Here is a 67222-nt window from a genome sequence, read left to right on the forward strand (position 1 = left end):
AGCAGGGCTGTCTCTCCTAAAGCCCTCATCCTGCCAGCACAGCCTCACATTCACACACATCTCAATGTACAAGAGGAAATCTGTGATGAGGAGCTGCGTGAGCCAGAGATGGGATTTTTGTGTTCAGCAGCTCTCAATGGGCTTTATTTTCTGTTAAATACACAGATGGAGACCAAACGCTGCTCACCCCATTGAGCGCTGACTTCTTTGGGTCTGGATGCACATCCAGAACTGTTTTAAGTGGTTTCTGTGGGTAGAATCATAAAATAGGTTGGAAAGCACCTCAAGAGATCATCTGGTCCAACCTCTCATGGGAAAGGGAGCCTAGGTGAGATGATCTAGGTAGGGACAGAGTAGGGACATCCCTGTTATTCAGTTTTGGTGCTCACTTTCTCCCACCCCTCTTCAGTGCAGTTGCATTTGGATTTCAGCTATAGCTGAAGCAAGCTGGGTTTGTGACTTCAACAGAACTGGAGGAATGGCCTCAAACATGCAGAGCCCTTCACTCACTGCTTCTTTCTTGCAGGTCTGGAGTTGTCTCACTGTGTAGGAGCCAACTCACTGGGCCCTGCTGTGCCCTGGAGGGCCGGGGGGCCCTGCAAGATGAAGAGGGTCCGCACTGTCTTCAAGCCTGAGCAGCTGGAGCGGCTGGAGCAGGAGTTCCTCAAGCAGCAGTACATGGTGGGCACGGAGCGAGTGGACCTGGCTGCAACCCTGCACCTCACAGAGACTCAGGTAAGGGATGGGGAGATGGGAATGGGGGCACAGATCCTGCTCTGGGCTTGGTCTGTGCTGACATCCCTGCTGTGAAGGGCAGTGGGATGAGGATGTGATGCGATGTGGATCCTTGCTGCAAGATGACATTGAAGCCACACGTGCCTGGAGGGATGTGAGATGGGTTTAGATGGTTTATGGATAAGAACATCCTTTTCTTAATCCATGAAGTGGAACAAAAAGCATTTAGGAGCACAAACATGCTTGCTTTAGTGTTCAAGTGTGTTGGACTAATGTATCTGTCGTTATGCTCCTCTGGAGACAGTTTATGCTTTAAGTGTGCTTTTGTGACACCAGATCTAAGTATTTTCCTGCTCTTCCCAGTAAGTTTCTGCTCCTCCCTGGGGCAGAAACTGGTTATTTATTGTGGAAAGAAGGCATGATGTGATCTTCTGAAGTGGGATCCAAATTCTGCTGGGGAGAAGGGAGAGCAAAGGGTGGTTCTGGGGGGACAGGGAAGGTGGGAGCAGGGACAGGGGGGAGATGGGTGTCTCATCGTGTCCTCTGACAACCTGGGGATGGGTTCAATGCTTCCAGATTGCTCCAGGAGGTGATTCCTTCACTCCCCTGGTCAGAACCTCCTCTGTGCATCCCCCTCTCCCCATGTCCTTTCTCCCAGCACCACTCTGCTCTCTATAGCATCACCTCCTGCTCACACACACTGCGCCCTGAGTAGAGAAGGGGCATGTCCCCCTCTTTAAAGAACTCTGCTTTTTGGGGACATCTGCCTTGGAAGCATTGGAAAGGGGCTCCTGGAGACCTTGGCTTAAGCTGTTGTGCCATTTTCCTGCTAGGTGAAAGTCTGGTTCCAGAACCGGCGGATCAAGTGGAGGAAGCAGAGCATGGAGCAGAAGGCAGCAAAGCTGTCCCAGTTCGGGGTGATACAACCTGCCACCGCGGACTCGACTGACATCAAGGACCACGAGGAGGACACCGTGGACGTTGAGCTTTGAACAGCTATGAGACTCAGCTGCCACTGGTGGTTTCTGAGCCGTGTCTGCTGGAAGGAGATACTGGGGATGCAGGAACATCTTTGCTCCAAGTGAGACACGCTCTTGATCCAAAAGTTGGAGCTACACAACTAAACTGCAGCTGGCTGGGAGGAACCCCCCGAATATTGTTGGGGTGCTGTTTGGTAGCCACATGCTGGCATTCCTGGGGCTTCCATCACCAGGCTGGTTGTACTTGAAGGTACCATAGCTATGGCATGGTACATAGCATGTGATCTGTTTGTTCTTGAAGGACCATGAACAGTTACCAGCAGAGAAGCTGGGGTGGGTGACAATCATACGGTGTCTCTGGCTGTGAGCAGAAGGGCATTTAAACATGGGGTCACTTGTGTTGTGTGTGGTTGCGTGCTCCTAGGAGGGAGATCTGTGGTTTTCCTTGGAGGAGAATCAACCCTGATTGGTTTTTTTCTGGTAAACTCTCATATTTGATGCTTAGACCACCACAAAACCCTCTATGACAATTGGAAAGCCCTTTGCTCCCACCCACCGACTACCATTGCAATAAGATGCACAGGGTCTGATCCTGCCCCTGGAACAGAATTGCCTCCTCTTGTCCTGTGCCTTGCTGTATTTGTTGCCTTCGTTTTGCCTTCCAAAACGTAGGGGGCAGAACATGGGGGGGGTCTCTCTGTCTTCTGGCATTGCCTTACTTCACCAAGGTGTGTGCCTGCTGCTGCAGCAGGGAGTGAAGCACTGGGGCTGGCTAAGGTGCAGGGATCTGTTCTACACAAAGGCAGCTTTCCAACACCTCTGGTGCTTCAGACAACCCCCTGCCCCTCGTCCAGATGTGCTGATTGTGGCCCAGGCGCCAGTTGCTGTGTTCTCTCCTCATTACACATCCAGGTGCCGCAGGAAACAGCTGGAGTGTTCAGGGAGCACATCTGTAACCCCCGATGCAGTCACAGTTGTGTTTCTGGTGGGTGGGAGGCTTTGGGGGGGTCAGGACTAAGTGCTTGAACCCTCCCTGTCTGTGTGTTAGCAGCCAAGTGCTCTTGGGCCAGGCTGTCAGTGCTCAGGATGTTACTTTGCCTTCCCAAGTGTGTCCCAAGGTACCAGGCACCACATCCTGTCAGCTCAGGATAATTTATTCCCTCTCTTTCTGACCCAGAACACTCTGTATCACTTTTCTATTGTTATTTATAGAAATAACTTTTTTTCCCTTTATTAAGTGTTATTTATTTGTTTTGCTTCTTAATAAAAATGTAGTGTATTTAAAAAAAGAGATGGGACTATCTGGAGGGGAGGAGATTTGGGCAGCTCTGGTTTCTGCGCAAGCGGCGATACCTCAGTGTCTCTTTGCCAGAGGGTTGTTATCCAGTCTTTTTGCCATGTCCAAATTTATCTGTGTTTCTGAGGAAACTGAACTAAAAAAAAAGAGAAACCAAAAGAAATGCACCTTTTCCTCCCACTAATAAGAACCCTGTTGTCAAAACGTAGCATCTGCTTTCCGCCAGAGCTCCCAAAAAGGTGATTTCCTCTCACACATTTTCATTCCTGACATGCCAATACAAATACAAAAGCAGTTTGGTTTATTATTTTTCCCCACCCTTGTGTGTTTGCTGGTCAACCTGTGCGCTTATTCCAGGCTTAGAACATTTGGAATGGAGCAAGAACAGCTTTTAAAGAGATCAGCTGAAAACCTGTAAGTGTCAGAAAAAAACAGAAGGAAAACACATCTTCAACTATTCCCTTTTTAATTTTCAATTGAAATTATTACCAAAAAAACCCAACCCCAAAACACCCAATACACAATTTAATTACATAATCCCCAAAAGTTTCAGGATTTTTTTATCTCAATAACCTGTTTTGGACAAAATACATGTTAAAAAGATTTTTTTTGGGGGGGAAATTGATTGATGACCCCATAACATGGGTGAAAGTAGATAACATAAGTTATCTCTAGGCCAGTTCCTGCAGAGATAAAGCTACATTGACAGCAAGCTGAAGTTCAGGATAATGTTCTCCCTGTGCTCTGCAAACACAGAAGCAGAAGCAATCTTGGCCCAGCTTCACAAAGTACTTCAAATTAATGCCGTAAGCACAGGCCTTGTTCAGAAGATGCCCTGAAGCGCTGCTGGCTGGGCCATGACTCAAACTGACGTGATGCAATGTGTGTGAAACACCCCGGCAAATAACATTGAAACCTTAAATAGGACATAAAATGCTTAGGCATTCCTTAGGCTAGGCTTCCTACTATTAGTATCATAGAACCACAGCATGGTTTGGGTGTGAAGGGACCTTAAATCTCATCCAGCTCCAACCCCATGCCCCGGGCAGGGACACCTTCCACTAGAGCAGGTTGCTCCAAGCCCCTGTGTCCAACCTGGCCTTGAACACTGCCAGGGATGGGGCAGCCACAGCTTCTCTGGGAAAAGTCTGTGCCAGCGCCTCAGCACCCTCACAGGGAAGAGCTTCTGCCTCAGAGCTCATCTCAATCTCCCCTCTGGCAGGTTAAAGCCATTCCCCTTGGCCTGTCCCTCCATCCCTTGTCCAAAGCCCCTCTCCAGGTTCCCTGGATCCCCTTTAGGCACTGGAGCTGCTCTAAGGTGTCCCCTTCAGGAGCCTTCTCTTCTCCAGGCTGCCCCAGCCCAGCTCTCTCAGCCTGGCTCCAGAGCAGAGCTGCTCCAGCCCTCGCAGCAGCTCCGGGGCCTCCTCTGGCCTCGCTCCAGCAGCTCCACGTCCCTCTTGTGCTGTTGCCCCAGAGCTGGACCCAGCTCTGAAGATGTGATTGAAACCCAAGTCATACAGTAGCGTTGCTCCACCTGTATTTACGTCCTCATTTACCCCCATTGCATGGCGGAGCAGTGCCCTGCACAACCCGCTCCAGGGCTCAGTGGGACCAGACCCCAAAATACCGATGTGGAAGGAGTCCAGGGGGGTTTATCTGCCCCTTGACACCAGGGCGATGTCCCAATGTCCTGCTCTGGGGCCACGCTCCCTCATGTGCTGCTGGCCTGGGCATGGAGGTCGCGGTGTCCAGGCGGCCACAGCTCAGCATGAAACCCTGTGGCACGTCCCCACCATGAGCCGACAGTGACATCTAGTGACTCCAAAACGCTCCAAAACGCCTGAATGTGAAACCGTTCCATACTCCCAAACCCAATGCAGACCGCCTGCTGCATGGACTGAGTCTGAACGGCCGTTTGTAGTAATAAATACAACTCAACCCGCATTTTGGCGGACTTTAGGCGTCTGCAGACTGCCTAGCAGGAGGGAGCGAGGGTGAAAGAGTCACATTAGCGTGTTTTGAAGGTTTTATTGGGGAAAGTCGGGGCAGTTTTGGGTGCGCAGGGGCAGCTGGCGTTGAGTCCTCACTCTCTGAGGGGGTCCCCGGCGTGCCCGCCTGAGAGGGATATAAAGGCTATTCCTCGCCCGCCTATACTGTTAAAATAACTAATAATTAATAGGGAAGAGGCAGCAAAACTCCCATGTGATTTTCGGGGGTGTTGTGGAAGCGCCGCAGCCCCGTTTCGGGTCTTTTTAGCGGTGTTTTTGGACCGCGGCGGTGGGCTGAGGGGAGGGCTAAGATGGCGGCCAGCCCCCCACAGCCCCCGGGGCTGAAGTGGGTGATGGCAGGCGCGGAGCCCTGAGGGGGACTGGCAGCCATCTTCGTGTGGGGTGAGGGGGACGGAGGAGGAGGAGGAGAAAGAAGAGGAGGAGGGAAAGGAAGAGGCGCTGCCCGCCCCGGCGGGTCAGAGCGGGGAAGTCGCCGCCCGAAGATGGCCGCCGCGGCGGGGGACGTGTGCGGCGCGGTGCCGGGGAGCCGCGCCGGGGCCGGGGCTGGGGTTGCGGCGGAGGCGCGGTTCATCAGCAGCGCCAAGGTGAGCCCGGCGGTGTCCCCGCCGCGGGGTCCTTCCCTTCCCTCGCGCTGCGGCAAGAGGCAGGTTTGGGGAGGGAAAGGGGGGTGAGAACCCGGCAGCCTCCCCTCAGGCTGGGCCGGTAGCGGGTACCCTCAACCCCGGGTGGGTTTCGGCTTTGGGCGCATCCCCTTGACCCACACCTCTGCCTCGGCAGGGAAAAGGCTTGTTTGCCACTAAGAACATCCGCAAAGGGGAAACCGTCTTCGTGGAGAGGCCGGTGGTGTCATCCCAGTTCCTTTGGAATGCTCTGTACAACTACCGAGGTGAGCGGCTGGTGGCGGCGTGTCCCTGTGAGGTGACTGCAGCGTCCCGAAGGAGCTGCCTGGTTCTCAAGGAAAGGGTTTGGGTTTGGCTTAGCATCCCCAAGGAAGGTGGTTCTGCTGCCATTCCTGTCTCTGTGCTGAATGAACTGTTAAAAAGGTTGGATAGGGCTTGGAGCAACCTGCCCTAGTGGAAGGTGTCCCTGCCTGTGGCAGGGGGTTGGAGCTGGATGAGCTTTAAGGTCCCTTCCAACCCAAACCAGCCTGGGATTCTGTGATTCTGTGGATGGTGACACCCATCAGCCCTGGAGGGAACACCATGTGCCACCATCAGGCACCATCTCTGTGGAAACTCTGAGTGTTTCAGTGGTGTGGTTGCTAATCCCAATCACACCACTGCAGAGTGGAGCCCACAAAGGTGCCAGTGTTCTGCAGCGGTGCCGGAACAAAATACAAGGGGTGAAAGAGCAGGACTTTAAACTTTTTTGTTTTAACTGGACCCTGCTGTCTGCTGAGCTCCATTGCAGGTCAGTAGAATGGGGACACTTGCTGTTGTAGAGTCCTTAAACACTTCCCAACGTTACAGAGCAGCAGATGAGGGCTGGCAGGGTGTGTGTGTTAAATTGCATCAGAAATAGTCATTCCTATGGAGGGGACAGTAAGAGACTGGTGTTTCCAGCTTGGAGATGGTCACAGAGTCATAGAATCCCAGAGTGGTTTGGTTTGGAAGGAATCTTAAAGCTCCTCCAGTTCCAACCCCCTGCCACGGGCAGGGACACCTTCCACTAGAGCAGGTTGCTCCAAGCCCCTGTGTCCAACCTGGCCTTGAACACTGCCAGGGATGGGGCAGCCACAGCTTCTCTGGGCACCCTGTACCAGCGCCTCAGCACCCTCACAGGGAAGAGCTTCTGCCTCAGAGCTCATCTCAGTCTCCCCTCTGGCAGGTTAAAGCCATTCCCCTTGGCCTGTCCCTCCATCCCTTGTCCAAAGCCCCTCTCCAGGTTTCCTGGAGCCCCTTTAGGCACTGGAGCTGCTCTAAGGTCTCCGTGGAGCCTCCTCTGACTTCCTGATGGTGTCAGTACCAATTGCGCTGCCTTGCCCCAGGCTCTGGCCCCTTCTCTCTTTGAAGGCTGTGGTCTCACTGCGACATCCATCCACGTTGTCTCCCCACAGCCTGTGATCACTGCCTGCGGGCTTTGGAGACAGCAGAGGAGAATGCCCAACGGCTGCTGGGGAAGAGCTCCCTGGTGCTGCCTCACCCGGAGCAGTGCAGCATCCGGAAAGACCTGCACCAGCAGTGCCCCCGATGCCAGGTATGGCGCTGCCGTGCTCATCATCTTGGGGTCACTGACTCCTTCACAGCACCCATCCAGGCGCTTGTGCTGCCCTGAGATGGTGGCTTTCCCTTCTGCATCACGATGGCTAAAGAGCTGCGGCTCAGATGCTCAGAGAAGGGGCAGAGCTGGGCCTAGGACCCCCTTTCCCTGCTGCTGTAGCCAATGCTGGGCACTGTGCCCCTCGCTCTAGGTGACGTACTGCAGTGCTGAGTGCAGGCAGGCTGCTTTGGAGCAGTACCACCACGTCCTCTGCCTTGGCCCGTCCCGTGACGACCCCACGCACCCCCTCAACAAGCTGCAGGAGGCATGGAGGTAGGGGACTGACCTGCCTGGGGCTCCATGGGCTGGGTAATACTGCTGGGACCAGGGCTCAGGACCATCCTTGCTTTGCATCCCTGCATGGGGTAGCTGGAGGGTGGGGAGGGCCGCAGGTGAGTTTGTGTTGGCACATCAAGGGTTTGCACACATGGCTTAGCAGTTCTTGGGTTTTCTCCTGGTTAAAGAGCTCCAAAGCACTGAGCTGTGCATCCCTTGCTCCTGAAGATCTCCAGCCTCTGGGAGATCTTCCTTGTAGCACCCCTGCGGGTACCTAAACTGCTGTCCCTGCTTGTAGGTGACAAAATGGGCATAGAGGGGAGAAATGGCATCCCTGAGGCAAAGTTTGTCACTAACCCCAGCTCTCGCTGCTGTCCTGGGCTTTGTGTGGGATCCACACTGTAGTTTAATGGGATGATATGGGATTATTTGGTTAGAGCAGGCAGGTAGGTGCAGGTTTGACCTCACCCCAAGCAGTGCTGGATCCCCATGTGGCAATGCAGCACTGGCCACGCTGGTGTGACATGAGTACAGGCCTGGCCACATGGGTGGCAGCTGCCTCTGCCTCCCTCTATCTTCTTATTTCCGTACCAGCACTGATCTGCTCATGTCTTTTCTTCATTCTTACCCCCCAGAAACATGCATTATCCACCAGAGACTTCCAGCATCATGCTGATGGCCCGGATGGTCGCCACCATCAAACAGGTAGGTTGCAGTGTGGAGCCCCAGCTGCCAGGGTGTGCTTCCCTCATCCCAGTGGAGCTGTTATTCCCGAGGACTCATCTCTTCTCTGGTGACTGATGGGGTCCTGCTGGAATAGATTGGAATATCTAGTGCTCCCTGGTGATGGAGGCAGCAGCAGCAAAGGAGGTTCCTCTGTCCTGAGCTAAGCAGGTCCTTCTTTTCCATACCAACATAGTCAGAACTGAATCTTCCCTTTGACTCTGTTTCTTGATCCTGGCTTTTTTAGCATTTATTATGACAATAAACTACCACCATACAACTGCTTCTGGTGGTTCTTGGTAGCAGCTGGATACCTTTATGCTCAGGGGGCTTGTCCTCTCCTCCTTGTCTCCTGGCTGGAAATGAAAGCCATCCCTTTCCCTCTGTCAGGCTAAAGACAAGGAGTGGTGGATCAAAACCTTCTCCCAGTTCTGCAATAAGACAGCGAATGAAGAGGAGGAGATTGTGCACAAGCTGCTGGGGGACAAATTTAAGGTAAGACTCCGACAGCTCTTGGATGTGTTCAGTCCCTGAGCCTGTTGTCTCCCTGCCTGTGTCTGTCAGCCCCGTTACAGTTGGGATAGGAGACACTGGAAATCCCAGGATTAAAGTGGGAATCCCAGTGTTTCCATTAGGGGCTGGCTGAGCTGACAGCAAATAGGTTTCCTAGAGGGTTTTGGGCTTGTGGTGCTTCAGTGGGACATGCTGCTCCTTCCTGTGGTGATGTTGCTGCGGGATGGCACAGGGTGATATTTAGCTGCTGAGGAGGTGGCGCTTGCTGCTCAAATGAGTGGCTTTTGGTGCTCTGAGGGCAGCAGCCTCCAGCCCTGCAGGGAAGGCCGAGGAGGCCACTGACTCCTGAGCCTTGTGGCCGGTGCTGGGCTCATTGTCAGCCTGGGTGTGACACCCAGCAGCGTCTCCCCACCCTGATGGTGGTGTCGTGTCCTGCCAGGGCCAGCTGGAGCTGCTGCGCTTGCTCTTCACTGAAGCTCTTTATGATGAACATCTCAGCAGGGTGAGTTGAGCTGCCTCCCTCCATAGGACCCTGTGGCTGGCCAGGGCTTTCCCTGGAACTCTGCCCATTCCTTGCTTCCCCCAAAGCTTCCCTGTAGGATTTGAGGCACTCACTGTGGGGTGCTGCTGCAGGCTGGCCTGGCCTCAGCTGCTTTCTCATCTCCTCCTGCAGTGGTTCACTCCGGAAGGCTTTCGATCCCTCTTTGCCCTCGTTGGGACCAATGGCCAAGGCATAGGAACAAGGTAATGATGGGCCTTTCTGGATGCAGAGATGTGGCATGGAAGGGATGTGCCTTCTCAATCCATTACCCCCTGTCCTGGGTGATGGCTGGGTTCAGATGGAAGAGAGAGGAATGGAGAGACAAACTTAAAATGGAGAGACAAACCTCATCTTGGCTGCATCCAACCCTTTTGTGTCCCTCTGTCAGGCCTCAGCCACTCAGAGCCATGAGTTTAACCCTTAAATCCCCCCCTGCGAGGTCCCACCACGTGGTGACAGCACTGTGGGGCTGTAACAGTGTCCCTCTGCTTCCCAACAGCTCCCTGAGCCAGTGGGTACACGCTTGTGATGCTCTGGATCTCCCCATGCTGCAGCGGGAGGAGCTGGATGCCTTCATTGACCAGCTCTACAAGGACATTGAGAAGGGTGAGGCTGGAGGCTCCTTCCAGCATTCGGGGACCAGGAGAGGTTCCCAGGGGGCACCGGGAGATCCCACTTCCCCTGGGCCATGCTTAGAGCCAAGCTTTAACCCCCCTCTTTCTGCTGCAGAGTCAGGAGAGTTCCTCAACTGTGAGGGATCAGGACTCTACGTGCTCCAGAGCTGCTGTAAGTAACACAAGGACTGGGAGGAAAACTAGGGAGGAGGGAGATGTCCTGGGCTGGGCTGGCTCACCTCTTCCTAACAGCCTCTGGAGAAAGGGGTCTGTGCTTCCCATCCATGGGATAGGGTGGGATGGGGCCTCCCCAGGGCCTGCTACTCTCTTGGGATCTCCACCTAGCTCAGTCCTGGCTTGAATGGGCTTCCATGTAAAACTGGGTTTAACATATTTAGCCCTTTCCTGGCTGCTCTTTCCCTGCCCAGCAGCAGGGTTGGGATTGTCCCTGTCTCAGCACCATCACTATTCCTCCTTCTTCCTTCCCTTCTTCCAGGGAAGGGAACTTGTAAGGTAAACTACTTGTTTACCTGCTCATGTCCCATGTAGTCTCTGGGAGCTGTGTATGCAGTCAGCAAAGAAACTGTTTCCAACCTTGTCCAAGCAAAATGAAGCTGGATAAATGGTTAAGGGAGGGAATCTTTGTTGGCTGGCCCAAGGAGATGTAGGAGAGGATGTCCCAGCACCCAGAGCTGTTGTCTTTTACTCCTAAGTGTTAATGGCAGAGTGGGGATGAGCAGGGCCTGGGGACTGGCTGCTGGGAGAGCATCCTTCCCTCAGCACCAGGAGGCAGAGGTGGTGCTGTGCATCCCTGGGCTTATCCAGGACAGTGAGTCCTATGGGTCTAAGGGAGAGCCCTGGCCCTGCACCCTGATCTGCTGGACCCACAGTGTGAGTGGACAGTGCCATGTTGGTGTCCCCAGGGGGGCCACAGCATCGTTGCTGCCTTATCCTTAGCCAGGCCATGGCCCTCCTGCATGCCTGGACTACACAGAAGGACAAGCACAAGCCCCATGGGCTGTGTGGGGCTTCCAACCCTGCCTCTGCCTCCCTTTTCCTCTGGAGCCACCCTCAGAGCCGTGTCCCATCTTGCCCACAGGTAACCACAGCTGCATCCCCAATGCCGAGACATCCTTCCCGGAAAACAACTTCCTCCTGCATCTGACAGCTCTGGAGGACATTGAAGCAGGAGAGGTGAGACAGTGGGGCCTGGGTGAACCTGGGCTGGCACCACGCCTCAGGAGAGGGTCCCTGTGTCCCCTACACCCCACCATAGGTCCCAGCCCCATGCCTCCTGTGTCTGGTGGTGTCCTGGCAGAGGAATTCACACCTCATCCCATGGAGGGGCTGCCAGATGCCGTGTTCCTGCCCGACTTGGAGAGGGACTGGGGCAAATCGTGCTGCTTTGGGTTTATGGGCCTACAAGGATGCTGGAGAGGGGCTTTTCATCAAGGCCTGTAGGGACAGGCCAAGGGGAATGGCTTTAACCTGCCAGAGGGGAGACTGAGATGAGCTCTGAGGCAGAAGCTCTTCCCTGTGAGGGTGCTGAGGCGCTGGCACAGGGTGCCCAGAGAAGCTGTGGCTGCCCCATCCCTGGCAGTGTTCAAGGCCAGGTTGGACACAGGGGCTTGGAGCAACCTGCTCTAGTGGAAGGTGTCCCTGCCCGTGGCAGGGGGTTGGAGCTGGATGAGGTTTAAGGTCCCTTCCAACCCAAACCACTCTGGGATTCTGTGTTTCTCAGCCTGAGCTGTTCTCTCTGCTCACAGGAAATCTGCATCAGTTACTTAGACTGCTGCCAGCGGGAGCGCAGCAGACACAGCCGCAACAAGATACTCAGGTAGGGGCTGCTTGGAGGAACCCAGAGGGATAGGGGACCCCCCTTTGCACCCCTTTTGCACCCCCAGGCTCCATCCCCCCCTCGGGGGCCCTGTGTGTGCCCGGCTGTGTTGCTGTGCATGCTCGGGGCAGGGCGTGCATGCCGCATGTGGTGCTTTCAGTGCTTCAGGCTCCTTGCACTCCCTTCTTCCATGTTGTATCCTCAGGGACTGAGGGTTTGGGCTCTGTCCGTGTCTCTCTGAAGGCTTGCACTCCTCCTGCACACCCTTCCTGTGCCCACCCTCCTTCCTTTTCCTTCTCTGCCCTTCAGACACACGGGTTCCTGTTGATGGTCACCATCCCCATGTCCCATCACCCTGCAGGGATGAGAAGTTCCCCCCAGACTGCCTCCACCTCACCCGGCCCAGCATGAATGAACCACAAACTCCTCTGGGTTTAACATATTTACCCCCTTCTTGGCTGCTCCTTCCCTGCCCAGCAGCAGGATTGGGATCATCCCTGTCTCAACACCATCGCTCTTGCTTCTTCCCTCCCTTCTTCCAGGGAAAACTACTTGTTTACCTGCTCGTGTCCCAAGTGCCTGGCGCAAGCCGACGATGCCGACGTGACATCGGACGAAGAGGAGGAGGGTGAAGGGGAGACGGATGATGCTGAGCTGGAGGATGAGATGACTGACGTTTGATCCTGGCCCCAGGCGAGAGGAGAGGGAAGGGACAGGGATGAGGATCCTCCCGGAGGCAGCAGCTTTAATTCCAGGAACAGGCTTGTGTTGTGGGGTTGGCAGCTCTGGTGGAGCAGGGCAGCAGCGGAGCCGGAGGCAGGCCCTGCTCCCGCCTGTCCTTGTGTGTGTGTATGTGTGAAGCTGTCCCCATCCTCCCTGTGAGGACAGGCTGGGAGCATCCTGGTCCCCAGGGCTGGGGAGGCTGGAGCAGAGCAGGGTCCAGCCAGCCCCTGGGACATCGTGCTGGTCACCCTGAGGCTGCTCTGCTGTGTCTGTGCAGCCGTGGTGCGGAGGAGCACATCCTTCCCTTCCCCACAGGGACGAGGGGAACACGTGTGTGTGTGTGTGTGTGTGTGTATGTACGTGTGTTGTGCACAAGGGGTACTATTTAATGTCTATAGTAGCACTATCTACACACTATGGAGCTGGGGTCTTATATATCCTCCATTCCATGCCCCAGCTTGGAGCAAAACAACGTTGCGGGTGGGACAGAGACACTGTAGAAGGTGGCTCAGCTGCCCGAGACCTGTGGACGTGGCGTGGGGCTGTGTGGCTTCCCCACGCTGAGATGTCACTGGCAGCAGAGCGTTGTCATCCATCCCATGCCACCCATGAGGCCACACTGCTCTCTGCCTTGTCCCCATCTCTGGACCACGCTGGAGGGAGAGGATGGCACCAAGCGATGGACATGCAGCAGGTTGGGGATGTGCCTGGAATATTTCCCTCCCCTCTTGGATTTTGGCAGCTGTTTTCCTGCTGCTGTTTCCTCCAAGCCCGTGGCAGCTGGGCTGTGGGACTGAAGGTGACACGTGTGACACCTCTGTCATGGGCACCTCTGACACCGCCATCACCACCAGCCCTGCACCCACTGCTCATCCCCACCCGGCCCGGGGCCATGGCCCCTTCGGTGTTCGTAATAAACCGAGACTGGTGAGAAGTGGGGCTGTGGTGGTTGTACTGGTTAAACTGGAGGGGTGTGAGGGCAGAGATGAGGGGCTGGTCCCAGTGGGGACACGGAGCTTTGGGAATGGGGGAAGTTTGGGCTCTGGATCCATGACCCAGCCCATCCCTGGGGATGGATTTCAGAGGGATGTTGTCCCATGAGGCTGTTCCTGCCCCGGTGTGTGACTGAGCCATGCTCTGACATAAACCCTGCCTGGCTGCAAGGGGAAATTGGGAAGTTTATAGGAAAACCATGAGGGGATGAGATTTGTCCCTTCATTCCCAACCTGCTGAAAAAAGAAGGAACTTCCCTTTCTTTCAAACTTGTTCAGATTTCATCAGCTCACAAAAATACACAGATGAGGGCATCTGCTAGAACAGACCAAACCAATCCCTGCCAGACCACATCCACTCCCCCTCTATCAGCAGCACAAAACACTGGTGGCATCTTAGAGAATGTTAAAATGAGTCTCAGGAAGGTGCTGACCTGCTCTGGGCCATCTCCTCCCTCCCCAAAGTCACTACAGAGGGTGCTCGGTGCTGGGCTCGAGGCTCCCACCGCGGGTGCTGGTGTTCGCCCTTCGCGGCAGAACCATCTCCCCGCTGCTGAATCCAGTGGGGGAATCTCTGGAGCATGCTGGGATCTCTGGAGCACGTCGGGAGCCTTTCCTCAAACCCCATCAGTGCGACAAGCTCCTGGGATCCACCAAGAAGTCCTCGATCTGCCACAGCCTCTGCAGCTACCAGAAGGTCCAAGGGGGCTGCATCATCTCGTACGTGGGGATGCTGGTGACGTTGACAGGAATGGAGATGACAGCCCAGGGAAGTCCATGCTGCTCCAGGGAGCGTCTGATCATGTACCTGGGAGGGTAAAGAGGACATCAACAGGGTTACATCAACAAGGACATCACCACTGGGATAAAGATGTCATTGTCCCACTCTGCTCAGCGCTGGTCAGGCCACACCTGGAATTCTGGGTTCAGTTTTGGTCCCTGCTGTACAAAAAGATGTGGAGGGGCTGGAGAGGGTCCAGAGAAGGGCCACAAAGATGATCCAAGGACTGGGAAGTGTGTGAGGAAAGGCTGAGAGAGCTGGGACTGTCCAGCCTGGAGAAGAGAAGGCTCAGGGAGACCTTGTCACCATGTTCCAGTGTTCAAAGGGTGGCTACAAAGAAGATGGAGACTGCCTTTTGACAAGGAGTCCCATGGGAAAGATGAGGGGTGATGGGCACAAGTTACTGCTGGGGAGATTCCCACTGGACACAAGAGGAAAAGTTTTCCCAATGAGATCAACCAGAGACTGGAATAATCTCGGGGAAGTGGTGACTCCCCAGTGTTGGACACTTAAGATTGGGTTGAACAGGGTGCTGGGCATATAGTCTAGGTCGTGCTTTGCCTGGAAAGGTTGGATCAGCTGATCCTTGAGGTCCCTTCCAACCTGGAATTCCAGGATTCTAGGATAAAGAGGCGACAGATGTTCCTGAGCTTCTTGCCCCTTTAGGCACTAGAAGCTGCTCTAAAGTCTCCCTGGAGCCTTCTCTTCTCCAGGCTGGACAACCCGAACTGATGGAATCCACTAAAAACCTGGTCCCAAACCCCATGTGAGACACGCTCACCACCAGCATCTCCCTATTCCATGGGGTCAACGCCTTTCCCATGAGCTCTTCCCCCCTCGGGAAGATGGGAAGAGGTGAGCCGAGGCACGTACCCGTCCCTGCCCAGCAGGAAGAGCGCCGGGATGTCGGCCGTGCGCTTGGTGCTGTCCTGGATCATCTCGATGTAGAAGCTGTCATTCTCATAGGCGTTATCTGCGATGATGACCGCCCGCCCGCCGTGCTCCTGGATCACCCGCGTCTTCGAGAGGAACGAGCAACCCCTGGGGCACACAGTGACAAACCTCTGGTGGCCACACGCAGCTCCTTGCCTGGTACAAGCCCTCCAAGTGCCAGAACACGCACGGAGATTCCCAAAGGAGGGATCGTGCCCCCGGCCCCGCGCCTCCCACAAACCCTGCGCCTCTTTGAGGCTGTATTTTAGGCACAGGCCACCCACACTCTCCTTAGAATCCAATCCGATCCAATCAGGCTTTTTCCACCTCACCACAGGCTGTTTTCCAAGCTGGAAGTGATGGTAAAACACGGCCATGGCATTGTCCCCCTCTGTGCCCTGGGCAGCCCCCCTCCTGCCCCAGTGTCTCCCCGCAGAGAGCTCCCATGACACCAAACATACCCCCTCTCCACCAAAGCGATCTGGTCCTGGATGAAGACACCATTATTCAGCTCTCCACAGGCTTCAGGAGGATCCGCCGGGACCAGGTGGATCTGCTCGTACCTTGTGTTCTCCGAGAGGGAGACAGGAAGGGTGAGTGAGGAGGGAGCAGGGATGCTTCCCACTGTCCCACAGCCTGCTCATCCCTGGGTGGGGTGTGCTTTTGGGGGGACATATCCCAACATAAGAGGGATGTGGAGCTGTTGGAGTGAGGCCAGAGGAGGCCGCGGAGCTGCTGCGAGGGCTGGAGCAGCTCTGCTCTGGAGCCAGGCTGAGAGAGCTGGGCTGGGGCAGCCTGGAGAAGAGAAGGCTCCTGAAGGGGACACCTTAGAGCAGCTCCAGTGCCTAAAGGGGCTCCAGGAAACCTGGAGAGGGGCTTTGGACAAGGGCCTGGAGAGACAGGACAAGGGGAATGGCTTTAACCTGCCAGAGGGGAGACTGAGATGAGCTCTGAGGCAGAAGCTCTTCCCTGTGAGGGTGCTGAGGCGCTGGCACAGGGTGCCCAGAGAAGCTGTGGCTGCCCCATCCCTGGCAGTGTTCAAGGCCAGGTTGGACACAGGGGCTTGGAGCAACCTGCTCTAGTGGAAGGTGTCCCTGCCCGTGGCAGGGGGTTGGAGCTGGAGGAGCTTTAAGGTCCCTTCCAACCCAAACCAGGCTGGGATTCTATGATATTAATACTTACAAACACGCCACCGAAGTCCTTGGCTGGAGTTGCAGTGAAGATGTAGCGGATGTCTCCGGGGCTCAGCACTTGGAAATACAGATATTCATGGAGGCGTAAACCTGGGTGGGCACAGAGAGAGTGAGAGAAGAGGGAACAAAAGGGAGAATTCCTGAAAGCAAATAGGAGGAAATACACCTGGATTGGGGTGCTGGAGGGGGAAATGCACCTGGATCATGGTGCATGGAGGCAAAATGCACCCAAATTGGGATGCAGGATGGGGAAATGCAATGGGGCCAGGGTGCACCAGACGTAAATGCAACCTGATTGGGGTGCTGGATGGGGAAATGCAATGGAGCTAGGATGCAGTAATGGGAAATGTACCAGGATCATGGTGCATGGAGGGGAAATACAATGGGTGAGGGTGCAGCGAGGAAACATGCATCTGGATCATGGTGCTCGGGGGCAAAATGCACCCAGATTGGGGTGCAGGATGGGGAAATGCACCTGGATTGGGATGCACTGAGGGGAAATGCATCCAGGTTGGGATGAAGGAGGGGAAATACAACAGAGCCAGGATGCACCAAGGGTAAATGCACCCGCGTTGGGGTGTGGGATGGGGAAATGCAATGGAATTAAGGTGAGCGACGGGAAATGCACAGAGAACTGCACCTGAATTGGGGTGCACTATGGGGAAACGCACCCGCATCATGGTGCACGGAGGGGAAATACAATGGGACAAGGGTACAGAAAGGGGACATGCATCTGGATCATGGTCCTCGGAGGCAAAATGCCCCCAAATTGGGGCGCAGGATGGGGAAACACACCCAGAACGAGGGGCTGGACGGCGACATGCACCGGGACCGGCACGCACCGACGGGAAACACACCCGCAGTGGGATGCAGGGGCGGGAATGGAAGGGGGCCGGGGTGCACCGAGGGGAAGGGCAGCAGCAGCGGGGTGCCGGGGCCGGTCGGGGGGTACCGGGGCCGGTCTCACCGCCCGCACTCACCGCAGCCCGGACAGCAGCAGAGGTAGAGGCAGAACCACAGCGAGCGCCGCAGCATGGCTGCCCCCAGCACTGCCCGCCCCCGCGCCGCGCCCATTGGTGGAGCGCCCGCCCCGCGCCTTCTCATTGGTCGAAAGCGCTGTCAATCTCCGAAGGGACCCCCAGGGGGCGAGCGCGGTGTCGCCTCACCGGCGCTGCCAAATAAAGCTCTATCACAGGCTGTGCGCCCGGTTCCTCCCCTGCCAAATAGTGAGCCACCCTCCCGGCCCGGGTCCACGGCCCTGCTCTCTATGGTTGTTGGCGAAGGAGCGGCGCCTCGCCGAGGGGCGCTCTATCCGCTCTTACCATAGAGTACAGCCGGAAGCGGTCGCTTAGCAACGCGTGCTTCCCCGCCCGCCCCGAGGAAGCTTCTGGGCGGGCGCGGTGCATTGTGGGGTGGAGGCTGTCTGAGGCCGGGGGGAGCTGCACCGAGGAGCGCCGCCGCCGCGATGATGGTGAGTGCCATCCGCCGCCATCCTCGCCGCCGCCGCGCCCCGCTGCCCGATGGCCGCCCGCTCGGCATCCGCCACCCCCCGGGGACCGTGCCTGGCGGGGTTGCGGCGGGGTCCGCGCGGGTTGGGCAGGCGGGGTGGGGATGGAGGAAGCCGGCCTGGCGCAGCGGCCTGGCGCCACCCGCGGCGGGAAGGGGCACGTCGGGCGCTGGGACGGGCTGGGTGGGAGCGGTGCGGGCCGGAGCCCCTCTCCCGGCTGCGGAGCCCCCCAGCTCTGAGCCGCGTTGTGTGGCTCAGGAGCAGGCAGGCTGCAGCGCATGCCTGCCTCCATCTAACCGGGGGTAAAGGGTGTCCGTGCTGCTCACATCGCCGCTTTGGGGGGTGAGGAACAGCTCGTTACGGTCAGCTCCCTAAAAATCATTCCAGGATTTAGGGAATCCTGGGCCTCACCCGCTTCCTTGTACTCGCACATCAGCCCCTCAGCCTCATCACAGTCGGTGCAACAGCCGTAGTACAGTTCTGTGCCCGCGGGTGGCTGCTCGGAACTGGGTGTCTCACAAACCTCGGCTTTGTTTGAGCTCTTGCCTCTGGGCACGTTTGGTTTGAGCTCTGAAAGGGCTGGTGCAGTCTCAGAGCACTGAGACTTGTCAGTTGTGGCCCCTGATACCCTCTGAGCTGTCTCCAGAGCTGTTCACTGTCAGGTGGGTGTCATCATGTCATAGAATCCCAGAGAGGTTTGGGTTGAAGGGACCTTAAAGCTTCTCCAGCTCCAAGCCCCTGCCACGGGCAGGGGCACCTTCCACTAGAGCAGGTTGCTCCAAGCCCCTGTGTCCAACCTGGCCTTGAACACTGCCAGGGATGGGGCAGCCACAGCTTCTCTGGACACCCTGTGCCAGCGCCTCAGCACCCTCCCAGGGAAGAGCTTCTGCCTCAGAGCTCATCTCGGTCTCCCACACGTCTTCCAGCAGTTGCCATCCGTGTGGCAGCTCGGACTCTTGATTTGAGGTGTGAGGGGCAGAAGGGTGCTGTGGCCTGCTGAGCATCTTGCTGGTGCTATAATAAGAATAATAAACCACCGATCTATTTGCAGCAGTTGTGCAGTTCCCTGCTCAGCGGTTACTACGTGTATTGTCTTGTCCAGCCAGCTTCACAATCAGAACTTGGCAGTTCCTGCTGTGCTGGGGAAGCCCACTTATTTTGGGACAGTTATGGTCTGGTCCCAGAGGGAGAAAGGTGGGTGGGTTAGAAGTAGCCCTGAGAAGAAGAACTTCGGGGTGCTGGGTGAGGAGAAGCTCCCCATGACCCGGCTTCAGTGTCTGCTTGAGCCCAGAACCCCCCGTGTGCTGGGCTGCACCCCCAGAGCGTGAGCAGCAGCTCAGGGAGGGGATCCTGCCCCTCTGCTGCGCTCTGGGGAGCCCCCCCTGCAGTCCTGATCCAGCTCTGGGGCAACAGCACAAGAGGGACGTGGAGCTGCTGGAGCGAGGCCAGAGGAGGCCCCGGAGCTGCTGCGAGGGCTGGAGCAGCTCTGCTCTGGAGCCAGGCTGAGAGAGCTGGGCTGGGGCAGCCTGGAGAAGAGAAGGCTCCTGAAGGGGAGACCTTAGAGCAGCTCCAGTGCCTAAAGGGGCTCCAGGAAACCTGGAGAGGGGCTTTGGGCAAGGGCCTGTAGGGACAGGCCAAGGGGAATGGCTTTAACCTGCCAGAGGGGAGATTGAGATGAGCTCTGAGGCAGAAGCTCTTCCCTGTGAGGGTGCTGAGGCGCTGGCACAGGGTGCCCAGAGAAGCTGTGGCTGCCCCATCCCTGGCAGTGTTCAAGGCCAGGTTGGACACAGGGGCTTGGAGCAACCTGCTCTAGTGGAAGGTGTCCCTGCCCATGGCAGGTGGTTGGAACTGGAGGAGCTTTAAGGTCCCTTCCGAAACCATTCTGTGATTCCATGAGTTCCATTTGTGCTGTGGGAGATGGAAAGCAGTTGGGTTGTGTGAAGGCAGAGGAATATTTACGGAAGATGTAGGGTTTGGGTTTGGGCTGGTTTCATTCTGGTGACCTGCTTGGCTGTGGGAGGTGTTAGCTCCAGGTTATCTGTAGGCTCTCAGGACTGGAGGAGTGACTCTGGTGTGTGCTCTCTCCCCAGCCAACCCCGGTTATCCTGCTGAAGGAGGGCACGGACACCTCGCAGGGCATCCCGCAGCTCGTCAGTAACATCAATGCCTGCCAGGTCATCGCCGAGGCCGTGCGCACCACGCTGGGACCTCGAGGCATGGACAAGCTCATCGTGGATGACCGGGGTAAGCACTGGGCCCTCCACAGCCGTGTGGAAGTTACTCAGAAATCACCTCCATGTTCACTCATATCTTCATATCAATTAAAACCAGCATTTAGTGGTTTCAGACTTCTGCTTCCTTACTCCACTTAGTGAGTAAGTGGAGTTAAAGCATGTTAAGTAAGTGGAGTAAGCATGTTAAAATGCTTAGTTTAACACCTTGAGCCTGGCCTCTGCTGTTGAAAAGGAAGAGATAATTGTCAGATCTACCTGAGGGAACTACCTGTTTGCTCCCTACTACCCTGAGTTAAGGCATCTGTGGGCTGGACCCACTCCCACAGGGTGAGGTGGTGAAGCCCAGTGAGACCGGCAATGGAATTAGTGTTGTATCAACGTCTCTCTGAGGTCTGAAAAGCTCCCTCATGCTCTGGGTGCCCTTGCAAGGTGACAGGGGCTTTACTCACAGCACTCAAGCCTGATACCCTTTCCTACATCAACCCTAGGCAAAGCCACCATCTCAAACGATGGAGCCACCATCCTGAAGCTCCTCGATGTTGTCCATCCGGCTGCCAAGACGTTGGTGGACATTGCCAAATCTCAGGATGCTGAGGTAGGAGGAGAACCTGCCTGTGCTCAGGAGCATGACCTGCAGCAGCAGGCTTATGGCTGGCAGGGGTTCTGTGGGCTTTTACCTGCTGGGAATTGCACATGGAATGCTGCTGTTTCTTCTGGTTTCTTTCTTGATGCCTTCTTTTTTGTGATAACTCAAATCTTTGTGTCCCTGCCCATGGCAGGGGGTTGGAACTGACTGAGCTTTAAGGTCCCTTCCAACCCAAACCACTCTTGGTTCTATGATGCTCTGAAATCTGATTTCCCCTTGAACTCCTCTGCTCTATGTGGGTGACACAGTGTCTCCTCTCCATGCAGGTGGGTGATGGGACCACGTCCGTGACTCTTCTCGCTGCTGAGTTCCTGAAGCAAGTGAAGCCCTACGCGGAGGAAGGTCTCCATCCTCAGATCATCATCCGTGCCTTCCGCACAGCCACACAGCTGGTAAGGCAGAGCTGCTCCTGCTCAGGGCTCTCCTGGGCTCCTACAGACAGGAATTCTGGGCCAAAGAGGAAAATCAACACACTCTGAGGCAGAAGTCAGTGATGAATGGGAGTGGGGAGGCACAGCAGTGATCTTGTAATGTCTTACTACAAACATCAGGTGCCTTTTGTGAGCAGTGAGCTGTTACTACCGGTTAGTACCTCTGGAACACTGTTGCTTCCTTTGTGGTTTCTTTTTCTCCCAAGGAAGAATGAATACATGGGAAAATCTGTTTCCCATTCTCCTGATCTCTGCTACTCCTTAGTAAAACTTCTGGCTCATGGAGCCCATCAGCCCCACTATGCTGAGTCTTCTCTGGAGGTGCACTCCCTCAGTAGCTCTTTGATTCCCCAGCTCTCTGCTGAAGACAGTGGAGCAGCTCTGAGCCTCTTCCCAATCCTCTTAAACTGCCTTTGGTGTGATTTTTACTATGCTGGAATAGCCTAAATGCTTGAAACTTGAGAGATGTTGAAGTAGGGAATAAAAGACACCATAAAACACAAAGAGATGGGATCAGCTGTGAGCATGAATCATTAATCCAGCTCTTGCCTTGTGTTTTGACAGGCTGTAAACAAGATCAAAGACATTGCTGTTTCAGTGAAGAAGGAAGATAAAGAGTAAGTTTCCCTTGGAGATGACCTGGGTGTGGAGCTGAGCCTCAGTCAGGTGGTGTGAGGGTGTTTGACTTCTGCTGTGGCTCTGGCTGAGGTCTCGAGGTCGGGATAAACAGCCCCACACAAGGGTTATTCCAGAGTGTTTTTGGGAATTTCCTGCTCCTTTCAGGGAGATGGCCTGCTCTCACTTGGGCTGCAGTGGTGGGTGTAGGCCAGTGTCTTCCCGTGCACATGGAGGAAGCTGGGGACCAAAATAAGTGGCCTCATTTCTTCGTTGCAGCAGTGGTGGGGACTTGCAGCTCTGGCTGCGGTCTGGGACAGTGTTAGTGCTGATTTACTGAGAATCAGATCACTTCTAGCTGTTGGATCCATATTTCCCTGGTGTCCCTTGTGTCATCCGCTCTGTTATGGCACACATTACCTGAGTTCATGGAATCCCAGAATCCCAGGTTGGAGGGGACTTCCAGGATCAGCTGGTCCAACCTTTCCAGGCAAAGCATGACCTACACTGGATGTCCCAGCTCCCTGTGCAGCCCAATCTTAACAGTGCCCAATGCTGGGGAGTCACCACTTCCCTGGGGAGATTATTCCAATGGTTTCATTGGGAAACATTTTCCACTTGTGTCCAGTGGGAATCTCCCCAGCAGTAACTTGTGCCCATCACCCCTCGTCTTTCCCATGGGACTCCTTGTCAAAAGGGAGTCTCCATCTGCTTTATAGCCACCCTTTAACTACTGGAACACAGTGACAAGGTCTCCCTGAGCCTTCTCTTCTCCAGGCTGAACAGTCCCAGCTCTCTCAGCCTTTCCTCACACGCTTCCCAGCCCTTGGATCATCTTTGTGGCCCTTCTCTGGACCCCTCCAGCCCCTCCACAGCTTTTATGTACAACAGGACCAAACCTGAACACAATACTTCAGAGAATGTGCCACCTTTAGAGGGTTTCAGACACTTGTCACTGCCTTGAGATGAGGCAGAGGATGATGCTGAGCCCTGTTTAGCTCAGGCCTGTGGTGTCTGAAAGCCAACTGACCTGGTCAGTGCTAGTCCAATGCTTTGTTCTACAAGGGAGAATTGTACTTTGACAGTCTGGGCTTGATGTGTGTGCCTTGTTTTCCCTGTCCATAGAAGGGAGCTGATCTTTATCAGAATGGATTTATGCCATAACTGATGGTTTCTGAGCCTGCAAAAAGAACCTGCAAGTGAACAAGACCTTTCTCCTTCCTTTCTTGCAGTGAGCAGAGAAGCCTCCTGGAGAAGTGTGCAGCCACAGCCCTGAGCTCTAAGCTCATCTCCCAGAGCAAGGAGATTTTCTCCAAGATGGTTGTAGATGCTGTCATGATGTTGGATGACTTGTTACAACTCAAAATGATTGGAATAAAGAAGGTGCAAGGAGGTGCTTTGGAAGTAAGTGCTGTTAGATCTGGTCCTAAAGGGATGGGAGACAGGGATCACAGCTCCTTTGGCTGTAGCAGGAATGCAGCCTGGCTTTGTGATGTCTGTTTGGGAGTTAGAAGAGCAAAGCAAAGCTGTTGATGTGAGGCTAAAGCTTAGTGAGTGGGGCTTGATTTCTTCTCTGTAGGTAGAGAATCTGTTCTATTGAGCCAGACACCCTCGGACCTCTCTGTCCCCTGCAGCAGATGTTAATGGGTTGGAAAGGACCTTAAAGCTCCTCCAGTTCCAACACCTTCCACTAGAGCAGGTTGCTCCAAGCCCCTGTGTCCAACCTGGCCTTGAACACTGCCAGGGATGGGGCAGCCACAGCTTCTCTGGGCACCCTGTGCCAGCGCCTCAGCACCCTCACAGGGAAGAGCTGCTTCCTGTGAGTCCCGGCTGTGGGCATGAGCACAGGATTGGGAAACATGGAAAGGAAACCTGCTGAAGGAGCTGGTGGGCAGGAGGGCTCTGGGGTTCATACCACAGTGCTGGAATACCTGTTGGGTATGGGGCTGCTTGTGGGTACATGGCAGGGAGGTGTTCCTGGGCTGTGGACAGTTGGTGTGTCTGTGCTGGCCCTGCCTGTGTCCTCTGGGTTGGGTCACTTGGGACCCTTCTGAAGAATAAAGCCCTCCCCAGTCTCTGAGTTACTGCTCTGTTACCATCTGTAAACGCTCTGCAGGAGCATTTTCATCGAGAACAGACATTATAATCACTCCCAGGCAACTGATTTAGTGAATTAGGAACATCTCAGCAGCTGGTTTTGTGATGTCTGGGCCTCTGGTGTCTGAGACTTGCAGAACTTGCTCCCCTGGGGTCTCCTGCTCTGCATGAAAGCAGCTCTCCTTACTCCAGGTTGTTTGGCCTTTGTATTCTGCTCTCACACTCTGAGACCTGTGTGAGGATGGGGCAGATCATTTAGCATGTTACGGCTCAGGGCTGGTTTGTGAGAGATCCTGGAGCATCTCACCCTGTCGGAAGAGAAAGGCTGTGCTTGTCCTGGCTTAGGAGGGACAGGGATCCTCTGGGCTTCAGGGTCTGGGAAGAGCCACCTCTGCAGCGTGTAGTTAGATACTCCTGGAGTAGAAGATTGAGATGCTGCTTTCTCTCCCAGCCATGAAGTGAAGCAGTTCACATCAGGGGGCAGTGTTGGGCAGGGCAAATCCTACTGCAAAACAATCCTGGAAGTGGTGATGGAACATGGCAAAACAAAGCAGGGGAGAGCAAACCCTCGAGTGCGTGGCTGTGGATGGGATGTATCCGTCTTCAAAGGGGAGAAATGGGAAAGACATCAAAGAGAGAACAGATGCTTCATCCCTTGATCTTCAGCTTGTGTGTAGCATCTTTTACTGTGGTGTCTTGAGGGTAGAAAAGGAGTGATAGAAGCTGCTTTTTGAGCAGAAAGAGGAAAATACTCACTGCTTGTTTTCCCTAGAAGTGGGTTACTCAAAGGAGTCAGCAGTTGGTGAGCACTTTGGAAACGAGGACTCAAAGCAGGGAGTCTCCTGTGGGAATTAGGAACCCTGTGGAGAGAACCTTGGGGGGCTGAGCCTAACACAGATCCCTATCTTGAAGGACTCTCAGCTGGTGGCTGGAGTGGCCTTTAAGAAGACATTCTGCTACGCTGGCTTTGAAATGCAGCCCAAGAAGTATCAGTGTCCCAAAATCGCCCTGTTGAACGTGGAGCTGGAGCTCAAAGCTGAGAAGGACAACGCTGAAATCAGAGTGAACACTGTGGAAGTAAGAGCTGAACCTTTCCTGCTTCCTGCTGCCTGCTTGGGAGCTGGTGGGAGAAATGCCATTCCCTTCTGCACGTCCTTTTCTTCCCTGAAAATAGATGGGGGGTTGTAGAATGCTTCGGGTTGGAAGGGGCCTTAAAGCTCATCTAGTTCCAGATGCCTCATGTGGGAGAAGGGAATTGTAGACTCTCTGTAACAGGTTTAAGGGCATGTTTCTGCTCACTCACAGTGCCTCAGCTATCCCATGATGTGCCATCAGCTTTGGGATGGCTTCTTTATGCCTAACAGTGCCCTTCCAGTGCTGTGAATCCCAAAAGAGCCTCTCCATATTTCAGCAACAATTGGACAATAGTTCTTTATCCATCTTAAAATCCCTTTCTGAGCCATGGTCATTCTCTGACACCTTCTTGGGAAGCTGCATGCATTTGGTTCCTGGGTATCTGTGGTATCTAAAGACCTCTGGGTGCTTTGTTTTGGGGTTTTGGCCCCACCATGGTCTTAAAGCCCTCTCTGTGCCGGGGTGGACGCGATGGTGGTTCCTGTAGTTGGCTGTTGTGGTGTTGCTGTGTCCTTGGGTGAGATTCCCAGCTGTTTGTGGCTGTGTTTCAGTAACAGCCAGAGCACAACGGGCTGATGGATCCCAAGCACCCTGGTAAAGCAGGTTCCTTGGGATCAGTGTTTTCCCTCTGTGATAGTGCACGTCTCTGCACCCCAACATCCCTTCACAGCCCTGTGAGCACCTCTCAGACATCACTATAACCCCTTCTCCTCCTCGTGCTCTCTCTTGAGCTGTCGCTGCCTCTGTACCAGTTCATCCAGCCCCTTTATCATCTCCCTTCTGCTGCTGGAAGTGTTTTAACAGTCGTGGCTCTTTGGCATAAAATCAAGTGCCCTAAAATCATCTCCAGGTGTTAGGAAGCAGCTGTCTGGGGCTGCATGGAGCAGCACCACTGCTGTAACATGTACAACAACCCTCTGTAACAGGAACACTTCTCCCTTTCTCCTCCCAGGATTACCAGGCCATCGTGGATGCCGAGTGGAACATCTTGTATGACAAACTAGACAAAATCCACAAGTCAGGAGCCAAAGTTGTCCTGTCCAAGCTTCCTATTGGAGATGTGGCCACTCAGTACTTTGCAGACAGAGACATGTTCTGTGCTGGCCGTGTCCCAGAAGAAGACCTCAAGCGAACAATGATGGTGAGTTCCTTGTGTCACAATCAAGACTTGGTTTAGTTTGAACAGGGCCAGGCTGGTCACTCCCCACCAGGGCAGCACTTGGTGGCTGAACACAGATTTAAAGTTAAAATCACATCATTTTTGCCTATGTAGTTATAGAATCATAGAATTGTAATCGTAAGGGTTGGAAAGGACCTTAAGATCATCTAGTTCCAACCCCCCTGCCATGGGCAGGGACACCTTGCCCTAAACCATGTGGCTCAAGGCTCTGTCCAACCTGGCCTTGAACACCGCCAGGGATGGAGCATCCACAACCTCCCTGGTTGTGGTTGAATCATTTAGGTTGGAAAAGACCTTTAAGCTCATCAAGTCCAACCATTACCCCAGCACTGCCAAGACCACCACTAACCCATGGCACTGAGGGCCTCATCTTCATGGTTGATGAACACTTCCAGGGACAATGTAATGTTATGATGTGGAGTTCCATATGCTGACCACGCTGTTCCTTGATGGAATGAGCACTCACACCCTCATTGCATCTGCCCTGCTCTTTGCTTTCTCTGCTGTTGTTCTCTGTTAGGGTCTGTACACTGCATCAGCAGAGGTTTATCTTCCCATGTCCTTCCCTGTTCCATCATGAGTGGATTTTAGCTTTCCTGTAGCTGCTGGGCTCCAGAACCTGTGAGGCAACACTGGGAAGCAGCACAGTCTTACTTTGCTGGCAAGGATTGTTTCTGCTGGTGGTGCCTGCAGGGATGCACAAGGTGGGAGGGGAAGTAGAAGGGTTTTTGCCTGAATCTGGCCTGTGGAGTGGTTGTTACATCAGAGCTGTCTCTGAAGAGTGGAGCCTGCTGGGCACATGTATCTTGTTTGGCAGTGTTGGTAATGTTGGGCTTCTTTCCTCTCCGTGCAGGCCTGTGGTGGGTCCATTCAGACAAGTGTCAATGCGCTGTCAGATGATGTCCTGGGTCGATGTGATCTCTTTGAGGAGACTCAGATTGGAGGAGAGAGGTAAATACACCAGCTGTGAGGATGTAGTCCTGTGTAAGCACAAAATCCCAGCCTGGTTTGGGTTGGAAGGGAGCTTAAAGCTCATCCAGCTCCAACCCCCTGCCACAGGCAGGGACACCTTCCACTAGAGCAGGTTGCTCCAAGCCCCTGTGTCCAACCTGGCCTTGAACACTGCCAGGGATGGGGCAGCCACAGCTTCTCTGGGCACCCTGTGCCAGCGCCTCAGCACCCTCACAGGGAAGAGCTTCTGCCTCAGAGCTCATCTCAATCTCCCCTCTGGCAGGTTAAAGCCATTCTCCTTGCCCTGTCCCTACAGGCCCTTGGCCAAAGCCCCTCTCCAGGTTTCCTGGAGCCTTCAGGCACTGGAGCTGCTCTAAGGTGTCCCCTTCAGGAGCCTTCTCTTCTCCAGGCTGCCCCAGCCCAGCTCTCTCAGCCTGGCTCCAGAGCAGAGCTGCTCCAGCCCTCGCAGCAGCTCCGGGGCCTCCTCTGGCCTCACTCCAACAGCTCCACGTCCCTCTTGATAACCCTCCTTGCGCTGTTCTCTTGCAGGTACAACATCTTCACAGGCTGCCCCAAGGCAAAGACCTGCACAATAATCCTGCGGGGGGGTGCGGAGCAGTTCATGGAGGAGACGGAACGGTCCCTGCATGATGCCATCATGATAGTCAGGAGAGCCATCAAGGTAAGGACCAGAGGAGATACTGGTGTGACATTGGGGTTGTTGAGGTGACCTGGCACAGCTCTAACTCCTCCTAGAAGCCTTCTCACACAGCAGCATCTGGCTGAGGGCTCCATGGGGGGATCAGGAGCTCTCAGCTGAGGCAGGACACAGATGGGCAGCATCTGATCGAGGAACTCAAGTGCTGTTCCTTGGCCAAAGCACTGTTGCTCTGCAGCTTCCCAGCTGCTTTTCAGGCACTCCTGGTCTTCAGTACAGCTGTAACTGGTGCCTGCTGTGTGGTGTGTTCTGCAGACACCTCCATCTGAGAGGGAACATGAGCTCCTCCTGCGTCAGGTAGATCTACAGGAGGTTTGAGTAGCAGGATTGATGCTGAGTGCATGTCATAGCCTGCTAAAGCCACTTGTTCCCTCTCTGAGTAACCAGTCTGAAGGGTCACTGTCCCCTAGCTGTGGAGGTAGGTTGGGAGCACCAGGAGAGGAGTCTGAGGCACGTGATGGATGTGTGCTCTGCTTGTGGAGTTGCTGGTCCTGTGTGCCAGATGCTGCCTGACTCTGGGTGGTTTGGGTTCTGCATAATCACAGGCTGGTTTGTGGTCACAGCCTCCTTCAGGCATCCCTCTGCTCCAGTGTGGGGCCCTCCATGGGCTGCTGGGTATCTGCTCCCCCATGAACCCCCATGGGCTGTGGGGGCACATCCTGCCTCCCCACAGTCTGCACCACAGGCTGCAGGAGAACCTCTGCGCTGGTGCCTGGAGCACCTCCTGTGTCCTCCTGCACTCACCTTGGGCTCTGCAGGGCTGCTCCTCTCACATGTTCTCACTCCTCTCTTGTTTCTCTTGTGCAGGTTTCTTTCCCCTCTTAAATCTGTTACCCCAGAGGTGCTGCCACCATCACTGATGGGCTCAGCCTTGCCCAGTGCTGGGTCCACCTTGGAGCCAGCTGCCTTTGGCTCCTTCAGACATGGGGGAAGCTTCTAGCACCTTCTCGCAGGAGCCACCCCTGGAGCCCCCTGTCCCAGCACACAGTAACAAGAGTTTCCCCTTCTCCTTCCAGAACGACTCAGTTGTTGCTGGTGGTGGTGCCATAGAGATGGAGCTTTCCAAATACCTCCGGGACTATTCCAGGACCATTCCAGGCAAGCAGCAGCTGCTCATAGGTGCTTATGCTAAAGCCCTGGAGATCATTCCCCGCCAGCTGTGTGACAATGCTGGCTTTGATGCCACCAACATCCTCAACAAGCTCCGAGCCAAACATGCACAGGTAGGTGCCCCCCTCTGAACCTCCAGCTGGGGAGAACCAGAGGGGTGTATGTGGCTTCCTTCCTTCTTTTCTTCTTTCTCCTGATGGATCTGGTGGAATTCAGCCTGTGTGAGGTTTGTGTCCTCTTTCACATCACTTAATGCAGGTCCCTATTGAAGGAGCTGATGTGTTTTCCCTTTGATCACAGCTCTTGGAGGGTTGAGTTGCTTCTTAAAGATGCAGCATTTGTCAGGAGGGAGCTTCTGGTTTCAACATGCAAGTCATTCATAGAACTCATGTGTTGGAAAGGACCTTAAGCTCATCCACTTCCAGCGCCCTGCCATGGAGTGTAGGAGTTGGCCATAGGTTCTCCAGAGGAGCTGCAGATGGAAGGTCCTGGTTGCCTCCCATCATTTTGGACCTTGTGGAGTGCAAGTTCAGGCAGCACTTTGCTCCTTGGCTTCTCTCAGTAGGAGCTGCTGCTTTGAGGGGTCATTCCCACCACGTTTCATCCCCACTGATGACTGTGGGGATAGAGGAATGCCCTGGAAGGAGCAGCTCCATCTTGGGCTGCAAACACTGGGGCTGTAAATAGTGGAGTGGGACAGCAGTGGTGTGGAAGCCACTCCTGAAGACTTCTGCAGCTTCTCCCTGAGATGGAGCACACCTCTTTTGTGAAGCTTTGCTGACAACAAAGGCTTTTTTGGGTGTTTCCCCTCAAATATTCTTGGAACAGGCTGCCCAGGGCAGGGCTGGAATCACCATCCCTGGAAGTGCTCACACACCATGTACACGAGGCCCTCAGCGCCATGGGTTAGTGGTGGCCTTGGCAGTGCTGGGAATGGTTGGACTTGATCTTAAAGGTCTTTTCCAACCTGGTTGATTCTGTGATTCTTCCTTCACACAGCAGGGTCCAGCCTCTGCCTCTCCCCGTGTGTCTTTGCTTCCCAGTGCATGGCTTGAAATCCCAAACTGGTTTGGGTTGGAAGAGCCCTTAAAGCTCCTCCATTTCCACCTCCTTGCCACGGCTAGGGACACCTTCCACTAGAGCAGGTTGCTCCAAGCCCCATCCAGCTTTACCAGCTCAATAACACCCCCGTGTCCCCTGCTGTGTCCCTGCAGGGGGGCACATGGTACGGTGTGGACGTGAACAACGAGGACATCGCTGACAACTTCGAGGCCTGCGTGTGGGAACCGGCCATCGTGCGCATCAACGCGCTGACGGCCGCCTCCGAGGCCGCCTGCCTCATCATCTCCGTGGATGAAACCATCAAGAACCCTCGTTCCACTGTGGATGCTGCTCCCACTGCCCGGGGCAGGGGTCGAGGTAGAGCCCACAACCACTGAGACCTTGCTCCCCATCGGGCTGGAGCTCTCCTCCAAAGTGCAAAGTGAGAAGGAATATGATTTCGAGATGATTTCAGAGGCCTTTCACCACTTTGAGGGCTTCAGGCAACCACTGGCCTAGTTGAATTAGAGTCAGATCTTGGCCTGGGCACCACAGCACCCCCTGGGAGGTGCTCAGCCCCAACATTTCCTGCACAGCACCGGTCTCCTTAGGCTTTGCCTTGCCATTCCACATGGAAACCAGGCTGAGTGGAGCCCTTTGGGCCCAGGCAGGTTGTGCAGCCACTGTGGGGCTGGTTTGTATTTATACTCCTTTTTGTTTCCTTCCTGTTTTCCTGCTGGAGGGTTGGAATCCAGGCTCAGAATAAAGAGGTGACTTCATTTCAGTGGCACATTTGGAGTTCCCTCTGTTCTCTGCTGCTTGCTTCACCCTGCAGGGTGGTTGCTCATGGTTAAAGGTGAACCTCAGACTGAGGTTTGCCCTGTTTAAAAGCAGGAGTTGTGCTGGGAAGCAGGATCTGCTTCCCTGTGCTTCCCACACATTGCCTTTGTGCAGGGGCTCTCTCATGGAGCTCCCACCTATTGCTCAGTGACATTTCTACTTGCTTTTACTTAACTGTCCACTTAAATCCCATCTTTTCCTTCCTAAAAGGAGGTTCAGAGCAGTAGCTGTGTCTGTCTCTGGGGCTGTGTGGGGCTGATGGTACTTGAGGGCTGCATCCTGACACTGGGACCATCTCCCACAGGAATATTCCTTTTGGGAATAGGGAGAGACTTGGGTCTGGTAGGGTGAAACTGGAGGACAGTGGAAGAAATGTGGTATCTGTCTGATATCCACCCTTTGAGATCTCATTTAATTAGGGAAGTTCATGGCCTGTTCCACCACAACATCTTACTCCTGCTCTGTTCAAGCTCTGCCATGAGACAGACATTGGAGGCATTGGCCATGTCCCTTAATGTGACCTCACCCAACACCCCAAATCCTTCTCAGGGTTGCTCCATCCCATCTCCCCCAGCCTGTGTCTGTGCTGGATTGCTCCCACCCTTGCCCTTGGCCTTGTTGAACTCCATGAGGTTTGCACAGTCCCACCTCTCCAGCCTGTCCACGTCCCTCTGGATGGTGAATAACCTGGGAAGCAGGAATCCTTCAGCCACCTGGGCTGTCCTCCACCCAAACCCAACCTTCTTTTCCTTGTTTCTCATTTAGGACTGTTCAGAAATACATGTTTGGGGGGGTTTTAGCAGAGAACTGGCCCAAAAGTGTTCAAACTCACCTATTCCCTCTGCAGTGGTCCAAGATCAGCCTCTTCCCTTACTGAAGGCCATGGGGATGGGAGTTGAATCCCTCTCATTCCCTTCCCTCCCTTTGCCCACTGCTGCCTCCAGGCTCTCCGACAGCATCTTCCACTGCCAATTGCTTCCAGGGCCCCACGCTGCCCAATAAAGCCCCCCCGTCACCAAACTGGTCCCACTGGTTTGGTGCTGGAGCAGAGCGAAACCTCCACCTCAATCTCCAGAGTTCTTTATTCAACACCGAATCATAAAATAGCTCTTTACACACCTTGGGAAGAGGGTTAATTCTGGGATTTTCCTGGAATTCTTTAAATACACATGGTTTACACTCGGCAAATGTCAAAGCAACAACATCAAAGTGCATCTACAGGTGATAGTACCAACCAAAGTGCTAAAGACACGGTCTCCTGCCACCACCACCACCACCTTGTCCCTTGTCCCCACATCCCCTTGTCCCCACCGCTCTTCCCAGTGGATTTAGCAGCCAGGACCCTGTCTAGCAGGAGCAGGGGATGGGGAAAAGCGACGTTTGGTTCTCCAGACACTGGCACATGGCTGCAAAAAAGACTGAAAATAGACCTCGATTTGGATAGAGTTAAAAAAATACCAACTCAGGAGGCAACTGCTGCCTTTGGGAATGCTGGAAAACCACCGGAGCAGCCGCTGCCGTGAGGTGCTTTAGGGATTTGATTGTGATTCCTGGATTTCATATATATATATTTTTTATATATATATATTTCTCTCCATCCTCTGATTATCTCTAAGCAAGAGAAGCCAAAAGCCATCCCAACACCATTGCACCCGCTTGGCCCCGGCCCCAACTGCCTCATCCCACCCCTCCACGGGGCTCGATCCTGAGGCTGGATCAGACAATCCCAGTTTTCCTGCTGTTGGGCAGTTTTCCCTCCTCTATCATCCCAGGGAGGGTGTGCAACAGCTTCTCCTTGGGCAGGAGGGATCGTTCCACCCACCCCAGGGCTTATTTTGCCTCCCATGGTGGGGAATGTTGTGCATCAGCACCATTCGTGATGCTTTGGTTGCAACAAACCATCTCCATTTGCTAAAATCTCCCCATTCCACGATAGTTTTCTCTTGGATTTTAGTATTTTAAAGCATTTTGTGATTTGGCACCGATTCCCAAATCCTTTTACTCCTCCCAAATGCTTTTATTCCATCCCAACCTGCAGGTTTTCAACCCCAAATCATGGAACCATGGTTTGGGTTGGAAGGGACCTTAAAGCTCCTCCAGCTCCAACCCCTGCCATGGGCAGGGACACCTTCCACTAGAGCAGGTTGCTCCAAGCCCCTGTGTCCAACCTGGCCTTGAACACTGCCAGGGATGGGGCAGCCACAGCTTCCATGAGGAACCAGCTCCTGAGGTGGAAGCTCCTCTAAGAGCCACCAGGAAACATCCATCAACCACTTCAAGAGCCTTTAGCAACACCTCTCGGGGGGGTTTTGGGCTGATTTAACCACATTTTGGAGGATCCAAACCCACTGTCCATGGCTGTTCCTTGGATGGCAGCTGGGACCATCCCACATGGCAAGACATGGGATGTTTTTCCTGCCATCTTTGCTTGATAAAGAGGTTTAAAACCTCCTTGGGCAGAGCCAGCGTGGAAATGCCCCTTTACCTCAAGACCTTCCACCCCTGGTCCCATAAAGAGATGAAGGCAACTGGTCCCTGGAGCATCCTCAGCTCCTGGGGGATCACCCCAGTGAGAAAACGTGGATTTGGGATAAATTTGACCTCCAAGCTGGCTTTGCTGGTGGTGGTCTTGAGATCCCTGACCAGCACCTAAATTTAAGTGAAGGGTTATGCCCCAACTGGGGAAATTTGGGATAAACTCACTGGAAAAGGAATAAAACTCCCCAAAGCCTGTTCCTGTGGGAATCGGGGCTGGCAGACACCAGCAGCACCATCCATCCAAGCTCCTCCAGATGTGGCCATCACCATGACCCCGACCTAAAGCTTCTCACCACTGATGCTCAGCCCATGTTGGATGGCCTTGCGCTGGCTTTTGCTGGGGATTGTCATTGCAGAGGCACTCAGGGGCTTCTCTAGGGTCTAGTATAGGGTTGAGCTCATGCTGCTGCAGTCCCTTCCCTCCCAGCACCTGTGATTTCAAGGCATTCCCAGGGGATTTGGTAATTTCTCCATTGTATCCAGAGGGAATAGGGTTGAAACCCCACGATGGATGTGGGGAATCCGTGGGCAGAGTTGCCGGAGCATCCCGTAGGGATGGAGGAGGGAAAGCAGCAGGGAAAGGATCAATCTGACATTTCAGTGCAGGAAACACGGAGCCATTAACGAACTCGTTGCCATTAACAACGTGCCTAATGAGGAGCTACCAGGAGAGGTGCAGGGCTCTGGTTACCACCAAGCCTGTGCCACTGTGCCAGCCCCCTTCATCCCAGCTGAGGAGGAGGAAGGGACCCATCCAAGCCCAGAATGGTTAGAATCCATAGAATCCATCCATTGAATCATGAAATGGTTTGGATTGAAGGGACCTTAAAGCTCCTCCAGCTCCAACCCCTGCCACGGACAGGGACACCTTCCACTAGAGCAGGTTGCTCCAAGCCCCTGTGTCCAACCTGGCCTTGAACACTGCCAGGGATGGGGCAGCCACAGCTCCTCTGGGCACCCTGTGCCAGCGCCTCAGCACCCGCACAGGGAAGAGCTTCTGCCTCAGAGCTCATCTCAATCTCCCCTCTGGCAGGTTAAAGCCATTCCCCTTGGCCTGTCCCTACAGGCCCTTGTCCAAAGCCCCTCTCCAGGTTTCCTGGAGCCCCTTTAGGCACTGGAGCTGCTCTAAGGTGTCCCCTTCAGGAGCCTTCTCTTCTCCAGGCTGCCCCAGCCCAGCTCTCTCAGCCTGGCTCCAGAGCAGAGCTGCTCCAGCCCTCGCAGCAGCTCCGGGGCCTCCTCTGGCCTCGCTCCTGCACTCCATGTTCTTACGTTGAGGACACCAGAACTGCACACGTGGCGGCTCATGTTCAGTTTCTCATCACCCAACACCCCCAAGTCCTTCTCCTCAGACTGCTCTCAATCCCTTCTCCACCCAACCTGTCGCTCTGCCTGGGATTGCCCCGACCCAGGTGCTAAACAATGCAAAAGGTGCAAAATGGGGCAGAAACCCCAACTTTCCATCTTCTAAGCCTTGAGCCTCCTCAAGATCTTGTGTCGTCACAGATTTTGGTAAAAACGTGGCTTTGCTAAGCCAGAAGTTGGATTTTTTGGGAATACCACCCCAAGGAGAGGTGGATGGTTTGGTCTGGTCACCCCAAAGCACCAATTTTGGGCGAGGTTGTCCTGCTGCACCTCACAAAACCCTCATGGCAGCGATGGGACAGGGACATCCCACATGCACCCAACGCTCCAACCACCACCAGCCATGGCCACCAGTGGCACCAGCCTCACTGGTGAGCACAGAAGGTTTCTCCAAGAGTCCTCAACATCTCCCCCTGCTTTCCATCATCCACATCCTCCCCTTCCCATGGCCTGGAGGAGCCGGGTGAGGAGCTGGGAACACCGCAAACCTGGAGCAACCACCTTCGGTCTTCAACCATGACTCTCCAACACGATAGTCTTTAAGCATAGAGGGTATAAACATGCTTGAGGATAGAATTTGCCTTTAAACTCTTTGCTTTTCCTTCTTTTCTGTATAGAAATAAATACTTTGTGGTTTTGCCTATTTTTTTAAGGGAATTTCACAAGTCTCTGCGCTGTTTCCAATGGGAACATTGTCCACTTGGGACCACGCTGGTGGAATGAGGGATGGATGGTCCCCAGATGGTCGTAGCTTTGCTGGATGGTTCTTTTTTGCTGGTTGGGGCATCTCTTGCTCTTCTTGCCCCTGGATTATGCATGTTCCAGCCTCCTGGGGTGGAGGTAAAGTGGTGGTGGGCACCTTGAGGAGCTCGGCCAGTGCTGCCCATTGGTGTCCCATATGGTGGGACATGGTGGTTCCTCACAGGCTTTTTTTTGGGGCTCCCACATTTTGTCCCTACAGGGAACAGCCTTCTCCTGGAAAGCTGCAGTCAGGGGGGGAATGGGGGAGGCTTCAAATAGGGGGTTATGGCCAAAGAACCTTACCCTGTTTCAGAGGAGACAGCATAGACGGGACGATGGCTGGATGAAATGGTCTCCTGAAGCGAGAATGGTCTCAACCTGAGGGGTTGGAGACCTCCAGCCCACCACCAGCTTCATTTGGAATCCATTTTGGTTTCTGTCAGGGTCCCCCCATGGGCTGTCACATGCTGAGGTCTGCAGCTCTCATGCTGTAGATGAGGAAGGTGGTACCAGGATGGGTCCACAGCCTTCATCCTCCCGGGGGATGCTCCATGGCAGCCCATCACCTCCAAGAAGATGCCTTGCGAAGGGCTGTCTCCTCACATCTGCACTGACCAACAGGCACCAAAAGCTTCAATGATGGTCCAAAGAAGAGGACAACCCCCAAATCTGCTTTTCTCTGTTGGCCTCTCTCAGCTCAGCACGTTGGGTCCAAGTGCGCCTGGTTGGGGCTTGGGGTGGCAGGGCCATGGTGTGTCCCTGCTGCTGGCAGTGCTGTGATGGGTGTCCCCATGGCATGGACACCTCCTGGCACCTTCAGGGTGGAGTATGGAGATGCCTGACCCTGCTGGATGCCTTCCCAAAGCCGTTTCCTTTGGAGTAAGAGGGTATTTTGGGGGTGACAATGTCCTCACAGGCGGAAAAGAGCCAGGAGAAACAAAGAAGGAGTAGAAACCAGCTGTGGTCGTAGGTAAAGGATCTACAGGGCAGTTGGGTTGGTGCTTTCACCGGTAGCTTTGGATGTCAGGACAGTTTGGCCAGGGGTTCTCCTTCAGGCTGCTCAGGAAGGCGATGAGATGGCAAATGTGTGTGTCCCATTCCAGTCCCAACCTCCACATGGGACAACGTGCTCCAGTGGGACTCGGAGCTCTGGTGGATGTTGATGGGGACAGAAGCATGACCCGTGTTTCCTGGTGGATGAGGACTTTGGAGATGGTTTTATTGCCTTGGCAGGAGGGTTTGGGTGGGCAGGAGGTGAGGCTGGAGCCCTCTGGAAGAGCGACCATCATCTCCCTGGTGTCCTCTGGCTCCTACAGCCCCGAGATGCTGCTCTGCCACCTGGGCTTGTGCTGTGGTGGCTGCTGGCTTCTGAGCAGTGTTACCCCAGGTTTGGGTGTCCCCCCGTTACACAGATGGAATGGAAACGAGTGGGAATCCTGCAGGAATGCCGGGCACCGTTTCCTCTGGAGGAGCAGCCCCTTCCCACCCTACCTCCATCATCCCACAGAGAGGAGAAGGATGGTCCAGCCGTGATGCTGACAATGGTGGGGTCTTGGCAGATCCATCCTCAGCTCCCACACCATCAACCAACCAAAACCCCCCCAGAAACAGAGATTGAAGAGAAAGACATTCCCCAAACAAGGATCCTTGGCAATGAGCAGCCGCAAGGGGAGGTTTGAAGTCATCTTCCCTCCCAGGAACAAGCCCTGCCTCTTTGGGCAGCCAAAAATGTCCTTAAGTAGCACCTTCTCGCCCATGAGCTGGCCTTGGGGACAGGCTCTGGTTGCCCATCACTGAGGCCTGCAAGGGTTCAGGGTTTCTTTGTGCATGAGCCGGTGTCTCCGTGCTCCAGGTCCAGCAACGGATGAGCAGCGACGGTGGGTTTGGTTTCACAGAGCCTCTGGGAATGTGCTTTGTGGTTCCCTGAAGGACTTAACAGCCTCCTTCCACCTTGATGTGTAAGATCTTGGAGAAGCCAGGTCTCTTCCTCAGGGCCTGGAAGAGGAGCAGAGAGTGGGGATGGGGGGGGAGAACATGGAATCATTGAATCATGGTTTGGGTTGGAAGGGAGCTTAAAGCTCCTCCAGCTCCAACCCCCTGCCACGGGCAGGGACACCTTCCACTAGAGCAGGTTGCTCCAAGCCCCTGTGTCCAACCTGGCCTTGAACACTGCCAGGGATGGGGCAGCCACAGCTTCTCTGGGCACCCTGTGCCAGCGCCTCAGCACCCTCACAGGGAAGAGCTTCTGCCCAAGAGCTCATCTCAATCTCTCCTCTGGCAGGTTAAAGCCATTCCCCTTGTCCTGTCTCTTCAGGCCCTTGTCCAAAGCCCCTCTCCAGGTTTCCTGGAGCCCCTTCAGGCACTGGAGCTGCTCTAAGGTGTCCCCTTCAGGAGCCTTCTCTTCTCCAGGCTGCCCCAGCCCAGCTCTCTCAGCCCAGCTCTCTCAGACCTATGTCAGAGGGTCAGACCTGGATGGTCCTTAAGGTCCCTTCCAACCCAAACCCCTCTGTGACTCAGTGATTCTATGACTATAGCAGTGGACAAGTTTGTCCCCAGACTCCAAGGGGACCTGGGGCTGGTGACATGGGGGTTACCTGGGACTGGCCTCCTTTACCTGGAGTTTGTTCACCATTTCTTCAAACATCTTCTTGGCTTCAGGGCTATGGGGCTCCTTGAAGTAGTCCACGATGCCCACCTGCACGACGATGGACTTCAGGTTCCGACATACACCTATGGTAGAGATACTGCCTGGTGTCTCCATACCTGGGGTCAGCCACCCTCCCCACAGCCACCATGGACCCAAAAACCCACCCGGTGCTCCTCAAGACCTTATGCTTTTGGCCCTGCAGATGGAGGAGACCCATTTTTAGTGACCAAGACCCCTGTAGGGAGGATGGGGGTCTATTAGATGGTCCCTGATTGTCCTATCCCAAATGTCCCTTGAGAAACTCTTACTCTTCCACCCAGAGGATGGGTTCCCAGCAAGTCCAACCAGTCACATGTGCATGACCACCAGGAACAGCACCTCAAACAGTGTCAGACCTCTTTCCCCCAGGAGCTCCTGTCAAACAGCTTCAGTAAATGGCATGACTTCAACCTCAGATGAGGGTGAACCTCAGGTGTGCCACAGACATTGAGTCCTTGATTATACTCAACGGAGACACTGGGGTCTCCATCCTCCCTATGGCCCAAAGCAAGATCAGCTCTTCTCAACCCATCCTTGGCAGGGATCTATTGGATACCCTCTTAGAAACCTTCCACCATGGAGCTCCATCACCTTCCATGCTGTGAGTGGAGCTGGAAGGCAGGGTCTGGTTCATGGATGTGGATACCTGCTGGCCTTTGGGCTAATGGACAATGCTTTGTCTCCCTCCTTGGTGTTGCTACTCACTGTTGAAGTGCAGCAGGGCTTTGGGGGTGACCGGCGTGGAGGTCAGCACCAGCATCTCCAGCCCCTTCAGCCCCTCTCGACACACCTCTGCTGCAACCTCCTGGTTGATCTCCGCCACGTGGTCCAGCTCCAGGACCTGAAGCCGCATGCAGTTTCGGGCTGGAAGCACAGAGAACCCTCCTAAGTGTTCAAAACCCCTCAGTGCCATGGGTTAGTGGTGGCCTTGGCAGTGCTGGGGAATGGTTGGACTCAATGATCTTAAAGGTCTTTTCCAACCTCTTTGATTCTATGATTCCGTCAGGAAAGGGATGAGGACACTGATGGGAAAGGGGTGATAGGAGGGATGGGTGGCATCAAGGAGGAGCAGGGTGCACCCATGCTCCCTTGTCCCCCCCGAGCAGAGCTGCCTACCTAAGGAGGCCAGTCCCTGGACGCCGCATCCTGCTCCTCCAACGCCCAGCGCCCGCAGGTGGGGCCAGCACCGGCCGATCATCTGGAGGCAGCGGTTGCTGAATCGCGTCGGCTGCTGGCTGGGAACGGGGAGAAGATGGAGATGAGCTCTGAGGCAGAAGCTCTTCCCTGTGAGGGTGCTGAGGCGCTGGCACAGGGTGCCCAGAGAAGCTGTGGCTGCCCCATCCCTGGCAGTGTTCAAGGCCAGGTTGGACACAGGGGCTTGGAGCAACCTGCTCTAGTGGAAGGTGTCCCTGCCCGGGGCAGGGGTTGGAACTGGAGGAGCTTTAAGGTCCCTTCCAACACAAACCACTCTGGGATTCTATGATTCTCCTGTGAGGAAACACCCCGCTCTGCACACCTCGATCTGGGCTGGGAGGGGACATGACATTGCAATAAACATCCCAAGACAAGAAGGGGGGATCTCAGGAGGCAGCCCCATGGCATGGAGGTGACCTGCTCTGTGAGCCATGAACCCCTGAGCACCCAGACATTGTGGGGTGGAGATCCACCATCATCTTCACCCCCCAAAAATGCTTTTCCAAAGCAAGAACAACTGCAGCCATCTCCCTAAGCAGTGACTCGATGTTTAAAGCCATCCAGGCCCTTCAGGGCTGCTGTTACACGAGCAGTGAGGAGCTCAGATAAGCCCTTGATGCTCAGTGTCACCTACCAGGCACGGCTCCCCTTTGATCTGTGGTGTTAGCAGCCACCCTGGAAGCATTCCTGGCTCAGCAGGGATGTCTCTATACCCCACAGCTCCCAGCCTGAACAGGGAGGGATGGAGCCGAGATCCTGGTCCCCAAATCTGGCCTCCAGGACCTTCCCCCCAGGCAAATCTGGATCTTTCCAGCCTGGCCTCCTCCTAACATGACTCTTACCATGGATGCAGAGGTGCGACCTGGAGGGAGATGATGTCCCTGCAACCTGCTCCAAGGGCCCAGATGACTTCGTGACCCACAGGGTCCGTAGAGCTCCTGGAACGACACAGAGGACATGTGGTGGCCCCCACTGACAGTGTTGCTGCCCTGGGGGCTGTGTCTGCAACCTCTAGGATGCTGTATCTCTCTACACCTGGAGGTACAAATCTGGTTGTTACTTATAGCCCATGATCAGACAACCCCAACACCAATCCATGCGGGAAGGCTGGAGGCATTTCTGTCTGGAATTGTGCCTATGGACATGGAATGGGAAGTGTAATGGAAGAAGGTGAGGTTGAAAGTGGGGTTGAAGATGAAGTAAGGCTGAAGGTAAAGGCTGAAGGTAAGGTTGATGGTTGAAGGTGAAGTTGATGGTTGAAGTTGAGATTGTTGGTTGAAGGTGAGGTTGATATGAGGCTGAAGATTAGGTTGAAGATGAGGTAAGGCTGAAGGTGAAGTTGCTGGTTGAAGGTGAAGTTGTTGGTTGCAGGTGAGGTTGATGGTTAAAGGTGAAGTTGAAGGTGAAGGTCAAAGTCTTCCAGATGCAAAGGTGTCAAGTGATTGAACTGAGCCAGCCAGGCCATGTACCCTTGCAAAGCAAATACAACATCCCTGCAGGTCCCATTGGGTTGGATTCAGTCTCCACCCACCCAGCCTGGATGGGGAAGGTGCCAGGACGTGGTAAGGACGTTTCAGCTGATGGGTGGTAACTCCATGGCCTTGTTCCAGCTCTGTGGTTGTGCCATCACTTCTTCAGGTTGCTGTTGGCCAGATGTTGCTGCAGAAGTTTGCTGTGGGCTCCTCCTTCGTGTTTTGGAGGTATCAAGCAGACCTCATGGGTGTTGCTGGCTCCGTGGAGGTGGAGGTGCAGGTTTAGGCACGCTGCCTGCTCACCCAGCATTGGTGCCACCGCCTCAGAGGCACTTCCACTGTTGTCTCCCAGCACCGAGTCAATGGAGGAGAGATGTCAGAGAGCACCATCCTGATGGTGCCAGCCCAAACGCTGTTTCAGCACACCAGGCTGCCTCCTGAAGACCAAGGCCACGCTTCCCAACTCCAAATGACCTACTTCAGAACTTCAGGCAAGCCTAAAAATAGGCGATGGGTGTTATCTGGAGTGTTTCACGTGTCTCCACTGAAGAAGCTTGACAAGAGCCCCTTGTGAGTGCGGTGGGTTAATCAGAGCATGAGTCAGTCACAAGTTCGCGACGTGCCAGGAGAGCTTGAGCCTGCTCCAATGCCCTTGGAAGGGTCCATGGAGGAGTCTTTGGGTCAAACCCAGCAGCACTGAGCTGCATCATGATGTGGGATCCCCCCATCAGAGCCGTGTCTGAAGGACTCTCCATCCTTGGCTGGATGAGGGTACCCATCGGCTGCAGGTCAAATGGATACCAAGTGGTCATCTGCAGGGTGCAGTGGAGTAAGGATCATCCTCATTGAGTGTATAGGAAAGGTAAATCCTGTCTCCACACAGGCAGAGCCTCTTCAGAAGGTGGCCAAGACCAAGGAGCAGGACCTGTGACCTCCTTCAGCACCTATATAATGATCTTAGTGTCTTTGATCTTGGGCAAGGTCTCCAAGTTGGGTCTTAGCAATCCTGTGGCAGAGCTGATCCGAGGACAGAGGGACCCCAAGGTGTCTTCTCCCCATTAGAAGCCTTCATCAAGGAGTAACGGTCAGGTGGGACCTCACTGGGCCCCAGTGTTGATGCACCTCTTCTTCACCCTTCTCTAACATAAAGCAGTGTCCCCACACCAAGACCCCGTTGATGACTCCAGATGAGGTGGGAATGGTATCAGGATGGTGGGAATGGAGCTGGAAGGGAAACACCTGCATAGGAACATGCCAGAAGAGGATGAGAGTTGGAAGGACAGCTTGCTCTGGGGACATGGAAAGGTGGGTCCTTTGCATCTGGCCTGATGGGCTGTGTTCTGACAGGGAATGGGGTTGGGCAGCAGAGGGGTCCCAGCACATCCAGCAGGTCGAAGGAGGTGATCCTGCCCCTCTACTCTGCTCTGGTGAGACCCCACTTGCAGCACTGTGTGCAGTGCTGGTGTCCTCAACATAAGAAGGACATGGAGCTGTTGGAGCAAGCCCAGAGAAGGCCACGAGAATGATCAGGGGCTGGAGCACCTCCTGTATGGAGACAGGCTGAGAAAGTTGGGGCTGTTCAGCTTGGAGAAGAGAAGCTGCGTGGAGACCTCAGAGCAGCTTCTAGTGTCTGAAGGGGGCTACAAGGATGCTGGAGAGGGACTCTTCATCAGGAACTGTAGTGGTAGGACAAGGAGTGATGGGTTCAAACTGAAAGAGGGGAAGTTCAGGTTGGATCTAAGGCAGAAGCTCTTGCCTGTGAGGGTGCTGAGGCGCTGGCACAGGGTGCCCAGAGAAGCTGTGGCTGCCCCATCCCTGGCAGTGTTCAAGGCCAGGTTGGACACAGGGGCTTGGAGCAACCTGCTCTAGTGGAAGGTGTCCCTGCCCGTGGCAGCGGGTTGGAAGTGGATGAGCTTTGAGGTCCCTTCCAACCCAAACCAGTCCGGGATTCTATGACTCTATCCCATGGATGTTCCCGGCCAAGGAACCACAGGATCCAGTGGGCAATGGGAGGTGCTGGTGCCACCCTTACCGGTAGGTGACCGCCTGCAGGGCCCGGCAGTAGCAGCTCGCCAGCCAGAGCGACCGGTCCGTCAGCACGTTGGGGCAGTGCGAGATGCGGAGGATGAGCAGGTTGCTGCCCGTCGCCTTCAGCAGGGACTCCAGCCCGGCCTCCAGGCAGCCCCTGATGGGAATAGAGGCAGGATCAGGCATGGACACCCATGCTCACACTCCCCATGGCCACCGCAGGGCCACCCCACGAGGCTGACATGTCTCTGTGTCTCCAGGACACCCAAAACCCACAGCAGGAGCCGGTCTCTGAGTGTCCATCAGTAGAAACGGGATGCTGGGACTCGTAGAGCATCGTCATCCCTGAGGACCAGTGGCTCCGGCAGTGGGAGGAGGGTGCCCAGGACTCACCGTGTGCTCTTCATGTAGTCCTCCTTGCTCTCCTTCTTCCCTCGCTGGCGTGGCTTGAGGTTTTGGAGGGTGAGGGAATGCATCTGGGTGCACCACTGGGACAGCATGGCCAGGAACTGGGGGGACAGGGGTGGCTGTCACCGAGAGGGATGCCCTCAGCATGTCCCACACCACCCATCCCTGGTACATACACACACATATAGGTGTTTCTGCATACACACACATGCCATACATATGTGAAAATGCACATATGAGGTCGTGCAAGGCCGTGTGCAAGAAAATCACATAACAGCACATGAAAACGTGTACATGTGAGCACATGCACATGTGAACACGCAACACATCCAGCTGCTGGTGCAAGCACACAGCTGTGTGTTCCCATGACCATAACACCATGACAATCACCACCAGCGAGATGCTTGCTCAGCTTCACCATTCTAGATGGAACTGGATGATCTTAAGGTCCTTTCCAACCCAAACCACTCTATGATTCTATAGGAAAGGTCTCTCTCAGGCAATGCCATCCCCATCCCTGGTACCTTGGAGGACACCCTGGCGTTCTCCAGCAGCACCCGTGTCCACACGGCCGGGTGCCGGGCCACGAACTTCCAGTCCTTGCACACCTCGGCTGCCCGCAGCAGGGTCTTGGTGTCCAGGTAGGTGAAGATGCAGAAGAGAGCCGCCCGCATCTTGAGGATCTCGGGGCTGATCACCTCACTGGAGTGCCCTGGGCTGCCCCTCTCCAGCCGAACCACCTTGCCCCCGGCCCCCTCGGTCCTGGCTGCGGGACATCCATCAGTGGCCACTGTTGGAGGATGATGGGGAAGGGATGCTCTGAGTATCCATCTGCATCCCTCACCTTCCAACCTTCCCATCTTCCCACCCCACCAGTAGACCCCGGTGCGGCCTCACCCGTGAGCCGGCAGCTGCCGGTGGGTCGGGATGCGGCGGATCCGGGCGCCTCTGGCTCCCATCCTTCGGCCTCGGACTCGGTGGTGCGGGAGCCCACGTCGGACACGTCGCCCTCCTCGCCCTCGGTGCTGTTGCGGTAGGGCCGGCGGTGCCAGTTCTGGATGGCCTGTCGGCGCAGCCCCGAGCCCCGGCCGCCGTCCCGGCTCGGGTAGGGGTGTCCATCGGTGGTGTCATCCGTGGGACACGGCTCTGCGCTGTCGCTGTCGTAGCAGCCTGAGCTCTGTGATACGGCTTTCGCCCGGCTTGAGGCTCTGGAGGACAGGGATGCTCAACCTCAGTGCTTGCCGGGGTCTACATCCCCTTCCTGTGAACCCCTCACCCACCAAAACCTGAGCATCCCATTAGAATTCCAATCAGGAACAATACATGTGGCACTCACCCGGTGCTGGAGGAGGAGCGCTGGTTGGACACACCATAAGGACCATGCACGGCCACCCCAGGCCCTGGGTGCCGGTCTCTCTGTGGGGAGAAGGACAAGAGGAGGCAATGTGGTGAAACCCATAGTGGTACAGCCAAGGGAGACAACCTTGATAACCCACCCTGTGCCTGGTGCGGTTTGGGGTGAGGCTATACCCAAGTGGGGTTCAAAGGAGCGTATTGGAGGAGGGCCACGAGGATGATCAGGGGCTGGAGCACCTCCCGTATGGAGCCAGGCTGAGAACATTGGGGCTGTTCAGCCTGGAGAAGAGAAGTTGCTGGAGACCTCAGAGCAGCTTCCAGTTGTCTGAAGGGGGCTACAAGGATGCTGGGGAAGGACTCTTCATCAGGGACTGGAGTGATAGGACAAGGGGTGATGGGTTCAAACTGAAACAGGGGAAGTTCAGGTTAGAGATAAGGCAGAAGCTCTTCCCTATGAGGGTGCTGAGACGCTGGCACAGGGTGCCCAGAGAAGCTGTGGCTGCCCCATCCCTGGCAATATTCAAGGCCAGGTTGGACACAGGGGCTTGGAGCAACCTGCTCTAGTGGAAGGTGTCCCTGCCCGTGGCAGGGGGTTGGAACAGGGTGAGCTTTAAGGTCCCTTCCAACCCAAACCAGCCTGGGATTCTGTGATCTCCAGCATCACCCCAGCACCTTGCCCACACGCACCACACAAACACAGACCCACCAAGAAACAACCTCCCTTTGGGATCCCCCTACCCAGGATCATCCATTTCCCCATGGTAACGACACGGGCACCCCCACACCTCCCCGCCCAACCCTTTAGAGCCAGCGGAGAAGCCGCACGGCGCAGGCCCGCCGCGGGGGGTGCCCGTGCCTGTGCCCGCGGAGGTACCGGCCGGCCGGAGGCCTTGGTGCCCGGCGTGCCGCAGCGCCCCAGGCTGCCGTTCGGGGTGGTGCCGCAGCTGCTGCTGATGATCTGGAGCTGCTTCTCGGCGCGGTCCGCGCGGTCCAGCAGCTCCTCGATGAAGTGCTGCAGCCGCACCTTGGCGTTGGCTTCGCGGGCGGCTGTCTCCTTCAGGAACTGGTCGATCTGCAGCACCTCCCTGTGTGGAGGGAGCAGTGGGTGACACCCCGGTCCCACCCCATACATCCCTGTTAAGCACCTCCATCCCTGTCTGAGAGCTGGGATGTCTTGTGTGCTCATCTGGACCATTCCATCATCAGCCTGATCTAAGTCTGTGTCAGCCCAGATGGATCCTGGACATGGGTTGTGCAGACCAAGAGATGCTCCAAGCATGCAGGAGGGATGTTGCCACCTTGTTTTGGGGGTGGATGACATCCTCAGCATCTTTGCTGGGGTGAATATTGCTCCAAGGACTGGAATCAGGCCCCTGAGTGTGATGGAGCAGAGGGAGAAGGATGGTGATAGGAAAAAGGGAAATGGCTTTAACCTGCCAGAGGGGAGATTGAGATGAGCTCTTGGGCAGAAGCTCTTCCCTGTGAGGGTGCTGAGGCGCTGGCACAGGGTGCCCAGAGAAGCTGTGGCTGCCCCATCCCTGGCAGTGTTCAAGGCCAGGTTGGACACAGGGGCTTGGAGCAACCTGCTCTAGTGGAAGGTGTCCCTGCCCGTGGCAGGGGTTGGAACTGGAGGAGCTTCAAGGTCCCTTCCAACCCAAACCAGTCTGGGATTCTATGACGGTGTGGTGGGATGATAGAGGATGATGACCTCCATTTGGGACAGACTTAAAGGAAAGACCATAAGGTCAGCCTGAATTCCTTAAACCCCGCTCAGCCCCACACCACATTAAGCCCATTGGTTGCAGGCCCCCAGCTCCCTCACTAACACATTCATTAGCAGCTGCTCAGGAGCTTGGAGCCTGCACATGGGCAGGATTCACCCTGCTGAGGGGCTGAGATATCACCCCCAAACTGCCTCCAGCTCTGGGGTGGACCCTGTGGCAGCAGCTCACTGACCTGCGGTGGCCCCATCCCACCCTGTGTGCACACACGCACACAGCCATCGTGCACACCCACAAGTGCACCACATGCACGCACAGAGCCAGCCTACATGCACAAGCACCATGGAAACACAAATGCAGATGTACACCCCGACGCACGTGCACAGCCAGACACATGTACAGTCGGTTGCATACACACCCAAAAAACACCCACAGAGCCAGTGGTGCACACACACACACGTGCACAACCCCTCTCACACCTTATCTTGGTATCTTTGAACCCCTGCAGATGCACAAACACAGCTCCTCACATCTGTATTGTGCACATCTGACCATGCACACCCAACCATGCACACCCGACCATGCACACCCAACCATGCACACCCAACCACGAACACCCGACCACGAACACCCGACCATGCACACCCAACCATGCACACCCGAACATGCACACCCAACCACGCACACCTGACCATGAACACCCGACCATGAACACCCGACCATGCACACCCAGCTGCACCAATCTGCACCAGACCATGAAGGAAACAGGGGGCAGCCCTTAGTGACATAATTCCCTTTGCTGGTTATTAATTGCCATTTAATCACTAATTAATTGCCCCCGACCTGCCATTTGCAGCATGAGCCCAGGAGCTCCTCAGGAATGGTTTGGGAAGGCTCCCAGTGAGGGGCCCCAGGAGATTTGGAAGGCAAATGGGATGCTGGCACAGCGTGTAAGGTGATGCTGATGGTTATCACCCACATCTCTCGCATTCCCATGGACTGGGTGGAAAAACACTCCTGGCAAAGCAAACAGAGCCCGGGAGCAAAAAGCCTCCCATGGGGACAATGGGCTTGAGGTGTTCTGGAGCTGGGAGGGCTGGGAATGTCCTGGGCAATGTTTTGTTCGTGGGAAGGGTGAAGCTGGTTTTGCTGACGGAAATGATTTTCCCACTTCTAGGAAAAAGAATCTATTTTCATCAGGTCTCCCTGTGCTCTCTCTGCAGCCTGGCAACTGGGTCTGTCGCTCTGGCTGGAGGAGACTGGGGACAGATGAGGACAGACAAGGGGTTTCTCTAAGAAAAAGGAGGTCCAGAAGGTAGTTTTGGGCATGAAAAACAGGTTCTCGGGTGGTAACAGTGTCCAGGTTCCAGGGCTTGGAACTGGATGATCTTATGGTCCCTTCCAACCCCAACCATTCTCTAGTTCTACGGTCACCCTTTTCCCACCCTGTCTTACAGGTCTCCAGGCTGTGCTCCACACTTGACCGCTCTGGTGACCCTCATTCAGCCACCAGGCACTCCCAAGATGCCCCTGGACAACACCCATGGGGTGATGGCAGCCCCCAAACCTCCCCATTGCCTTCACATGCATCCAAACCAAGAGGTATTGCCCTTATCCAACCCCAACATCACCCCACTCCTCACCCCAACACCATCCCCACCACCAGCGAGTCCTGTCAACCTTATTTTGGAGTCAAAATCACTATCAAACATGCTGGCAATGGTGGGGATCAAGACAAGACCATGACTATCACCCACTTCTCTCCTCATTGACCTTATGGTGGGCTCCAGCTTTGCTAAGAACCCCCTGAGGAACAAGGTCTAGTTTGCTTGAGCATCCACAATGGGCAAAATGACCCAACGTTTGACCAGAGGGAAACTCAGGAGCAGCACTGGGTGGGAAGGGGGTGTTGAGTAGGGAACATGGGATGAAAATGAGGATGGTAGTGCCATGGTCCTAGCAGCTAATGGAGGTCATACTACTTGATCAATCCCACCCTCCTTCTGGGTGAAACCCCTGCGTCAGGCTTGTCCAAATTGGCCCCTCTCTTGTTTATGACCATGGGACAGGTCAATGGGATTCCTCAGCTTGTATAGGGCTGGACAATTCAGCTATGGAGTTGGAGGGGATGACCGAGGGTTTTGGGAGGACCCCCTGTTGTACTAGAGATGGGCTGCAGCAACGTGGCCACCACCGTGTTCCTTGGCAGGACAGCAGGATGGCCATGTACATCCCCATGTGCCTGGCCGTGTCCTGGGGGAGCCAGTGGCTCTGGGACAAGGTCTGGCATGATGTGACCAAGCTATGGAAAGCCTCAGGTCTATGTGGACATTGCATGGGAGAAGATGCAAAACCTGATGAGAGATGATGCCGATGGGCATTGCCCGTAGTGCCCTAGCACTAGGTCTGAGGGTTTGCTGATGGGCTTCTCAGGGTTCACCACCAGGGACTGACCGATTTCCCCCCACCCTACAGCCAGGAGATGGGACAAAGGACTCACTGTTGCTTGCGGGTGAGCTCCTGCTCCTTCTGCACCAGGTCCTGCTTGAGGGAGGCCAACATCTCCACACTGACATCCACTTGACGGGACAGTTCAGACGCCCGGTCCTCCAGCTCCTGCTTCTCCCGGCTGAGCCTCAGGCTCTCCTGCTTGGCCTTCTCCAGCTCCGAGCTCTTGCGGTCCAGCTCCACCTGGAGCCGTCCCACTTGGGAAGCGATCTTCTGCTCTACCTCCTCCGTCAGCTTCTCCAGCCGCTTGTCCACCTCCAGCTTCTCAAAGGCGCGGATCTTCAGGCGGGCCAAGCCTTCTTCATAGGCACTGTCCATAGCAGCCGGCGGCGTCGGGGCCGGCGCCACGGCTTTGCTCCGGGTGAAGATCTCGGTCAGCGGGATCTCAATCTCATGGACATAACGTGGCGATGGGGAGGAGGACGGGGCCGGCTCCAGCTCCTCGGCAGGGACCAGGTCGCAGGAGAAGCGCTGGTCCTTGCCTTGGAAGGAGGTGCTCTCAAAGTAGTCCCTGCGTGCGGCCGGCGTCAGCAGAGCCCCATCGGCGGCCAAGGGGAAGACGGCGGCATCGCAGATGCTGTTGGTCTTGGAGAGGACGTAGAGGGTCTCGTAGGTGTGGTTGTACTCCAGGTGCGCCCGCAGCGAGGAGAGGCTGCGGAACCGCTTGTGCTCTCCACACCGCGGGCACCGGTAGGGCAGGTCCAGCGAGGCCATCCCTCAGCTACGCACCCCGGCACCGGGAACCCCGCTCATGGCAAGGGATGGATGGACCCGGGACACACGGGGTGGGGGGAAGAGCCCCCCGTGGTGGGGCTGTGGATCTGCTGGGGCATGGTGGGGTGGGAGGCCTGAGGTGGAAGTGGGGTCCGGAGGTTCTGGGGTATGTCAGCATCGGGCGGTGGCAGGCGCTGGAAGAGATGGGGGTTAGTGATAGAGGGACGGTGGGTGCCCAAAAGACCTTCCTAGGTCTTCTTATTGGTGCTCTTTCTGCCTCCATCCCATCCTCCTGTGTTCCTCATACTCAGGCACAACCCCTGGGAATATTCACAACATTTGGGAAGCTTCACAACCCTTGGGAAGACCCACAAACTATGGGAAGATCCACAACCCTTGGGAAGATTCACAACCTTTGGGAAGCTCCACAACCTTTAGGAATCTCCACAGCCCTTTGGAAGCTTCACAACCCCTGGGAAGCTCCACAACCTATAGGAAGATCCACAACGTATGGGAAGATCCACAACCTATGGGAAGATTCACAACCTTTGGGAAGCTTCACAGCCCTTGGAAAAGTGTGTAAGGTGTGTAACCATTGGGAAGCTCCATAATCATTGGCAGGATCCATATCCATAACGGTTGGCAAGATCTATGACCATTGGGAAAGTCCACTACCCTTTGGGAAGGTGAGCAACCACTGGGAAGGTTCACAACCATTTAGGAGGAGTGCAGCCACCAGGAAGGTGGACAACCCATGGGAAATCCCTCTCCATCCACCCTGAGAGGGGTGACCATGTTCTTCCTTGCCCAACCACCCCACAATGAGCCCCTGCAGTATCAGGGGTCTCCAGGAGCATCCGTGTGTCCAACACTGGGGCTGGGTTGCTGGGAGCCACCTTCTCCAGGTGAAGGGTGACCCACTGCTACTAGATCAGCTCATGAAGCCTCACATCAGGATTCATCCCCAAGAGCCACATCTCACCAGTGACCCCCTCCAAGGCCATGGGACCCCCACACTGTGATGCTGAGGGCACAATGGCCTCCCAGTCAAGTGGGGGTCCCCATGGGGACCTGATTTATCCCCCCCTCCCCAAATCATCCATGACATTGGGGAGGGAAAACTCCCCCACCCTTATGGGAGGCTGGGATGTCCCTATGGTCTCCTCCAGCCTGGGGGGCACAAGCACACATTGGGGTGCATCGCTGCAATGCCTTCACCCCAAAGTACAGGCAGCACCCATGGGTGGATGTATCCCTTCCATCCCTTTGCAATATCCCACAAAAGGCTCTTCCCACCACCCCAAAACCCCTCCAAGCCCCCCGCACCCCATAACCCCCATCCTTGGTGAGCACTAAACCACCCCAAACCCTGCATCCCTGCTCATCCCCAGGGCAACATCCCCCCATGGCTCAGCACCTTCTCAATGAGCACAACCAGGCCATGAGGGGTTGGGAAACCTTTTTTAAAGGGAAAAACCAGTAAAGGCAAGAAATCCACGGAAAAAATAAAGCGAGGATGTGCTGGGAGGAATGCTGGCAGTGCCTGGCTGTGTTTTGGGGTTACAAAACACCCTCACACCTTAACCCTGAGCAGCCGGCACACACAAAGCACCACCAGCAACTTCAGCTGCTGCCGATGGGATGAGAAAGCGCTTTTCCACCATAGGGATGGGGCCACAGCATCCTGCCACCCATAGCTCAGGCCTGGATCCCCGCCGGCATCTCCTGCTCAGCCTCAGCCTGTGTTTCCCAGCCATAACCCAAGGCAGGATCCAGCCCAGGCAGGTCCGAATGCACACATCACCTCATCCCTGTGTTAGGCAGGTTCTGTCCCCATCACAAACCTCTCCCACCCCCAGCCACGACCAGGATTTAAGGGAATTATTAGCAGAGTCATTACTACAGCAGCCACACTATCAAATCCCACAGGCATCCGGAGCCGGGAAAACGCTCCCGGTTGCCGGGAGGTTGCAGCATTCCCGGGCTGCTCTGGCGCCGCTACCTGCGCTTCATCATGGATCCTCTCCACGCATTGTTTAGCAATTTTCCTGCCTCCAACCCCCCAAAAATATCAGCAGCAGGCACCACCATTCCTGCCGGCTGGAAGAGGGAATGGGGGCATGGAAAAGAGGGGTGGTGGTGGTGGAGGATAATGCCGGGTTGGTGGATGATGCCGGGTGGCGGATGCTCCCTGTTCCCGCTGGTCCCCATCCTTCCCCGGCTGAGGCTGCTGCGGGGTGGGGGCACCACGACGGGAGAGGTGCAGGGAGGCTCGCATGGAAAACCGGGATGCATCCATCCCCCCAGCACCTGCAGCAAGGAGCAGCGGGTCCCTCCTCACCCCATGGCAGTGGCTTTGTCCCCAGCGCATCCCCCCTGCTCCCCTGGGGTCCACTGCAAGGAGCAGCCTGGGGACACGCCACCACCTCCCTATGTAGCATCCTGCTTCTCCCCATACCTGGTGCTGGGCGCCGAGCTCCCGCGCTTGGCTCCTCTGATGGCAGCATCTCTCCTGCTTCCAGCACCGAGCGAGCCGGGGGGATACGGGATGGGGGCTGGACCACGCACACCCCAACACCCGCACAAAGGAGGAGGCTCAGGGCTTTGTCGGGAAAGAGGGATGTCGTTCGGGAGGGATGCAGCCCGGGAGGGAGGCAGGAATGGCTGGAAGCATCCGGCTCCCCGCGGCCAGCACCTCCATGCCAGCCAGGCCCTGGGGAAGGAGGGAGGGTGGTGGCTGCAGGAGGAAGAAGAGGAGGAGGAGGAGGAGGAGGAGGAAGGGAGCAGACGCTGAAGACCCCGGGGGGAGGATGAGGGATGCTGGGCACCCTGGGGACAGCGGGTCCCCGGGGCTGTGGGGCTCAGGGGGGGCTCTGCATGGCGAAGGGGCGAGGAGGGAGGGAGGGAGGGAGGGAAGGGGGGAGGGAGGGCGAGCGCTCGCAGCCTCCTCCTCCTCCTTCTCCTTTGCAGCCTCAGCCCGGGCTGTTTCTCTCTGTCGCTTTTCCTCCTTCACAGCTCCCTCTGCCTGTCTCCCCACGAACACCGCGGGCGCTCCGCCGGCCTTGCTGCCATGCGGCAGCCTCAGCCCGCATCTCCCCGGCCCCCCAGAACCCCTTGTCCCCCCCCAGAACCCCCTTATTATCCCCCAGTCCCCCCCTTGTCCCCACCAATGGAGCCCTTGCCCACGGCAGTGCCCGGCTGGGATCATCCTGGAGCATCCCCCTGGATGTGGGGTGTGAGGCTGAACCTGGGAACCCACATCGCTCCTTCCCCATCCTAGGCTGGACCCACAGCTGCAAGGATCTTGGCTTGGTCCTGATCCGGTTCCCGAGCATCCGGATTTGGTCCCTGGTTTGGTCCTGATCTAGTCCCTAATTGCTCTGGCTTAATCCTGACTGAGTCCCCAGATACCTTGGCTTGGTCCCTGGCTTGGTCCCCCACTGGTCCTCAGGCACCCTGGCTTGGTCCCTGTTTTGGTCCTGATCCAGTCCCCAAGAACCTTGGCTTCATCCTGATCTAATCCCCAACCATCCTGGCTTGGTCCCTGGCTTCATCCTGACCCAGTCCCAGAACACCATGGCTTAATCCCTACCTTGGTCCTGTTCTGGCCCTTGGGCGTCCTGGCTTCATCCTGACACAGTCCCAAGCACCCTGGATTGGTCTCCAGCTTGGTCCTGATTCAGTCCCTGAGCATCCGGACTGGGTCCCTGTCTTTGTCCTTATCTGGTTCCTGATTTACCTGGCTTAATCCCCGCCTTGGTCCTGACTGAGTCCCAGAGTACCTCTGCTTGGTCCCTGCCTTGGTCCCCAGGAAACCTTGCTTGGTCCTCGTCCAGTCCCTTGAGCATCTGGGCTTCATCCTGATCCAGCCTCTGCATACCCTGGCTTAGTCCCTGCCTTGATCCTGATCCAGTCCCTGAGCACCCTGGCTTGGTCCCTGGCTTGTTCCTGATTGAGTCCTCAAGCACCTTGATCCTTGGTTTAATCCTTGGCCTGATCCTGATCCAGTCCCAAGCACCTCAGCTTGGTCCCCAGTGCGAAAGGCACCCAACACTGATGTGTTTTCTTCGCTCCAATGTGGACATGAGGAAGACAGTTGGGCTCAGGATGCTGCTGGCCTGGGCTCAAGTGGTTTATCCCCATCCCGAGTCCCCCTGGGGTTCGGGGTGTCCCTGATCCTCCCCTCAGCCCCATCCCACCCCAGGAGCTGCTGCTGTGGTGGGAGCAGAGGGCGAGGGCTGGAGCCCGGGTGCCTCTCAGAGCTCTCAGGCTCAGCATCAATAATAGATGCACTTCCAGAGGGGTATTAATAAAGGCCTCATGCATGATGCATGGCCAGCAATGAGGGGAAGCAGGGCTGTGTACTGACATGAGCTCATGTCCCATGGAAAGGTGCCCAAAAACCCGCCTCTTCCCAAAGGAAACCTGGGTGCTGAGGTCCCTATGAATGATATCTGGGGTGTCCCCACCAAAAAAAGGTTATTTTCTGGTGCCTGGAATCATCTACATCCCATGGAATGGTCCTTGCTCAGGATCATGTCCCACACACATGGGGTGGTTCAGCTGCTGGGGCCTGCAGTGCTTGGGACTGGTGGGGCATGAGCACACTTGGGTGCCATCAGAGGTGTGAGCTCTTAGGGACAAGTCTGAAGGGACAGTTAGGATTTACCCCTCAACCAAGTTTCCTTCTAGCCCCTTCCCCCATTCCATTCCATTTCATTCCATTCCATTCCATTCCATTCCATTCCATTCCATTCCATTCCATCCCATCCCTGCTGGAAGCCCTTGAGTACCCCCTGTCCACTGCCCAGCTTCCCACCCCAGCTCCATGGGTCCCCCCAGCCCACATTAAGCTCAGTGCATGGCACTGGATTTTGCTGGGATAAGGGTATAGATGGGATTTAACCCTGGGATGCTCCAGTTCACATGTTGGCAAAGGGCTGGGGGACACAAGGAAACAAGGCAGAGAGACCGCCCTTTCCTCCATAACAAGGTTGGGGGACAGATCCCCCCTCTCAAGAGGACAAAACCTGTTGGAGAGAGCAGATTTGCAGCCATGCCCTTTCCCTGCCTCAGTTTCCCTGCCTCTATTCCCTGCACCTTCCAAGCTGTGCCATCTCCTGTGCCACTGGATGTTCCCAGGAGAAGGGAAAAGCATCTCTTGGCTGTTTAAACTGCCAAAAGGGAGGGAGCAAATGTCCATCCTGATGGTGCCTGGATCCCCTCCAGCCCTTGGGAATGCGCCAGATTGAAGATGGGGAGCAGGGGCTGTGTCCCACCCTGCTTCCTGCAGGAGAAGCCTGCCAAGGACACATGGAGGGACCAGGGGGAGGGCTCTGAGCTGGGCTTTAGGGTCCCCATAGCGAACCCCACGGCTCTGGATCCAAGTAGGGCAGATCCCTCCAGGACTCGTCCCTATTGGAATAAACCCAGAGCTATGTCCCTGTTTTCTGTAGGGAACTCATGAGCCGGGAGCGGGGATCCCTTCCCTGCTCTATGCTGGGACAAGACCCTTCTCCTGGGATAAGCTACCCACCATGGGGATTTGGGATGCTCGGGAGGAGGGTCACCACCCCCCCTCCCCACTGCTCTGATTGATTCTTCTCTCCCTGCTAACTATTTAACCACCTTTTTCCCCATGTGAGAGGCCAAAACCAATGGAAATCCCACGGGCATCGGCTGCTAAACGGGATATAAAGGCAGGAACAACGCAGCGAGATCTTGGATCAGCTCAAATCTTTAATTAGAAAAATAGACAGGATTTTCTCATCTTGATAGAGGCTTCTTCCTTCTTACAAACAGGATAATAATAATAATAATAACAATAATAATAATAATAATAATGACATCACCTTTCCAAAGGGACCATCAGGCACCGGCTGCTGGAGCCTGGTGGCATCTCTCTCCTTTGGGAGAAAGGGCCGGTGCTGCCGCAGCCCCCGACTGTGCTGGGTGGTAAATAACCCATCAGGAGCATCCTGTAAAGTGCTGGCAGGGGGAATCACAGTCAGGTCGCTACAAACACACATTGTCCATGGGTTCGGGGGTATAAAACCCATCTGGGAGGTGATTTCTTTCCGTCCATGGGTATTCATTTCCCCTCCTTGGAATAGGAGCTATAAAAATGACTCAGTCCCTGCAGTTTGGAGATGGCTCCGGGGCAACCGGAGCTGCCACATCCCACCTCGGTCCAGCGCCGTGGCACCACATCTAACTCCCGTGTGCCCTTCTCCATCCCAACACGGGCCTGATCCACCGTCATCCTCTTCTCCAGGGCCACCCCAGGAGGATATTCCCAGCCCGGCTCTCCCACGAGATGCTCGGGGGAACGTCGGGAAACGCCATCTCCCAGTGCTTAGGTCGGGGTTTCACAGCGTCCCGAAGGAGAGCCCCACCGAGAAGAAGCCCAAACCTTTGAGCTTCTCCTCGGTCCGGGCTTTCTGCTTGAGGTGGACCTTGCTGTGGCGCTTCTTCTCGTCGCTCCTGGCGAAGCGGCGCCCGCAGGTATCGCAGGAGAAGGGCTTCTCGCCCGTGTGGGTGCGGATATGGGTGGTGAGGTGGTCGCTGCGGCTGAAGTTCCTCAGGCAGATGCGGCACTGGAAGGGTTTGTGGCCCGTGTGGATGCGGAGGTGCCTGTTGAGCTCATCCGAGCGGGCGAAGCTCCGGATGCAGTTCTCCACAGGGCAGGCGAATGCTTTCTCATGGGGTTTTGGGCAGAAGCATTTGGAAGAGCACTTGGTCCGGCGAGTCTTCTTCTTGGGCTCGGCCAAGGTGGGAGGGTTGGTGGGAAGAAGGGAAGGGATGGAGGAAGAGGTGGCGTGGCCCAAAAAGTCCGTGGCGGGGACAGAGGGTGAGGGATGAGGATGGAGGAGCTCGGCTGAGCTCATCAGCGCTGGCAGGACTTCAGGCTGGGTTAAGGAAGCGTCGAATTCTGGGATCAATGGAGGAGGGAGGTTGTGGATCTTGGTGTCAGCCGGGAAGTTCTCTGGCTCGCAGCCGAAGCCCAGATGGGTCCCGAAGCAGGGAGCATCCTCTGCCAGGCTTCCAAGCTCCGACTGGCAGCTCACAGACAAGACACTCTCCATCTTGGAGCCCAGTGGATGGAACAGCCCCTGGTTGCTCTCTCCGGCTGGGAATGCTTCGGGAGAATGGTAGCCAGAGGGCAAGTAGGCCTGATGCTGGGTGATGGGCTCCCACTGGGTGCAGGAGGCTTTAAACTTGTCCAGGGGTGGGGAACCAGAGGTCAGCTTGATGTCCTGCTTGTTATCCAGGAGCTTGGGTTGGAAGAAGCACTGGGAGGTGTTTCCCAAGGTGGGCTGTGCCTGGAGGGGTTGAGCAGCCTCTGGAGCAGGGAAGCTGCCGTAGCCCTGCTCCGGGAATGGGGTTTGGGTGGATCCATTCATTTCGGGCTGGCAGTTGGGATAAAGGTCCAGCTGGCTCTGAGCCACATCGGGACACGGATAAAGAGCATCCAGATGCCTTTGGTGGTCCTCGGAGGAGGCGAAGGGGGAGATGCCCAGGATCCCTGACATCAGGTTGAAGAGGGATTCCTGGTCCTGGGGATGCTCCGGTACCGCCTTGATGAAGAAGCTGCCGGTGTAGCTGAGCGAAGGGGAGGGCTGGCTGCCCAGCAGGGAGTAATCCACCGCCCCGCCGCTCATCGGGGTGCCCAGCACCTCACCTGGGGACACAGAGGGACCATGGTTACAGGGATGGAGGGATGCGGGGCTGAGGGGGGGGGGGGGCAGGATACAGGGGAGCAGCAGGATGCTGATGTTGCGTCACTGCGAGGTCCCCATCCTAGACGGGTCCCCAGGGACGCATGGAGAGACCTGAGCTTCACCCCCCTTCCCCTGCAGGACACCCCCATGAATAGCGGGGGGTTGTTGAACCCCCAGCCGGGGACTAGGGGCAGGCTGAGGGGTAAAGAGGGGAAGATTCCCGGTTCCTGGCTGCAGCTCCCACTCCCAGCAGGGTCCCTCATCCCTGCCCGGTCCCCCCCGGTCCTTACCTCCGAGGAAATCGCCTTCTGCCAGGAGTTGCTGCTCAGCCTGCCCCAAGCTCTGCAGGTCGCCGGGTTTCAGCTCGCAGCTTTCCTCGTATTTGGAGTAAAGAGGATCCGGGCAGGAAAAATCCATAACGTTGAGCATCTCCTTTGGAAGCACGGCCGGAGCGGGGGGGGCCGGGCTGGAGCGAGCTCGGAGGGAGCAGGAGGATGCTAATGGGGAATAGAGGGATGCTCGGGGGTAGCAGGAGGATGCTCAAGGGAAGGAGGGGGATGCTCGGGGCGAGCACGGGGGTGCTTGGGGTACCCGGACCGAGCCGGGGGGTGCTCGGGGTAGATGCCAGGGGCCGCCTGAGGGATGCTCCGGGATGCCTGGGGCAATGGGGGGATGCCGGTGCCGGGTGCCGGCGGCGATGCTGTGCCCCGGGGTGATGGAGGGGGGGTGTCAGGTCCCGGGGGCCGGGCCGGGGCAGGCAGGGGCGGGCAGGGGCAGGCAGCAGCGGCAGCCCGAGCGGCGCCCGGCTCTGCCTCCCCTCCGCTCCCTTTATAGCTGCAGCGGGGCTGCTCCGACCTTCCGCCGCAGCCATTTCTGGAGTCCCCAGTGAGGCTGCCGTGACGTAAATGCCCATATATGGACTCAGGATGTAGGCTAGGGAGTCCCAATAAGGAAATCTCTCCCGTGACGAGGTGCCCCCTCCCTCCCATCCCCCTCCCTTCCCCTCCCCCTTTTCTCTCCCTCCGTGTTTTTTTCCCCCTTTCCAGCTCTTTTTAACTAATAATCGCGATATTTTTATCAAATCGCTGCTCTGGGTGTGCGCAGCATCACCCCCCCACCCCCCCCTCCAGCATCCTGCCCGCACCCCCCCATCGCATCCACACCGCCTTGCACCCCCATGTGCACACACACGCGTGTGCAAGCACAGGCGGATGCAGCAACCAGGGCTGGGGATGCATTAAGGGATACCGGGCACCCCTTTGGATCCCTAACAAGGACCCGGGACTCATTCCCCCTCCATTATGGGCTGTTCTTTCTCCCAGGTTCATTCCAGATTTAAATCTCGCCAGGCTTTTATTCTCCCCATGCTATTTTTTCCCCCCTCTGAATGCCTTTTGTTGCTCTTGTTCCTTCTAGAAGCGTGAAAGGTGCTGGGTTTGCTGTTCCCCCCCCTCCTCCTCTCCCTCCCCTCCGTTCCGTGCCTGGTTTTGCAATGCTTTCTGCTGGCAGCTCGGCTTTGCTTGGATTTGGAGCCGTGAAGTGGATGCCGGCTCCTCCTGCGATGGAGCGAGGAGCCAAAAAGAGACGGCAAAGCTGCGGCCAGCTCGTTTCAGTCATCCGAGTTCATGGCTTCCACCCAGGCTGGCATGTAACAGGCATGGATTTGGGCAGATCCATCCTGCAAATCCCACAGGATCATCTAAAGGGATGTTCTAACACCGGACTCAACGCAAGCAGTGATTTGGAAGCATCCCAGCAGAGATCTGGAAGGATCCAAGCAGTGATTTGGAAGGATCCTGGCTGTGCTTCCACCCTGAGCATCCTCCCGATCCCCCCAGTCTCTGCACTGGGGTGAAGCCTCCACTGAAGCAAGGCTGCAGGCTGCTGCTTTCCCTGCTTGGTTGTTTGGAGATGGCTAAGTTGCCAACATCACTTTGAAGCTGATCCTGGATGAGTGGTGATGTTTTGGGGAGCGGATCACATCCAGCACAGGCAGTTGGGATGGGAAGGGGAAGGTTTTCTCTGGAAAGTCTGGCTTTTGGGTTCAGAGCTCACTAGAAAACACATTTATAGCACTATTTACGGGTGCAAGACCACTGTTTCTCAGTGCAAGGTGGCCCATGAGAAGGTCAACTCCCTGATGGGGTCTGCAGGAGGAAGCTGAAGGGTGAAAAGGAGCTAGAAAGAAGGAGGGGACCTCTCCCCAGCACCCCTACCTGCGTGTTTCCATAGAATAGAATGAATCCCAGCCTGGTTTGGGTTGGAAGGGACCTTAGAGCTCCTCCAGTTCCAAGCCCCTGCCACGGGCAGGGACACCTTCCACTAGAGCAGGTTGCTCCAAGCCCCTGTGTCCAACCTGGCCTTGAACACTGCCAGGGATGGGGCAGCCACAGCTTCTCTGGGCACCCTGTGCCAGCGCCTCAGCACCCTCACAGGGAAGAGCTTCTGCCTCAGAGCTCATCTCAATCTCCCCTCTGGCAGGTTAAAGCCATTCCCCTTGGCCTGTCCCTACAGGCCCTTGTCCAAAGCCCCTCTCCAGGTTTCCTGGAGCCCCTTTAGGCACTGGAGCTGCTCTAAGGTGTCCCCTTCAGGAGCCTTCTCTTCTCCAGGCTGCCCCAGCCCAGCTCTCTCAGCCTGGCTCCAAAGCAGAGCTGCTCCAGCCCTCGCAGCAGCTCCGGGGCCTCCTCTGGACTGCTGCACGTGGAGACAGGTTTTCTCTGCCTCCACATGCTTCCAGCCCTTGCTGGAAGGCCAGATCCATTGGGATGTGCAGCAGCGCCTGCATCCGCAGCCACGAGGCCAAGCGATGCTCGAGCCAGGGTGCAGCAGCTGAAGCGGGGCCCTGCTCCGGAGCTATTCCTGGCTCCAGGAATGACTCACTGCGTTACCTTGGGCAAATCACTCTGAAATGTGTCTAGCAGTGCTTCCCCACGTTGGGGGCAGGCTGCTCATCCTTGCCTCTGCAAAAGAGGTGCAAAGAAGCATTGAGCCCTGCCCGGCGATTCAGGGAGTGTCAGGGAATGAGCTGTAAGGTCCAGGTTGGAAATAAAAGAAGGGATGAAGAGAGATCCAGAAAATTATCAGAGTGTGGGAATGGTGAGTGGGATCCAGCTATTCAGTTTCTCATCCCATAAGAGCTGGGGGATGCCCAGTGCAATGGCCAGAAGGTGGGTTTCAGGCAAAGCAAAGGCAATACTGAGCCCTGCAGTGCTTGATGGAACTGGAACTCAGAGCCTCAGGACATCATGGAGACCAAGATGCTAAACAGGTTCGAGATCTGTGGCTACAAAACACAACGCCAACTTGCTGCTTAGGGCATCTGCTGGTGCTACACAACCAAGGGATGGACCTTGGGGTCTTTGCTCTCTTCTTCATCTCTCTTTGGCTGTGTTAGATGGATGTATCAGGCCTTGGTCACTCTTATTTTACCTCTCTGTACCACATTTTAATGGGGATGTCAGGCTTTAGGATGTGTAGGACCTTCAGTCTCAGAGCTGGAGTCCAGATCCATGCTGTGCACATCCCTGCCGGGACAAGCAGCTCTCCTTTTCTCCTGGAGATGGAAAACACTGTCTCACCTTTTATACAGCACCAGCTTAACGTGCCATGGGAAGGTCCCTGCTACTGCTGTGGGGCAGAGGCAGCTCTGATGAACCTCTGTTCATCCTCAGAGATGATCCTAAAATAGTGGAGATACTGCAGTTCCCCAGACAAGAAAATAAACCATTATTGTGAGGTTTATATATGCCGCATCTTCATGGGTGGGAGACATGGGGCTGTGTAGATAATACTGTGCCCTCTTCCTCTGGATAAATGCCTTTTTCTTTTAAGCCTGAGATAGAGACCCACTTATATTAAAACCCAGTCTAAAGTGACCCTCTCTTGGATGGCATTTCCATGGGAGGAGTGTGGCTGCGTTAGCTCCAACCGTGGAGGTGACACCACGCATGAGGTAATGGGGAAACGTGACCATGACTCAAGCCAAGCTCCAGGACCAGGAGCTGGCACAACGTTTCCCTTCCCAGAAGGAGCACTTGGCTGGCGAGGAGGCGGGATAGCCTTCCTGGGGTGCAATATGTCATCACACACATGCAGGGAGGAAATCCCTGCAGCGGCCAGGTCCCCCCCGCCACGAATGGGCACCCCAAAGCTCAATCCCTGCTCCAAGTTTTGGGCCTTCTCCCTCTTTCCCTGGTCCCTGAGGTGCTGTGGGAAGGTCTGTAAGAGCTGAAGTGGTTTGGAAAGCCATTATGGCAGCTCTGTGTGTGTCCATGGGGCACCTCGCAGCCAAGCAGAAGGGCTTCGTGCTCCTCTGTGTGGTGGGAGCATCCTTAGGGCGGCAAACAACAATCCCAAAGGAAGGAGTGGGTTTGCTCCAGTGATGCTGGGAGCCCAAAAGGCATCTCTGAGCTTTCTGGCTCAGCACCAAGCTCACCCCCAAGCTCGCTCAGGATTGCTCTGAGTGTGACGCAGCGCAGGCTCCAGCCCGGGTCTCCCCCAGTCACCAGCCATATGGAGCAGCCTGGCACAAGCCATGGCCACCAGGCAGGGTGAGCACTTGCTTGGCGAGATCCTCACTGGATCCTGCTGATCCACCCTCACGTTTCCTGGCCAACTCCATCCCAGGGGTCACCTTTGTCCTGACCACCCCACCACACTGCCTGCAATCCATTGCAATGGCATGTTAGCATTCCTTCCTATCCAGTTTCCCGGTATGTGATCCCAGTTGGGGTTATAGAATGGAAATCAAGCCATAATTCTTAGCTTTCATCTTTGGGGGTTGGGTTTAGGCTCTTCCTTATGGTCTTGGGGGTTGGATGCTCCTGGGACTATTTGGCAGGGGGTTGGATGCTCCTGGGACTCCCAGCCCTGTTTAAGGGAGAAGCTGCTGTGGAAAAGAGGCAAATCATAGAACCCGAGAGTGGTTTGGGTTGGAAGGGACCTTAAAGCTCCTCCAGCTCCAACCCCCTGCCACGGGCAGGGACACCTTCCACTAGAGCAGGTTGCTCCAAGCCCCTGTGTCCAACCTGGCCTTGAACACTGCCAGGGATGGGGCAGCCACAGCTTCTCTGGGCACCCTGTGCCAGCGCCTCAGCACCCTCACAGGGAAGAGCTTCTGCCTCAGAGCTCATCTCAATCTCCCCTCTGGCAGGTTAAAGCCATTCCCCTTGTCCCTTGACCTGCTCACACTCTGGGGATACAGCCCAGCACCATCCTCTTCCTCCAGCTTTGCCTTGCCACAAACCAGCAAGGAGCTGGGGAAAGGTCTGGGAAGCACTTTTCCCACTGCAGCACACAGGTTGGGCAAGAGGAGCAGCCCTGGAGCTGCTGGGAAGGGCTGAGATGTGCAGTGCTGATGTGAGGCTGGAATTCATTTTTCCAAAGGGATGGGCCAAGTGTTGGTTCATGGCAATACCACTTTGGCAGCCAAACTTACATCGGTGTGCTCAAAGCCTACAGATACATAGGGAAAAGAGTCATTTCCATGTGTCCTCTCCAAGCTCCAAGTATTCGTGGCTCACATACCTTCTGCATTCAACCTGATGTCCTGTATTTAACAGTCCTCAGTGGATTTTTTCACTGTCTGATCCCTTAATGAACCTTTACCATCTCCTGTGCTGTGAGATGATGTAGGTTTTAGGTGAAGAAGTATCTCTGCCTGGTTTTTTGGAGCATGCCCACCATCCCCACGCTTCCAGCTCCAGAAAAGCCTCCAAGCAAATGTGTGTGTGTGTGTGTGTGATAAATCTGGCGAGTGCTCACACAGGGCGATGAATTCCCTCCTCCTGGTGATGAAAACCTCCCTGTGGTGATGGATACAGCTGGGAAAATCCCTGTTGGCAACACTAACCTCTTCCAAAGGCTTCTCTCATGGATGAAAAGTGGCTCTGTTGACTCTGGTGCTCAATGTTCTATTCATTCATATGTCACATCAAACCCTGCAGCATTGTCTGCTTCCCCTTGCTCCCCAGCATCTCCATCTCTTGTGGCCAACAGCATCCATTGGATATTCTGCTTGTTGCTCAGGTTTGTTCTGATGAGGGGATGGAATTGGTTATTTTAAAGAAATCCCTTGGGAAGTGCTGCTGCTTCCTCCCATCGCAATAGGTTGGGCACCCAAAAGGGGCAGCTGCCCTTCCAGCACAAGCTCACACGCTGCTGTCTGGGTGCACAGGAGCTGCTGATCCCATCCTGTGCTCCACAGAACACCCTGAATTCCCTTTCATGACTCCCATCTTCTGGATGCAGAGCATCTCCTTTAAACCACCCCCACCAAACCACACCAAAAGCCAACCACAAAGCCCAGATTCCTTATAAACCATGCCAATTTCCCTTCTGCCAGGCATCTGAGATGGAGAAGGGAGCAGCAGCCCAAACTCCTGAAGCTGGCCATGGACTTCATGGGGTGCTGGATGGCACGATGCAACTCAGCAGTGATTCCTAGAATCCCGGAGTGGTTTGGGTTGAAGGAACCTTAAAGCTCATCCAGTTCCAACCCCCTGCCATGGGCAGGGACACCTTCCACTCGAGCAGGAAGACAGGTTAGATAGGAAGATAGGTTACATATAAGGCCATCCTCCTGGGATGGCCACTGGGGATAGCACGTTGATGGGTCAGAGCCCATCTCTCTGGAGCTGGAGCTCATCTCTGTGCCCTCCATCTCCCCCCCAGTTTGCTCCAACCATCTCCCTTCCAGGAAAACTTCTAGAAGACATTGCTCTGCATTTCCATGGCAACTGGCACGCGACCAGTGGTGCTGTCTCTGCTGCATCCCTATTCCTGGCACTGTAGAGAGGATGCTCGTGTGACAGAGGAGACAACACAGAGAGGTAGAGAAGGAGATCATCATCACCTCCTGGCTGCACCACCAAGCCCCGGCACAGTGGTGAAGGGATGCTCTGAGCATCTTCACCAAAGAGCATCTTTACTCAGGCATGTCCTGACCTGAGGCTCTATGAAATTCCTGCCAAAAGGAGCTTTTGATTTAATTACCAGGCACAAGGGAGGACGTGCTGGCTGGAATTTCAGAGCCTGGGCACGGTGGGAGGTCGGGGCGGATGGCTATCATCTCCCCCAGGTTTTATGTTGCTGCACATCACCATATTCTCCGGGCGCTCAGCTAGCGATAACAGCTCTTCCCTTCAAATGTACGGATTGTTTCTCCTGCATCCTTGCTTTTTTTTTTAGGGTAAAATCCCTTAAATTTGGCTGTTACCTGCAGTTTAGCTGAGGGGAATCACAGCCTGGGAGCTGCTGTGTGTGGGGATGGCAGAGCAGCTTGCCAAAGCATCGCCTCCTATAAATAGGCTATAGGCAGAAATAATCCCATCTCCTGCCCCCCAAATAATGAAATCAAACCCAGTTCTCATGGCAGAGTGCTAACGCTGGCAGCTCTAGGAAGGGAGCAGAAGTGGGGTTTCTATTCTCTCCTTCATCACGTGCTTCTAACCACAATATTTTTAGCACGTGCTTTTGCACACGTTGGTCAGGGGCAGGGAGAAGCAGGATAAGCACAGGGCTGAGGTTGGGGCTGTGAGGAACACAGTGATTTGGCTGGAATAAAGCGGTGAAGCAGGAGGGGATGATTTTCTCAACTTCTCTGCAAATTCACATGTTTTTCTCAGAGTCTGTCTGCCTCCATGTATTGACTGGGAAGCTGCAAACATTTCCAAGCGAGCTTGCTTTCCAGCTTGAATGAAATGATTCATTGAGCCCCAAATAAGCCTTTCTCCACTCATTCTCACACTGGTTTTAATCACCTCTAAAAAAAAAAATGGTGTACATTTTAAAATAAAATGTTCTTGAAACCAAATTATTGGATGGTTTTATTTAGAAAAAGCCTGAAGCAAAACATTTGGATTTTAATTTTTCAGTTTCCAGGGGGATTAAGCTTCAGAGTGAGCCCTGAGCATCGTTAGGCTCTATCCTCATTGTGCTGCACTACAAGGGACAGGACACGGGGAATGGCTTTAACCTGCCAGAGGGGAGATTGAGATGAGCTCTGAGGCAGAAGCTCTTCCCTGTGAGGGTGCTGAGGCACTGGCACAGGGTGCCCAGAGAAGCTGTGGCTGCCCCATCCCTGGCAGTGTTCAAGGCCAGGTTGGACACAGGGGCTTGGAGCAACCTGCTCTAGTGGAAGGTGTCCCTGCCCATGGCAGGGGTTGGAGCTGGATGAGCTTGAAGCTCCTTTCCAGCCCAAACCACTCTGGGATTCTATGATTCTATGACATCTCCATCCCCATCACAGATGAAAACAAGAGGGTTGTTCCTCTTCTATAGGCCCCTTCTTCCCTGGGCAGGTTTCTTTAGGACAAGCAGAGGCTCGCCCAGCACCAGCAGCCTCGGGGCTGTGGCTACGCAAGTGATACGGAGGAGTGCCCTGAATGAGATGCAAACTAACCTTGGCCCCTTTACCACCCATATCATCAAGAGAGCTCCCTTGCAATCAGATAAAGGTGTTCATTAAGAAACCATTAGAATAAAATCCCTTTGAGAAGGACAGGTAAGAAAGGCTGGAGAGGGAGGAGCTTGTTTCCTTGCCCAAGGAAAGGAAGAAAGCCTCAAGGTTGCTTCATTCCACCCATCCCTCCCTCTCTGGGCACCCGGCCAGTTTCAAGACCCAGTTTCCCAATGCTCGCAGGGATTACAGGGAACTGGGGCCACCCTGGGGATGGGGACAGAGCTTTCTTAAGCGACCTGGGGTTAAAAGGGCGGTTTTGTACCCATTCATGCAAACTAAGTGAATCAGCCAAGGATGAGCCGTCAATGGGTGATTGAGCCCAGAAGCCCCCCGTGTGCTGGGCTGCACCCCCAGAGCGTGAGCAGCAGCTCAGGGAGGGGATCCTGCCCCTCTGCTGCGCTCTGGGGAGACCCCCCCTGCAGTCCTGATCCAGCTCTGGGGCAACAGCACAAGAGGGACGTGGAGCTGCTGGAGCGAGGCCAGAGGAGGCCCCGGAGCTGCTGCGAGGGCTGGAGCAGCTCTGCTCTGGAGCCAGGCTGAGAGAGCTGGGCTGGGGCAGCCTGGAGAAGAGAAGGCTCCTGAAGGGGACACCTTAGAGCAGCTCCAGTGCCTAAAGGGGCTCCAGGAAACCTGGAGAGGGGCTTTGGGCAAGGGCCTGTAGGGACAGGACAAGGGGGAATGGCTTTAACCTGTCAAGAGCTTTTCATTTGTGAGTGTTATTTGCTTCCTTGACCAGCTCACTGCTCCGTTTCCAAGAATCCAAAGACACACTCTCCAGAATCATTAATCAGAGCTGCATGAAGATTTATTAACTTTCCTCTCCATGCAATAAAACCATCAGCCTCTGAATTCAGCTTTCTATGCCATCAATTCTTCCTCCCAAGTACCTCTAAAGGCTGTCACTGTCAGCTGCTAATGAAGGCAAATCCATCTATCAAGTTCTTATGTGTTGCTTGTGGTTACAGTATCGTGATCTAGCCTCACATCCAAAATACAAGAGTGAATTGACAGCAGCCCTTTTTTTGCCATTAGGATTAACCATGTTAATAAAACTTCATGATATTCATGGCAAAGGTTGGAAGTGCATGGAAATTCATGGAAATTCATGGAATTCTTTGAATTAATAGCTCCGGTCTCTCAGTATTTAATTAGGAAAAGTATGAAATGCAGTATGGTATGTAAATTAATACAGGTTATATCTATTCTATTCTATATCTATTCTATAGCTTTGAATTTGCCAGCTCACCTGCAGGAGCCAGGCTGCCCATCCCAGGTATAAATGGAAAAGTGTCACTCTAAAATCTATGTGCCCAAGCGCATGTTTTACCCCAAAATACAATGCATGAATGCTGATTTTGATTCTTAAACCATCTTAGCCTGCATTTTGCAGCCAACTGCTACA

General features: G+C 55.3%; 6 protein-coding genes across 7 annotated transcripts in view; 3 read left to right on the top strand and 3 right to left on the bottom strand.

The window, feature by feature from the left end:
* Positions 1–2349, top strand: part of LOC115610759 (homeobox protein not2-like) — a 4888-nt gene extending 2539 nt beyond the window's left edge. The window contains exons 2-3 of the mRNA XM_030492747.1: positions 527–735; positions 1569–2349. Coding sequence (XP_030348607.1) covers positions 527–735; positions 1569–1727 — 368 coding nt within the window. The 3' untranslated portion in view covers positions 1728–2349. The remainder of the gene's footprint in view (positions 1–526; positions 736–1568) is intronic.
* Positions 2350–5484: 3135 nt separating this feature from the next.
* SMYD5 (SMYD family member 5) lies at positions 5485–13441 on the top strand. Its single transcript, XM_030492671.1, has 13 exons — positions 5485–5605; positions 5799–5907; positions 7078–7217; positions 7432–7553; positions 8192–8261; positions 8670–8774; positions 9232–9294; positions 9466–9536; positions 9833–9939; positions 10063–10119; positions 11047–11141; positions 11714–11784; positions 12327–13441. Exons 1-13 carry the CDS (start codon positions 5504–5506, stop codon positions 12463–12465), a joined length of 1251 nt encoding a protein of 416 aa, XP_030348531.1. The 5' UTR covers positions 5485–5503; the 3' UTR covers positions 12466–13441.
* A 317-nt stretch (positions 13442–13758) lies between these two features.
* On the bottom strand, positions 13759–17468 carry PRADC1 (protease associated domain containing 1). Its single transcript, XM_030492672.1, has 5 exons — positions 17387–17468; positions 16396–16496; positions 15675–15784; positions 15154–15321; positions 13759–14307 (listed from the first exon to the last, which is right to left on the bottom strand). Exons 1-5 carry the CDS (start codon positions 17439–17441, stop codon positions 14187–14189), a joined length of 555 nt encoding a protein of 184 aa, XP_030348532.1. The 5' UTR covers positions 17442–17468; the 3' UTR covers positions 13759–14186.
* A 138-nt stretch (positions 17469–17606) lies between these two features.
* Positions 17607–30854, top strand: CCT7 (chaperonin containing TCP1 subunit 7). Its single transcript, XM_030491934.1, has 12 exons — positions 17607–17877; positions 20004–20157; positions 20636–20742; positions 21060–21185; positions 21789–21841; positions 23072–23243; positions 24849–25013; positions 26023–26211; positions 27104–27201; positions 27751–27883; positions 28936–29142; positions 30244–30854. The coding sequence occupies exons 1-12, from the start codon at positions 17872–17874 to the stop codon at positions 30466–30468; spliced, it is 1635 nt and encodes a 544-aa protein (XP_030347794.1). The 5' UTR covers positions 17607–17871; the 3' UTR covers positions 30469–30854.
* Positions 30855–31974: 1120 nt separating this feature from the next.
* On the bottom strand, positions 31975–52536 carry FBXO41 (F-box protein 41). Of its 2 annotated transcripts, none has more exons than XM_030491933.1 (13): positions 52097–52536; positions 48917–49832; positions 45570–45780; positions 44676–44755; positions 44237–44547; positions 43864–44129; positions 43325–43440; positions 42936–43088; positions 40274–40369; positions 39354–39472; positions 38943–39101; positions 38166–38281; positions 31975–37546 (listed from the first exon to the last, which is right to left on the bottom strand). In XM_030491933.1, exons 2-13 carry the CDS (start codon positions 49636–49638, stop codon positions 37484–37486), a joined length of 2412 nt encoding a protein of 803 aa, XP_030347793.1. In that variant the 5' UTR covers positions 49639–49832; positions 52097–52536; the 3' UTR covers positions 31975–37483. The 2 variants fall into 2 exon arrangements, with proteins under 2 accessions (XP_030347793.1, XP_030347792.1); XM_030491932.1 differs by having other exon boundaries at positions 45552–45780.
* Positions 52537–55361: 2825 nt separating this feature from the next.
* Positions 55362–58169, bottom strand: EGR4 (early growth response 4). Its single transcript, XM_030492224.1, has 2 exons — positions 57650–58169; positions 55362–57319 (listed from the first exon to the last, which is right to left on the bottom strand). The coding sequence occupies exons 1-2, from the start codon at positions 57786–57788 to the stop codon at positions 56007–56009; spliced, it is 1452 nt and encodes a 483-aa protein (XP_030348084.1). The 5' UTR covers positions 57789–58169; the 3' UTR covers positions 55362–56006.
* Between the last annotated feature and the right edge of the window lie 9053 nt (positions 58170–67222).

The sequence above is a fragment of the Strigops habroptila genome, chromosome 7, assembly GCF_004027225.2.
Source record: "Strigops habroptila isolate Jane chromosome 7, bStrHab1.2.pri, whole genome shotgun sequence".
NCBI classification, from domain to species: domain Eukaryota; kingdom Metazoa; phylum Chordata; class Aves; order Psittaciformes; family Psittacidae; genus Strigops; species Strigops habroptila.

Bases quoted from the DNA above. Each gene is read 5' to 3' on its own strand.
- SMYD5 (XM_030492671.1), top strand. From the start codon at position 5,504: ATGGCCGCCGCGGCGGGGGACGTGTGCGGCGCGGTGCCGGGGAGCCGC. The intron at 7,218-7,431 runs GTATGGCGCTGC...CCCTCGCTCTAG, and splicing joins AGCAGTGCCCCCGATGCCAG to GTGACGTACTGCAGTGCTGA. The intron at 9,940-10,062 runs GTGAGGCTGGAG...TTTCTGCTGCAG, and splicing joins CTACAAGGACATTGAGAAGG to AGTCAGGAGAGTTCCTCAAC.
- PRADC1 (XM_030492672.1), bottom strand. From the start codon at position 17,441: ATGCTGCGGCGCTCGCTGTGGTTCTGCCTCTACCTCTGCTGCTGTCCG. The intron at 16,497-17,386 runs GTGAGTGCGGGC...GTGCCCACCCAG, and splicing joins CTGCTGCTGTCCGGGCTGCG to GTTTACGCCTCCATGAATAT. The intron at 14,308-15,153 runs GTACGTGCCTCG...TTACCCTCCCAG, and splicing joins TTCCTGCTGGGCAGGGACGG to GTACATGATCAGACGCTCCC.
- CCT7 (XM_030491934.1), top strand. The intron at 20,158-20,635 runs GTAAGCACTGGG...CATCAACCCTAG, and splicing joins GCTCATCGTGGATGACCGGG to GCAAAGCCACCATCTCAAAC. The intron at 23,244-24,848 runs GTAAGTGCTGTT...CCTATCTTGAAG, and splicing joins TGCAAGGAGGTGCTTTGGAA to GACTCTCAGCTGGTGGCTGG.
- FBXO41 (XM_030491932.1), bottom strand. From the start codon at position 49,638: ATGGCCTCGCTGGACCTGCCCTACCGGTGCCCGCGGTGTGGAGAGCAC. The intron at 40,370-42,935 runs GTAAGGGTGGCA...GTGTCGTTCCAG, and splicing joins CTGCAGGCGGTCACCTACCG to GAGCTCTACGGACCCTGTGG. The intron at 38,282-38,942 runs GTGAGTAGCAAC...TCTCTACCATAG, and splicing joins AGCCCTGCTGCACTTCAACA to GTGTATGTCGGAACCTGAAG.
- EGR4 (XM_030492224.1), bottom strand. From the start codon at position 57,788: ATGCTCAACGTTATGGATTTTTCCTGCCCGGATCCTCTTTACTCCAAA. The intron at 57,320-57,649 runs GTAAGGACCGGG...CTGTGTCCCCAG, and splicing joins AGAAGGCGATTTCCTCGGAG to GTGAGGTGCTGGGCACCCCG.